Here is a 72,089-nt window from a genome sequence, read left to right on the forward strand (position 1 = left end):
GGGGTGACTGGGGCAGGGCCTGAGGTGCCTGGGGCGAAGGTGATGCCCACCCTCCTGGGTGAGCGGGCACGGGACACACGCTGAGGGGCTGCTGGGAGGGCGGTGCTGGTAGGGGAGGTGGCGGATGTGCCTGTAGAAGTGGGGCGCACAGATGGTGCCGCCACCACAGGGGAGCTCCATCGGCGGATGAGTCCGTGTCGCTGGATGGTGATCTGGTGGCCGACGTGAAGCTCCCCTCGCCCTCCGTCCCACTGGTGAATTCAGAGTCTGTGGTGTGGCCCTCCATGGCCATGTGGGATGCAGCTCCCTCATACTCCGGTGCCACTGTACCTCCGCCTGTTGATGCTGATGTACAAAAGTACAGGGAGAGCAGGAAAAGGGGGGAGACAGAATAAAGAGAGTTTTAGTGCATGGCATACCGCTACCGTTGGCGGACAAGACAGACGCAGCAGCCCCATGCATTACGCCGTGCTCCTGACCTCTGCACATGCTATTTCTGGGAAATTGCCTACATGGCAATGGTAGTAATCTGCCCACATGGATGGCAAAGGGGCAACTATACATCAACCTCCCTCTGTTTTGAGCTGGGGTAGAGTGCCACATGGCCTACATAACGGAGGGGCCTTGCCTACCTTACTCGCCCTGGCCTAGGGACACCCACAACCCACCACCCCCACCCAGACACCTCCACTGCACCCAAAGTTCATATGATGAGGTAGTACTCACCCCCTTGTGTCTGCTGTGATGTCCTCAAGCGCCCATCCAACTCCGGGTAGGCCACCGCCAGGATCCGGAACATCAGGGGGGTCATGGTGCACCCCTCCCACGTTGGCAGGACATCACTAGCTGAGCCTCCGCCGTCTTCTTGCTGCAGCGGCGAATGCCCTCCCATCTCTTACGGCAGTGGGTGCCCCGTCTCTGGTGGGCCCCCAGGGTCCGTACTTCCTTGGCGATGGCACGCCAAATGTCCCTCTTCGGGTGGGCGCTGACCTACATGACATGCACAAGGAAAGAGGACAGTCATTACCTACTGCACCGTCGTTGTGATTGGCCCCCTCCCAACTCTATCCCTGTGGCCCATCCATCCCCATGCATAACTGTTCTATGTACTCTGCCCCCTTCCCTCATCCACCCAGCCCTCTCCACCCAAGCCTAGCCCATCCAACATGCTCCCTGTGTACTAACCTGTTGGTCTGGAGGATCGTAGAGTAGCGTGTACTGGGGGTGGACCCCATCCACAATTTTCTCCAACTCCTGTGCAGCGAAGGCAGGGGCCCTTTCCCCAGACGCAGCAGCCATCGTCGCTTCCAGACCGAGGTCACAGCAGCACTAGCAGTGTAGGTCCTCTCCTGTCGAAGGTCAGGTATCTAGTGATTGAAGAGATAGAAAATGGTGGTGACGTCCGCGGCGGTGACGTCCGCGGCGGTGCGCATCATCACCGGCGGCGCACCTGTTCATTGGCTCCTGGGACCCATAGGGTCCAATGTTAACCAATGCAGCATTGCGCCGCGCTCTACGACCGCCTACCGCGACGGTGTCCAATGCCAACGCAGTTACCCCACAATCCCATTGTCCCAGTTTAGAGGTCAGGCAGCCGCCATTTCAGGGGCCCACATGGCTTCAATTACTACTGCGTCACACATACCGAGGCCTACACTCAAAACCTTTCCCGGATGGGTTAATTGTCTGTTGTAGTCTTGTGTGTGACTGTGGGTACATACCTGGAGGAATGCTGACAGTTTCTTCGCTGTTGTCCTTCTTAGGCACCGTCAGTTGGGACATATTGGAAGATGGCGGAATCCGCCGGTGTACCGACCGCTGGTGGACCTGTTGACAATGGAAGAGCGACATGTCATCGTGACCTACCGATTTGACCGTGCCACAATCCAGGAACTATGTACCCAGTTGGAGCCAGACCTGATGTCACCAATCCGCCATCCGACTGGAATCCCCCCTGACGTGCAGGTTCTGTCAGTGCTGCATTTCCTTGCAAGTGGGTCTTTTCAGACAACAGTGGCCATGGCATCAGGGATGTCCCAGCCTATGTTTTCCAACGTCTTGTCCAGAGTGTTGTCTGCCCTGCTGAAACACGTAAGGAGATACATCATTTTCCCTGAGGTGGAGGATTTGCCTACTGTGAAAGGTGATTACTATGCCCTTGGACATATTCCCAACGTCATAGGTGCCATTGATGGGACCCATGTAGCTCTGGTCCCCCCCCCCCAGGAATGAACAGGTGTACAGGAACAGGAAGAGTAATCATTCTATGAATGTACAGATGGTCTGTTTGGCTGACCAGTACATCTTGCAGGTAAATGCTATGTTCCCTGGCTCTGTGCATGACGCCTACATCCTGCGGAATAGCAGCATCCCTGATATGATGGGTCAACTCCGGAGGCACTGTGTATGGCTATTGGGGGACTCTAGTTACCCCAACCTGTCCTGGCTATTGACCCCAGTGAGGAATCCCAGGACCAGGGCAGAGGAACGGTACAATGATGCCCTTGGGGGGACTAGGAGAGTAATCAAACCCACCTTCGGCCTTCTTAAGGCCAGGTTCAGGTGCCTCCATATGACTGGTGGATCCCTATTCTACTCACCGAAGAAGGTGTGCGACATCATCATCGCCTGCTCCATGCTCCATAACTTGGCATTGCGACGTCAGGTGCCTTTTCTGCAGGAGGATGATCCAGATGACGGTTTTGTTGCAGCGGGGGAGCCTGTGGAGCCTGTGGACAGTGATGAGGAGGAAGCTGATGAAGATGAAAACGACAACAGGGAGTCAGTCATACAGCAATATTTTCAGTGAGACACAGGTGAGTACATTTTCATGTTTCACATGTTATTAACTTTCACACGTCTACCTCTATCCTGTACCTACATTTCACTCCCTATTTGTTAACTGAGTTGTCCCCTTCCATTTCAGTTTCACTATTGTGGTAACCTATGTGTCAACAGCTTGCACCCTTGATAGACTTGTGATGTGTGACATTGGTATGTTGACCTTTTTTAACACTGTAATTGACAATACAAGGTTCACAATCATTGACTGACTCCAGTTTTATTAGTGTTTCAAGGGTGTTTATTTAAGTGCATAACAATGAAGGGGGGTTGTGAAATGGGGATGGGTGATGGTGGAGGAATGTCCATGGCAGAGTCCAGTCTATTAGTCTCACAGGTACATTGCACATCTGGCCATTGGAAGTGGAGCTGTGGCAGTTCCGATTTGGACAGGGTAACAAAGTGGGAAAGTGGGAGGACGATCAGGGTGGTCTTATTTCCTGGCGGTGTTGAAGTAAGCCTCAGCAAGGCTTACTAGTGCAAGGGGTTCACCTTTCTCTGCACAAAGTCCTCAGACCATGTAGGAAGAAGTTAGCACAGAAACTGGAATAAAAGACAAAAGTTTATTAACCTCATGAGCTGGTACTACAGTTTAAACAGCACCCTAGGGTAATGTCTGAAGTAGCACACTGAACTGAGAGAGCATGGTCCTTTTATACCCACGCAGGGGCCAAAAGGAGATGGTACAATTATGGAAACAAGACTTTTATACATGTAAGGTCATGTGGAAAATGCACAGTCGACAGGTAGGAGGAGCTAACAGTTTCCAAGGACTAACAGCTGCAGACCTTACTGAGCATGTGCGAAAGTAAGAGATGCTAAATATAACTTGTCACTAGGCAGATTTCAAGAGCAGTTAACAGAAAGGTAGGACAGAGCACATGGTGAGCACATGGCAGCATGTAGCAGAGAAAATGGCTGCCATGAATACAAAATGGATTCCGCAAAATGTTCAAAATAGTTACTAAAGACAAGATGTCTTCTGCTAATTCTTAATCTAATCACTGCTAAATTACAACAGACGACCCTTTCAGCATTAGCTGAAGACATTCGTCTTTCTGGGATAATCTAAATATTCATCCTGTATATCTATGCTCATCATTTCAGCTATTTCCTTATCTAACATATGTTGTGCCTTCATTTCTGTAATATTTCTTTCGGTAGGCATACAAGCAGTAATACACATAGAGCAGAACATTGGACCACATTGAATACAGATACAGCATGTAAAAAATATTGCAATTATTACACACAGGATAGTCAGTAGTTTCCAGCCCCAGGCAGAAACAAGAGCCCAAAACCATCCAGAAAAAGTCCAAGTACCAGTCTCTGTATGGATTTCTGCAGCAATTTTATGCAATTTAGATATTGCATCATATACTGAAGGTGAGTGATCTGGGATAGAAACACAACAACTACTACCGATGATTCGACATGCACCACCTCGATCAGCTAATATCACGTCTAATACCATACGATTTTGGAGCGCTACAATCCTCCCAACTTGGAGCTCCTCAGTAATATTCCCAAGTGCCAGAGCTGCCTGATTGGTAACAGCTTCCACAACCCTAGTCAATTGTCTCACTTTCCTACTGTTTAATGCAACACCTACAAAGGGGAACAATCCTAAATTAAAATCAACATATTGTTGCAGGCTAGTATCCGTTTGGTCTACCTCATTTGTACTTATTTCCCTTTTATATCTATTGTTAATGATGTAATTGAACAGTTTTAAAACTCGGTGATATGATGCAGGAGCCAAAAACACAGGGGGCAATAGAAAAGATACATAACACACACCTGACCACCCAACAGGTAATTGGTAATATCCATGGTTACCACAAACAAAATATGTATTATGTGAGGCTGTGAAACTACTATTATTTACACCCTCAATAGTTAAAATCAAGGTACAATCGCTTATCCCTACTGGAATTCGTCCAATGCTTCATATACATAAATTCCGATTTAGTTCCTTTAGCTTGGCGGTGGTCTTGCCATCTTGCTCTGTTCTGTTCCTGGATCTCAGGGTCCGCTTGCATGGTGGTGGTCCGTCTGCAGGGGATGGGGTGCTGGTGTGTTGGTCCTGTGGCGGTGCCTCCTGTCCACTAGCGCCGGTGGAGGTGGTGGGCATTTCATCGTCGTGGCTAGTGTCAGGGGCCCCTGGGAGTGCCACGGTGTCCCTCAAGGTCTTTTGAATGTCCGTCAGCACCCCTACAATGGTGCCCAGGGCGGAGCCGATGGTCCTGAGCTCCTCCCTGAACCCCAAATACTGTTCCTCCTGCAGACGCAGGGTCTCCTGCAACTTGTCCAGTACCGTTGCCATCGTCTCCTGGGAGTGGTATTATGCTCCCATGATGGAGGAGAGGGCCATGTTGAGAGTAGGTTCCCTTAGCCTGTCCTCCCTCTGTCGCACAGTAGCCCTCCCAGTTCCCCTGCGTTCCTGTGCCTCCGTCCCCTGGACTGTGTGCCCACTACCACTGCCCCCAGGTCTCTGTTGTTGTTGGGGTGGTGGGTTAGCCTGGGTGCCCTGTAGTGGTGGACACACCGCTGATTGACCTGTCCTGGGTAGGGAGGTTTGGGCCCGCTGGGTGGGTGCTGTGCTGGTGTTCCCAGAGGATGGCAGTTCGGTGTTGGGCTATGGCTGGGCAAGGGGAACCGACTGTCCTGAGGCCCACGATGGTCCGGGCTGGTCATCAAGATCCAGTGGGGCAGAGCTGCTGTCGTCACTGTGGGCCTCTTCTGGGGGTGGAGTGGTGTTCTCTGGACCCTCTGGTGTGGTGACGTTCCTTCGGGTTCCTGCGGGGGTATGAGTACATGATTATTGCATGTGTGTGTTTCATGATGTGCAATGTTTGGGTGTGCGTGTACCCCAGTGCAGGCATTCCTGTGTGGGGGCTTGTGTGGTGATAGTCGGGGGGCGTTGTGGGTCTGTGCAGTGGACATGCTTTAGTGATGGGTATCCATGCTTAGTTAGGTCATGCAGGTTTTGGGGTTGGGATGGGTGGTTGGTGTCATGGGTAGATAGGTGAGGATTTGGAGTGATAGGGGAGGGTGTGAGGGTGGGGGTGTGTGATAGCATGCAGGTAGGGTGGGGGATATGATAGTTGAAATTTGACTTACCAGTGTCCGTTCCTCCAACGACTCCTGCGAGGCCCTCAGGATGCAAGATGGACAAGACTTGCTCCTCCCATGTTGTTAGTTGTGGGGGAGGAGGTGGGGGTCCGCCGCCAGTCCGCTGTACCGCAATGTTGTGCCTGGATACCGTGGAACGCACCTTCCCCCGTAGGTCGTTCCACCTCTTCCTGATGTCCTCCCTATTTCTTGGGTGCTGTCCCACAGCGTTGACCCTGTCGACTATTCTTTGCCATAGCTCCATCTTCCTGGCTATTGATGTGTGCTGCACCTGTGAGCCAAATAGCTGTGGCTCTACCCGGACGATTTCCTCGACCATGACCCTGAGCTCCTCCTCGGAGAAGCGGGGGTGTCTTTGGCGTGCCATGGGGTGGTGTGTGTGATCTGTGGGGTGGTGTATGTGTTGATGAGTGTGGTGAGTGTAGTGGTATGTGGTGTTTTGTGCGTGGGTGTTGTGTGGGTGATGGAATAGTGTGCCTCTGTGTGATGGGGTTCTCTATTCTGTGCTGTCTCTCTCTGGCCTTCTCTCAGAAATTGTGGTTGTAAGGGTTTGTGTGTGATGTGGGTGTGTGTTTTATATTGTATTGGGTGTGTGGGAGTGGTGTGTGTATGTGTATCAGGTGTGTGTATTTGGAATTGTCCAATGTGGCTGTGTTTTGTATATGAGTGTGTATTTTGAGCGCGGCGGTGTGTACCGCCAATGGAATACCGCGGTTTAAAGACCGCCGCGTGGATTCGGGGGTCGTAATAGCATGGGCGTGTTTCTGTTGGCGTGGAGGTGGAGGATTTGTTTGCGCATGTTTATCGCTAACGTTTGGAGTGGCGGTGTTGTGTGGGTGTCTGAATTTCGGCGGATTCCGAGATGTGTGTCATAATAGCTGTGGCGGTCTACCGCGGCCGCGGCGGTGTATTGGCGGTCTTCTGCATGGCGGTAAGCGCCTTATACCGCCAAGGTCGTAATGACCCCATATATGGGCTGATGAAAGTTTTTGTGTTGTGATGGATGGGACTATTAGTGAGAAAAGAATGAAAAACAGAGGGAATGAATGATGAAGTACGGCCTGTTAAAAGCAAACTCACTGGAGGAGTTTGCCCATTCTGGACAGTTATGGATGAACATTTTGTTCCTGAGTGGTTAGTGTTTAGGGGCAATCGCCTAGTTGTTCCAGTGAGCGTTAGGAGTAAAGACATCAATATGGCTCATGAGGGACACTTAGTAGTGAGCAAAACTAAAGAGAATTAGATCAGACTTTTGGTGGCCGGGTTTGGACATTGAAACTGAGAGAAAAAGGGAAGTGTATAAAGTGCAGGTAAAGTGACCAGGTACTCGAAACCCGGTGTGTGCTCAGGACTTGTAGAGAGATACTGAAAAGAATGTGGCCAGTAATAGCCCAGACCTAGTGGGTCTATTGAGAGAGGAGAGGACTACATCTTATTTATATGTAGTAGTGAGCTTGTTCTTGAGATGGCGTGAAGCAGTGATTGTGTCAGATATTAACTCAGGAGCTGTTATTTTAATTTTGGGAGGTCTTTTCAGGAGGGAAGGGATTTTGAACAACTTATTGACAGATAATTGAGTGCAGTTTTGCTCCAGGAAAGAAGAAGAATCTTTGGGATCTTATGGGTAGCACACAAGAAATCTGCCTCATACAATCCTGAAACCAACAGAATGCAAGAAAAATGTATCAGAACATTGAAGGAAGGGTGTCAGTTGGCTAGAAGCAGTGGGTTAGACTGGAGAAAGGAATTACAGAATCATCTGTATCATAACGTCTTTCCCCTCATATGATGACTAGTAAGTCTCCATTTGAAATCTTTAGACAAGTGAAGTCCAACTCTAAGTTGATACCAGGATGGATGGATTGGAATGAGGGATGGGTAAATGTCTCTGTGAACAATCATTGGAGAAGCAAAGAGTCAGAGAAAATAGTTAATGGAAGAAGGATTTTGATTTGAGGCATGTAGTAAGAGTTGGATGTCGTTGTAGGAGACTGGTTGAAAATATAAGCTCCCGTTGGAGCTCAACCTGGGTCAAAATATACTGAGCCAAGTATGATGAACAAACTATTCAGAAATGAAAATATGGAATCTTAGTAGAGTGATGCAGTTGAAAGATCATGATACTAAACAAATACTTTCGTACAATGAACATTAACATTTTGGTGGATTTACAGAATCTCTTGGGAAATCATCCAGAGGGAAAGATGCTAGGAGGCAATACGCCAAAGAGGGTCTGTAGAACTCCTAGTTATCTCAAGGATTATGTAAAGACACAAAAAGGTTCATCCATATAGCTAAAATACCACTGAAGCATTATTGGTAATATGATAGCGTTAATATATTTTCTCACACGAGTCTTCAATTTGTGAGTATGCTCAATGTCTGTTAGGTAGTGTATTATGTTTTATATATTTTATATACTTTGTTTTGCATTTGTATAAAGGGAAGGCGTGTGGTATTGCTTATGGCTCACATGGGTAACCATTGTGAGTCATAGTGAATTCTAAGTTCCATGTGCTGGAACTCTCCTTTGAATTTGAAGAGAAAGAGGCAGTTTATTCTCAGCTCTGGATTGGACAGCAATAATTCTGTGTTTACCTACTCAACCAATGTGTATGCATAACCGTGCTGTAATATACCCCTCCTCTGAAGTTGGACTTGATAGCTCATGCATGTCTACTTGGAGTGTGAAAGAAGCGTATGACTCAAATACCCCCTTGCATACCAAGTACAGAGTGTCCTGGTTAGAGGAGAGCACCAGCATTTTTTTCCTTTCCAGTACTAGGTTGTCCCTGTGACTGCACCAGCAATCAAAATAGCCTGGCATTGATAATTACTTGGTCCTTTTTCCTGCTTCACACACCATGCTAGTTACTGGGATTCACATTTTCTGCTTATCCCACTCTTTTGATCAAAACATTTGCCTTCATAACAAATTCATTATAAACTTGTAAAGCACATAATTTGCATTAAGAAACAGTGTCATTTATGTATGTACAAAAACGACAATACTTTTTTAAAGCACAACAATGCACAATACCATACTTTTTGAATCACCATGTGCTCAATGTGGTTCTCTCAGTCTGAACACTGTAGGAACATACGAATCACTTTAGAAAGGTATCTTACATAATTAACACATTGGAATCCTCATAGATGTAATTGAACCAAATAGAAAATGGCATTCACCTCTTCCTCCCAGGTAGGTCCCATGATATGCTGGGGAGCCTTCATCAAGAAAGATCAATTTAAGTAAGAGTTTTTACATGGTCTCAATCAGCTCAGGTTAGGGTTGTTTGTTTTATAGGGTCTTAGGCATGGGTAGATTTGTGTGGTGGTTAAAAGCTCTGTTGTGCTATGCAGAGTTTGTAGGTGGACGGAGTTTCCTGCTGTGCCTGTTTGGTTTGCATTCTACGTCAAACACAATACAGAGTATGTTTTTGCATTCAAAATCATGCGCGAACGGCACCATGTTACTCGCATTGGCGCAGCCATTTTGTGTTCTTACTCTGTTCATGGTGCTGGGTGTTCCATCCTAATCTTTTCAAACCTCTGCCCTACCAATTAATCCACCCCTCATTTTGATTTATTGTTTTAGTGTGTGTTTTTTTGTCTGTCTATTTTTACAGTTTTTTCATTTTTTGTGTGCTTTTTGTGACTTGTATTTTTGTTTATTTTTCCCTTAACTTCCCTAGTTATTTCTTCCTTCCTTCCTTCCTCTGTTTCTTTTCTTCATCCCACCCAGCGCCATGGCAGACCAGGACTGAAAACAGGGGAGTGGCAGTGCCAGGCCCCCCTGAAAAGTCAGCAGCAGCTATCTACCTTGTGGGCAGCGGAGCCGCCAGTGAGTGCAGCCCCACCCATCCATTCTGAGGTGGATGTGGCAGCACTCCTTTTTTTATGTGCAGCACCATCTTCCCTCCATGTATCCCACACATCATCATTCATCAACCCCCTCCTGGCTAATGGCATTTCACCACCCATGACCAAAGCGTAGTATAGTTCAATTCGTGACTGCAGTATTGGCTATGCAATGTGCATCTGCTTCAGTTAATGCAGCATTTACAAAGTTTTCAATGCATTGCAAATCAAACACACAAGGTGTGTTTCCCTTCACCCACTCAGTCACCTCTTTATAATTCACTCTTTCTTCTGTCCCAGCCTACCACAAATTGAAAAGTTTAGGCTCATGATGAAATGATACTCTGTGAAACACCTCTATTCTATATCAAAAGCTCTACCTACCCCCCTAATTCCTCTACTGTACTCTGCAGTAGTGGGAGAGGCCATTGAGTAAAGTAGGACTAAGGGGGTTATTACAACTTTGGAGGAGGTGTTAATCCGTCCCAAAAGTGACGGTAAAGTGACAGATATACCACCAGCCGTATTACGAGTCCATTATATCCTATGGAACTCCTAATACGGCTGGTGGTATATCCGTCACTTTACCGTAACTTTTGGGATGGATTAACACCTCCTCCAAAGTTGTAATAACCCGTAAGTGCCTGATTGGATTTCAAGCTTGGCATTAGGAATACTCTGTGACAAACGTGCCAAATACAATCTCTATTGCTTGTTCCTTTCCTTTAATGCAGTGTGTCATTTTCCCAACTGTTTACTTATGGCAGACAGAATAATAATATCCACATTTTACATTTGAGGTGTGTGATGTAGTATCTTACTTATTATTCAGCTGACTCTTTGGAGTCACATTAGAAGTGAAAAGCATTTAAAGAAGATTAGGGCCTAACTAAAGATAGATAATTGTCAACCACAGCTGCCCCAGCTGCCGACAGTAGCATAATAGCCAACGCACTGGCCAACATGCCTCCATTAATTCTTAACCCTAGTCCCAGTTCATCATCCCAGCCCCAGCCTCCAGCCTCCCGGACAGTACATCACTGGCACTGCTGCAACCTGTCAGGGGCCCTGACAAGAATTACTGTTGAACCCCGCTCTGACAGGGCATTGCTCAAACAAATTCTGCAGTGGATGGACAGAATGGAGAGCCAGCTCAGTAGGATAGAGCAGAGCCTGGACTAGCTCTGGCCCCAAACAGAGAATGCCCTCTTCTGAGCCCTTTCTTCTTTTTTTTTTATTTTGGTGGGAGGGACTTATTTTGGGTGGAGAGAGTGGGAAGAGAGTTGGAACCTTGGTTTTTCACTTTGGACTTTTTTTGGACTTTTGGTGACGGGCGTGGGAAGGGTGGGTTTTCTTATTTGTAAAAAATGAAAGGGGATAATTTATTTTACTTCATGCATTCCTCAAATGTTTATTTTGGTGTTTTAGTTTGCACTGCTGTCTTTTAATGTAGCCTATTTTTTAAATCTCCTAAACAAAGTGTATGTCATTTAATTATACCCTCATTCTGCTGCCCTCTGTAACTATATTGACCACTAGGGGATGACTGCAGTGCCTATTTTGCCTACAAAAACCTAGATAGACACAAAAATCTTTTTCAAAAGACGTTAATTACTAGCTAAACAAGTTCACTTCAGTCCATATTTCTTCTCTTACCTGAGTAGATCAACTTAGGGCTGCTACCTTATTCTCCTAACTGCAGGGTTTTCCCCCGCAGTAGCATCTTATTTTAACTTAAAGGATTGTAGTAGTAGTAGTAGCAGGCCCACACACTTACAGGGACAACACAATGTGGCACTCCCACCTATGCAATCTCCAACTGCAAAGGATTATCCATCACTATAAAGTAGATTGAAAGAAAACCAAGAGTTAGTGGTCCATATATTATATCATAACTTTAGGAAGACTGAAACCAGACTAGCAATATCAACTTCTTCTGAGCAATGGGGAGCTAGTATTTAAAAATTAAACTTAGGAAATCAAATCCTTGCATTAGGAGAAGTGGACCCAGAGTCAGGAGTGGTTAGACAAGGTTGAGCGTTTACGCAACACACAACACAAGGCCTTATTGATGAAGTAGATGGGGCCAGTGTGGAATATTGCTCAGGTAATAAAAGGTCATGTAGAGTTGGTGTCACTTTTAACACATCTGCCCCACAAAGTGTGTGATCTATTAATGGTGTAAAATTAAGTCGCAGCTCACTAAATCACACAACCTAGAGGAAGAGGGCTAGGGGGTCTATGAATGGATGGAAACGGGTATTTGGGGAAAGGTGTGACAAAGACAAATACTACACAAAAAACTACAATAATATTCATTAGGGCGCTGAGCAACACACCATCATCAATCTGTTGCACAAGGGAACAATGAAGGGATGATTTTGACACAGTTTAGTTAAGTGCATTGTAAATGTTTCTTCTGCCCCAGAGAGGCATAAGATAGTACATCATTAACTTATGTCTCCTAGGTTTAAAAAATAAAAATGATGGAGGATTGAAGCCCTCCCACCCAGTTCTATAAATTATTATTGTTAAAATAAAATGATATTGCATTGCCAAATTGGGTGGTGCACTTCCATTCTTCTTGGAATGTCCTTAACTCTTGGGTGTCTGATTGAACCCGTTCGGAAGGTAAGCTAGAATGTTGAGCTTTTACCAAGTTTTGTTCATGCAGGAGAAGATTAGGAGAAGGCCCGTGTATTGAAAAACATTAACTGTGTTGCAGAGTAAAGGAGAACGGCAAAAGGAAGCAAGGTAAGCTTCATGAGGAGTCAAGAGTGTACTAAGAAGACTCAAAGGCAGAGCAAGAAAATAAAAAGAGGAGTTTCATGTTTGAGCCAGCAATGCAGCAGACAGTCCACAGAGCTGAGTAAGTACTAGGGTCTAGTTGTAAGTAGAAATGGTTTTGCGAGTCGCAAAACCATATGCAGAATGGTGTCCCTGACACCATCTGCGAACCGCAAGAGGGTCGCAAAGACCCACCTCATTAATATTAATGAGGTGGGTCGCAATTTGCTACCCCCTTGCGATTCCCTGCACTCACAGGGATGGTGACCTGCTTGAGACAGCAGTCCTCCATGTCTGTGTCTGCTTTTTTTTAATAAAACAGATTTTTTTTGTATTGCGGCCGGTTTTCCTTAAAGGAAAACGAGTTGCAATAACCTCGAGAAAATGAAACCGTTTGGTTTAATTTTTTCAGAGTAGGCAGTGGTCCATTTGACCACTGCCTGCTCTGAAAAAATATTTTTGGCAACATTCACAAAGGGAAAGGGGTCCCATTTGGGACCCCTTCCCTTTTGCGAATGAGTTAGCACGCAATTCTGCAGAAAAATTCCTTTAAGTTTAAAAGGCCAACCACTTTCAGGAAAAAATTATCACCTATCACCCCCAAACATTGCAAATCATCAAAATCAAGTTTACATCATCAATCATCACTCACAATCACTCAGTATATCACCCCTCATTGTTGCAATAGTTAGAAGTTACCTCTTCCAATCCAGGCATGGTGGAGGATACAAAATATTATCTCCTCTTTGATGGTAGCAAATTTGGCAAATGCACTGGCAGTCTTTTAATCAATGATTTTCTGGAGCAGCCCTGCTAGATGATGTAAAAAAGGATAGACAATGGCATGTGAAGGAGGCAGGCATAGTCTCCCATGTCCTGAAGGGAATGTGGGAGCTTCTGCACTGCACACGGGTCCAACTCCAATCCTGCTATATATGTGACAAAAAAATGGTGGGGGCGGCATAAATCCGACACAAACATTGTTCCACTAGCTATTCTTATTTTTGCAAAGAAAGAAAGAAGTTCATTGAGAAATAATTAAAATGTTCTATGGTGGCACTGGCATACTCAGTCTCGGAAGTAAAGTTTGTCCTCAAACTCAGGTGGTCCACTCAGAAGTTGGTCAGCAAACACACTTAATTTTGACCAATAATCCTCTTCCTCCTCTTGTGGTATTTCAGGAACAGTGTAATCAGGTAGTATAAAATGCTGGTTCATTTGTATCATGGTTAATGCTCCACATTTTGAGGCAATAGACTGATCCTTCTCATTGTAACATCTGTGCCAGCTGCACTGAACACATGTTCAGCAGACATACAGGATACATGACAAGCCATGTACTTTATTGCCAGCCTGCTGAGCGTTGGCAATTTGTGCATCATTCTATAAAAATACACCAATGGGTTTTGATCTACATACACCTCTTTTGGGTTATCCAGATACTCCTGGTACATCCTCTGAAGTGTCATTGGTGCTGCCACTTGTTTGACCTCTTTTGCCTTCACCTCTGCACTGGATTTAAGACCTTCCCCTTAAAACAAAACCAATGAAGATGTTGGGTGTGATTCTTCTGATGCTGTTGTTGCCAGAGTTCTTGTTGCTGGGATTGGCTGCCGTGAGACAAGACTGTCTTCTCTGGAAGTTGAAGGCAGCATCCCAGAACTGCGGAGTGGGACTCTACAATCCAGCCATTCTTATTCCAGTTCTCTGGCTTGCTCATAAAACCACCTCTTGTATTTTGAAACATTCTCTTCAGAAAAAGGAAAGAAAGTGAGAAGAATGTTTTTGCAGTGTGGATCAAGTAAGTTGGTACAGATGTACTCTTTGGATGAGACAATGTCATTTCTGCAGCCTTGCATTACAAGGCAAGGGTTAACTTAGGCTCTCAAACAAGTCATGCACTTCTGAGTTTTCATTCACACCTCCCAGTGCAAACCTTTCAGACACGTTTAGCTGCTCATGTAGCAGATGCAACAACAGGATAGTTTGGCCCTTTGTACTGTCCTCCTCGCTAACTCCCAGCCTGAAATCCTCAGAACAGAGCAGCATCTGAGTCAGGTATTTGACTAGGGCCCATTTGTCTGCATCAATGGTCATAGCTTTCCTAATTGTATCACCTCCTCTTAGAATGACATAATCACTGATCTGTCTGCACTTCTCAAACATACATTGCAACATATAATAGGTTAAGTTCCAATGTGTTGACACCTCCTGTATCAGGGCTTTGACTGGTACTTTGGCCCCATGCTGAATAATCAGTAGCTGCTTCCAGGCTTTAAAGGAATGGCTGAAACAAGAACAGATTGGTCTGCAGGTGGCCAGTAAGTTGCTGAATATGTCTTCCTTTTTTTAAAAGTCTTGAACAACCAGGTTGATGTAGTGTGCCAAACGTTGTACCCTGAAATAGACACTGTCTGCCATGGCCTTGACGATGTTATCTCTGGGTCGTAGCCATTTAGACACCTTGCTATTACATTTGTCGAAGATGTTTGTAGTTGTATGTGATTTCTCCATGGCAAACATGGCTACTTTTGCATGCCGCTGAATGCTCTCAATATTGTCTTCAGGGCCAAGATCTATAAATCACTTTTGTTTTACCCCTGCAAAAGAGATCCAGTGTTCAGTGATGCACATGTAATCAGTAGCCTACAACTGGTCCTCTTGCCTGTCATCCCGTGGATAGTGTGGACAGCTCTTTGCTGCAAAGCTTGTCCAACCAATTGCAGCACATCATGATGCAGCACTGGAACAGCAACCCTGGAAAAATAGGCCTGACATGGAAACTTCCATTTCGGGCAGTTGGCAGCCAAAAACTCTAAGGCCCATATTTGTAGTCCCTTTGCGCCGGATTGTTATCATTTTTTTTACGCTAATCCGGTGCAAATTTAACACCATATTTGTACTTTGACGCTAGAACCATCTGACATCAAAATATCCTAGTGTGCGCCTTTTTATGGACGTGCAAAACTGCCTTACGTTTATGACATGCAAGTTAGGCGTTCCCGTCCCAAAAATTACTTAATCACCCGTGCGCCTTATTTATTCACCAGCGCAAAAATGGCGCACATCTGGTAGGCGGAGTCAGAAAATGGCGCAAATCCCGATTTGCGCCAAATTTAACACCTAGGTCAGGGCAGGCATTAAAATGGGGCAACCACACCACTACTTAAGGAAAACTCACACAAGCAACATCATTGGTTAAAAAGGAAGACAAGGAGGTGCTACTCATGCAGCATGCACGAAGACGCAGATCACAGGAGCAACAGCAGCAGCTATCACCACACCAACATGGACCCCAAAGGCAACGTAGAAGGCAGGAGAGGATATTCAGGACCAGGACAACCCCATAGGGCTTCAGGGAACATGACATCATCCAGAGGTACAGGCTAAACTGGCAAGCCGTACAGCAGCTGCTGTGCCACACTGAGCCACAGTTGGCAACCAGCTTGCAGACACCCCACATCATTCCACCAGAGACCAAGCTGCTAGTTGTCATGCACATGTTGGCAAGTGGCTCTTTTCAAACCACTGGTGCCCTGGTTGACGGGATCTCACAGCCCTCATTCTCTGCCTTCCTTCCCAAGGTACTTGATGCCATCATCTCCCTCACACCCCGCCACATCAGCTTCCCCAACACACAGCAGAAGCAGCAGGAGACCAAACAGGGGTTTTATCAAATTCATGGCTTCCCACACATGCTTGGTGCCATTGACGGCACACATGTGCGGATTGTGCCACCTGCTGCAACGGAGCACCTATACCGCAACAGGAAGCACACACACTCCATCAATGTGCAGGCCATTGTGGATCACTGGGGATTGTTCACCAACATCATGGCAAAGTATCCTGGGAGTGTACATGACTCATTCATCTTCCGCCACAGCACCATCAATCGGCACTTCCAGGATGGATGATATGGCAATGGCCTACTTGTTGGTAAGTACAGAAACCTAGAATTTCACACACAGCACAGCAACCCTGTAGGGCACCCAACACATACACCACTACATTGACACGTGGCCATGAAGACCCTGAGGTGTGACACTGGTAGTCATGTTTGATATCCTGACCCAATGGGATACACACCTAGGGACAAATGACAGATGCAATTAACAAGAGATGCCACTCTAGAGCCACACAGGACCAATTTAAAACCACACAGTGACAATGATATGATCTTACCTGGCAGTACAACTTAGACGATGAACCTTTCAATATCACATCAATAACACTCAATTCCACACCCTTCCAAGCAGAACGTCCTGTGCAAGGGGTGTGTAATGTGTGTTGCTGCAGGTCAAACACCATGAGACACATAGCATGATGACGCTGACTCTAATGAAGGTGACATGGAATTATTGAGGCAGTACCAACGTCTCACATCACTCCTGGGGTGCCATTGCCAGCTAGCAATAAAGAAGTGGACTGTGCTATGAAAAAATGTGGATGTGACACTAATGCAAAGTGCACACTGCTACACATACGGATTGAGACAATTCCCCATATACATAACAGATGTACAGACAGATGGACCTTCCTACACTAAAACCTTCACCCCCACAACCAAGTTAGCCACCTTACCTGGAGCAAGTTAAGTAGTGTAGGTACACGTTTGCACATGAGCCAACTCGGCGATGGCACAAAAATAGGTTTACATAGAACTTGTCACACATGGGATAATTTTGTATTGTCAATTGTGAACACTTCAGTGTTGTCAACTTATAGAGATGTTTTGAGCATTTTCACCTAGCCAAATCACAGGGCCTCACTGTTGCATTTCACCTGCAATTATATAAGTCAAATTGGATGGGGTGTTCAGGCCATATAGTGCAACCATGTTACCTCCACAGTGGAATCGATTGTGTGTGTGGAAGTATCATGTCACCTCCAGTGAAGGCACACAGACACTTCTTTCACATTACATAACGCATGGGAGATACACACTGAACAGCAAGATTCTAAATATGCCACTGATATCATGTCAACCAGCCAAACACCGGTTTTGATAGTCAAACAACCCAATGTAGAAAGAACATCACAGAAGCCTAGGATCCCACACAATACTACAAACACAGAGGAGTCACAGATGACACAAGATAACAACTGCCATGCAAAGTGACAATCACGGTGCAACCAGCAACCAAATACTTACCCTCATTTTCTCTTTCACCTGATCAGGGTTACGGGATCCAGCCATGGATCATGACCCCAATTGCCAACCCAAGCACAGAAGCAGAGCGTGCCTATAATGAGGCACATCGTAGGTCACGCACCATAGTTGAGCTGACTTTTGGCATCCTGAAGTCTAGATTCAGGTACCTGGATATCACCGGAAGCAGCCTCCTATATACCCCTGAAATGGTCTGTAAGATCATTTTGACCTCTGCCATCCTGCACAACATTTGTGTGAAGAGGAACATTCCCCTCTATGAACCAGGTCCACAAATGCCTGAAGAGGAGGAAGAGGAGGATGTTGTCCGTGAAAATGAGGGGGAACATCCAAACACAGCTGCAGGATTGCGTCCGAGACAACACATAGTACAAAACTTCTTCTAACTATAGTCACCATCACCACTTTGTTATCATATGTAATTGAACACCTCACTTCATCACTCAATCATGCTCTGGATAATTATTTATGCATCACTTGATCTCTAGGAATCATAATCAGAGTTTTGCCTCATGGAGCATTGCAGAAACACAAATTTGCATACTGAAAAAGCCACATCACATTTGATGGGTATGAATGTACTGCAAACATCACACACATTGTTGATGACACATATCTTGTTTATTTCACATTTGAAGGGCAATATCAGAGGACCACAGCTATGAGACACATCCATGTTGCCAACATGGTCCCTTTGCAGCATATGTCACCCAACTAAGACACCATCAATCATAAGGTTAAAAAGTGCTTCATACATGAGGCAGTGGATGTGCAATTGCATTGGTAACGGGAATGTATGACCAGACCCTTAACAACAGTACATGTGACATCAGCTATCTCTGCAAGGAGCATGTTTGACAAGAAGTGCATAAAACCTGAAAATGGATAGCACAAGTACCCCAGGTATGACAAGCATTGCTCACAAGACATGCCCTCCGCAGTCCATCCCAGGTAATAAGTCCTGCCACTGCCATGTTTTAAGTCTCTCCCAACCCTTCTCCTGGGGGCGCACTGTAAATGGACTATCTGTACCCTGAGAATCTTCATCTACACTCACCCAGACTCCCATTCTGACTCCTGTGTGCTTCCCTCTTCAGTATGGCATGCCATAGTCATAGTTCATCAGACTTCATGGACTACAGTTCCGAAAATGCACTGCCTGGTAGTCGGTTAGACCTGTAATAAGCTTTCCATTGCTTCCCATTTGAAAGGTCCAGTTGGCCCTTTGAACTTGATTCTCAACTCCAGGACTTGTGAGAGACTGAAGCTGCACACACCTGTGAGCACCTCCATGCAGACCAGCCATTTAAACCTGCGACTGCCCTTGCTGCTGCCTGGAACTGCTTAGAAGCTACCATTTTCTGAATCTCCTTGTTGTGCATTGGCGTACAAATCACTTGTGTACCAGAGCCCTTGGGGCATTGTGTAACAGTGCAGACCACAGCAGATACTGTTTTTTGTTCCCACAGTGTTGTTCCTGCTTGTCCCAGTCAGAGTCTGCTCACTGTGTATTTGCCTTGTTCATGTGTGTTCCTGACAGAGCCTGCATCCTGTTAGCCAGACTGGTTCCAGTCTTTGCGTTAACTATAGAGGTTCCCTGTGGCTACATTGGTCTCATAGTTGCTTTCCATGCCCTCTTTTTCCTCCTTGGGTATTGTGTCTGGTAGGTCTACGATGAATCCTCAAATGTGTAGTATAGTTTAATCAGTTTACTTATCATATTCTGTTCTAGGACATATATTTAAATGGCCTGATCCAGCCCCCATCCCTTGTCTGGTTTTGCATGTATTCATTAGTGCCAAACAGTTTCAGTGTGCTATGGCTGTATGCATGGGTTTGGTACAATGCCTCCAGCACAAAAAACAAGGGTTGCTAATGTGAATGTAAGGACAAACGCATTTTTGTGTCCTGACGGTCCAGACACAGATTAATTTCTGCTGCCACCTTTTGAGGGGGCTTGAGTGGTGACTAGCTGTGAGATTAATCAGCACAGAGGCACTGATGTTCCCTGTTGCAGTGGGAATGTTAGAGCCCACCCTGTGTACAAATGTTGTGATGAAACCTGCCTGTTTTCTAATACTGATCCATAACGTATTTGAGCACACCAAGGTTGCTCTGTCGTCAGCCTTCTAAAAGTTCTGCAGTGCCATAGCTGGACTATCCCCATGTGTATTGTTAGCTTATCTTTGGCTTTTGGTCAAATCTGCTTTGAAGGATACTCTGTTAATTCAAGATTTGGCTCCACAAGCTCATGACTAGACCTGGACGTCTACAACATGGAGGCCAATACTGACACAGGGTACACATGGCCACACACTTGAACTGGACACCTTTGTGCAATGAAGCACTGGAAATATGTGAACACATGCAGCATGTTCTGCTGGTCCTCCACAGGCACAGGAGAAACATAGGTCATTTACATGACTCAAATTGTGATGTACATAACATTTTTAGAATTGGATTTGAGACTCTGTGTCACAAACACTGTACCTACCTAGCATGTTAAAATGATTGAATCATGGGTAGTATACACAGAAGTGACCATGAAGTGGTATCCACCATTTCATTACATGTAAGGGGTAACATATCTGACATAACCATTATCAACCATCCTCGATCTATCCTATGTATAGTTAGTCATGGGAAATGTTTTGTCTCCAAAGTCAAGTAGGCGCACACAGCATAAGACGCAACAGATATAACAAACAAATATCATGACTGATGTACCTCAATGAATGGCATCTGATGGTAATACACATTTATAACACATTCATACATGCACATTATACCAACATTTCTCCTGACGTACCCACAGAGGAACAACGATAACTTGAACAGATAATTCACAGACATAAACACACAGGCCATGAGTCTATTTGTTTAGTTGCGTAGCCTTTCTGTCCTCTATTGATGCAACACCTGCTCAAACTAGAAAATACATATTTTGTTTCTAAAGTTTGTGTTGCTGTTGCGTCAGTTAAGAGACCTAATCCTGCACAACAACATGAGTATTATGGGCCGCAGTAGTATGGTGTGCCATATGTGCCCAAACACTAGAACACACACTGCAGGTCATATCATCGTATCTTTGTATAATTATAGGCTGCATGCATGTAAAAATTTGAAAAATCACACAAACACAGTTTAAGACAGATTTTTTTATGCAAACGCATCAAAAAAGACACATGCGTCAAAATAGACACATATGCGTCAAAATGTAACGCATATGTGTTAAAAAATGACACTCAAACACATTATAAATCAATTGGTTCCTAGCGTTAATTCCAACACCGCACCCCAGCAAAGCAGTTATCGATTTAAAATGTATTGAGCCTTGAATGCGGGGGAATTTTCATGCATATGCGTAAAAAAATATTGACACAAACCCTGTAAGCATCATAAAATTACACGCAATACAAACAAAAGGCTCACAATTGAGACAGAAAGTGATGTAATAGGATATCCTGTTTACAGAAATGGTACAGTGGGTGTACTTTCACTTTCACTTTGCAGTCTGTGATTATTCTAGACTGTGTAGCTGTGTCTTGAGTTGTGTCTGTGAATATTGTGAATTTGTCTCCTGTGTGCTATTGATATTGTATTTTGTTGTTTTGTGGGTGTCTGTGGTAATCAGTGTAATTGTTTTTTTGTCATTTATTGTAATTAGATTTGTCTTTGTACTGTTGGGAGTCTGTTTGTGGGTATTGCTAGTTGGGGTATTGTTGGGCTGTCTATGGGTTAGTTAAGTTTAATTACCTACCTCCTCTCCCTGTTTTTCCCTCTTTACCCTTTTCTCTCCTAATTTTGTTGATACGTTGGGAAGGCCACATCTGGGGTGAATGGGTTGTGAGGAGCAAGGGGCATTTATGTGGCTGGTGTGCCACTTCCTCCCCCTGATGTTGGAGGCTGGGGGCCGAGTGATATAGGGGTATCACACAGAAGCAAGAAAGGCTCAGGTGGGCAAAGGTGCTGTTTCACCTGTGGCGCATATTCAACAGCCAGCGCAATGACTACCAGCCGAAGCATCGCTGAGCTGACTGGGTGGCCTGAGAGCAGGATCTGCTGGACCACCTTGGTGTGGTGATTGGTGGCCCTGTCGGTGAGTACAAAATTGACTAATGTGTACAGTACAATGCTCTGGAGTGACAGTAGCAGATTTTGTTACATGCTGCATGCAATGTTTGTGGACATGTGGAATGTAAGTTGAACAAACAGTGGCCCTGATTCATACAAATTTTGCAACGCATTACTGTCATTTGTTGACGCAAAAGCTGCACAAACTTACAAAAGACAAATTTATCTTGTAAATTAGTGCCGCTTTTCCGTCAATAGATGATGGTAATGCAGCACAAACAGAATTATGAATCAGGGCCTGTGAGTGTACCAGGAATGGGATGTACTTCACATGTTAATACAAGGAACCAATGTAGTCCCCAGTTTTTTTAAACCATGTCTGAACAGTATTCATGGCCATCCGTACAAAGCTCTTCATAACCTCAGCTAATATCTTAGGCCGATATTTCTATTTTGTTTGTGCTGCATTTGCATTATTTCTGGATGCAAAAGTATAGCACCCTTACGACAATCAAATTTATTTTGCTAATTTCCATAGCTGTAGCGTAAACAAATTAAGCAAATGCAACACAAAAAAAAATGACTCATCTGGACCTAAGTTCATTGTTTCTGTGTGTTTACGACTGGACAGAAAATCTTTCACATGGCCAAACCCAAATGTGCCACGATGTTACCAGATTGCAGTAGCACAAAACAGGTTCATCTCGTGGCTTTTCGGATTAGGCGTTGAAATCCTACCATTGAGTAGCAGAGCCCAACATCATTTTTGGCTTAGGGCGCAATTGCTGGTATTGAGCTAGTGCAGTTACCATCTGTGTTACTTTATAGCCAAACTATTTTGTAAAGTGAATAGCTCATCATGGGATCCCTGCTCTTTGTGAATGCATAGTCACAAACTATTTATTAGCATGATGTTGTGCAAGGGACCACTGACTGCTTCCATTATACCATTTAAGTGAAAAAATAGGTTGAAATATTACTTTTGATGCACCTCTGCTGATATAGTGCAGCATATGTACAATTTGTAACTTCTCAGTATGAAGGCTGTCACAGACATGGTGGTATGCTAAGATCAGTAGGCCAGCTTTCCTGTGAGTGCCGTCATTTCCATGGTGCTTTCAAATATAGACCTACCTCATCATGATTGCAGAAGTAGGACATTTGCTAAACCATAGTTATAATTAGCAGACAGAGTCAGTTTGGTTGTACTTCCACTGATTATCAAATTTGGCAATTCTAAGTTAATAAATCTGGCAAAGTGTGACTTACGATACCTGATATAGGTACACAGGGCCCAGACTAACACATTTCATGTGCAATGACTACACCTGTCCCCATGCATTCTGTCAAGGATGATCAAATTAGACACTGTCAGCATACATATTTTTGTTGTTTTGAATCAGAAAAGTGGCCAATCCATGTTTAGCGTAACATTGTCATCAAGTAACAAACAGGATCCCTGCCATCATGTTGTTATAGGGGGCATATACGGCTCTGGGTACACTGCCAATGTGGCATATGTAACCTACATACAACACTGAGACACATATAATGGACCACTGAAAGCACAATAATCCTGAACGCAAATCAACCCACATGAGCATCGCACAGTTACTCATTGTCCCTTAATGCACAAGCCACAACACCTGAGTCACTGGAGTTGCAGTGCACCAGGAATGTGGCATTGCATGTGTCTCCCAATTACAGTTGATGAAATGGAGTACCCTCTGGAATGAATTAAGCACAAAATTGAGCAATCATGTTTGGCATCACAGTGCATGTGTGCATATGTGTGTCACTCACTCACTGGAGTGACAGTGTCAAAGCTTGTTCGCAATGGTATGTCTGTTGGGATGTCTACACACCTGATGTGCAGCTCTATCATATAAAATGTCACACACAGTGATTTGTTGTTAGAAGTTTTGTACAGTGAGCAGACATTGAGCACATATCAACCTTCCATGTTTTACAGGTGGACCAGCCCCCTGCACAATTGGTGAAGTGGCTCGATTTGCGGACCCAGATATATCCAACAAGTGTTAATATCTTTGTCATGTGTTGTGTTTGCAGCTGTTGTGTGATTGAATCCTTTGTGTTGGACTCATTGCAAGGTATGATGTGCTGGCACGTGATCTGATATGTGACTTGACAGGAGGTTGACATTTTGTTCCATGATAGAGTTAGACATTCTGCAGCGGAGAGTCATATATTGGGAGTCGACTGCTTCCCAATAGGCATGGGCAGGTGAACAAGGTGATTTGTTGCTACATGTATGCCAAAAATTTATTTGGAGGTGGCCAGTGTCATAATTTAGTCAGCATGTCACACCCTAACTCACACAAACCAGTGATGCATCAGTTTTACACACAAACGTGCGCATCCCTGTTAAGTAATGAACATGTAGGACTGTATGGGTAACTGTCCCCCAGCATCTAGCTCCACATGTTGTACTCCATTTACGTGGCACCTGAGTGAAATGTCATAGGTGTGCATGCAGGCCAAGCCCAGATGGGTGCTTGCATCAATGTGCTTGCTTTTGGAAATGTATCAGTGAGATCTAATGATGTTGACAATTGTCCGCAATTAGAAAAATAAATGTAGAAGGTATTACCCAATGGTTGACTCAATCCTAGTTGGCAGGCCTCCTTACCTGTGGTGGACTGACTAAACCCATGTACAGCTGTCCAAAGCTTCATGGTTGTCCTTGATGTTTGAAAGTATGTGTTGCATGTCCATCCCCCCCTGATGCACAGGGTTAGGGCTAGAAAATATGTGTACCTAAGTGTGATGATCACAGTGTAGATGACGAACATGTAATTCAAGCATTCATGTGTTCCAAACTACAATGCTGCCTCATGATTACCGACTGCATACCATCCTGGCAGTTCCATATACAAATCACAGGTCTTTTGTGCCTTGATTTTGACCCTGAAGATAGTTATTAGTCAGCCTGGCACATGTTGAGTACTTGCAGCATTTGTTATGTGACTAATAGCAGTACAAATATGCACAGATCACTTAATTAAGTACACACCTTGTTGTGCATTGCTGTGCTGTTAGATAGTTGATGGGTAGGCTGCATTGGCATGTCATTCCTCAGGGACATTCTATCATCTATACTGTGATTTGGACTGTATGGGCATTTTTGAAGTGTTAGAATATCATCTGTACATGTATCACACAATGATGTCACTAATGATTGCCTGTCTCTATTTTTACAGCTGCCTACATGAATACCCAGGAGATACAGGAATTTCAAATGCGGGCAGTGTGTTACTGCCACATACTCAATGTGGAGGCTGGGTTCTGCAATATGGCACAGAGATATCACCATGAGAAAGCCACAGGGGTATGGAGGGCATTTACCCAAGGGGGACCAGCATTGCCCACAACTGCAACCACCGCCACAGCTCAGACCACATTGTCCCAAGGGATGACAGCCACTCCAGCAGGTCCCTCAACTCGTCAGCCCAGGGCCCACAAGCAGCACCTCCTGCACCTCCCCCTCCAACCACGGCACCAGCTCCAGCACCAGCTTCTACAAGTGGTACCCAGACAACCCCAGCTGCTGTATTGGACATGACTGAATTCCAGACACTGAAACGTGACATGCAACATATGTTGCGCCAGATGGACAGGCTGCAGCAGGAGGTGTCCCGCAATGGCAGGAGACTGCGGGGGATTAAAAAGATCCTGTGGAGGGCCAATTTGTGACTTTGTAATCCTCACCCATAATTCTCTCCCCTCCCTCCTCTTTCCTCATTCTTTTCTTTAGTGGGTTTATGGGGCTTAGTGTTAGGTTAGAGTAGGCTGTTAGTTTAGTTAGGATAAGTGGGTTGGGGTGGAGGGTGTTATATTATTAGATTTCTTTTGTGGGTGGGTGGGTGAGGGATGATGGGATTTATGTGTATAAAATATACATATATATATATATATATATATATATATATATATATATATATATATATATAAATATAATTAAAATAAAAAATATATATATATTTGTTTAGGATAAGTTAGTATGTGTTTAGGTTAGTATATGTTGTCCTACACTTTTTATATTATTAGTTTTTTTTTGTGGGTGGGTGAGGGATGATGTTGGGGTTTATGTGTATAATATATATATATATATATATATATATATATATATATATATATATATATATATATATAATAAAAAAATAAAAATATATTTGTTTAGGATAATTTAGTATGTGTTTAGGTTAGTATATGTTGTCCTACACTTGTCCCGTCATATAAGGGTGGTGGGGGTTGATGTTTAGAGTGTTAGTTAAAGGTGGTAAGTAAGTTTAGCTTAGGGAAGTTAGGGCCAGTTGTGGGTAATGTATAGTTAGGATAGGTTAGCTTAGTTTAGGTGTTTCCTATAGTTTAAGTTTCCTTTCATACTGCTATAATAAAGTTTTATGTACTCCTTTACAGTATGTGTTGTGTCATATGCTTGGGGATCAGGGCCTTTGCATGAGTGTACAGTGTCAATTTAGTATTTGCCTTTGTGTTCCATCTTGCATCCAAATCCCATTCTTGACATGGTTATTCCCACTTCCAAATGAGCTGTCACATTGGCAGCTACAACAAAGCTACTTCTCTATGCATCTGCCATCCATTGCACCCATCATTCAAGGTAACCATGGTTCCCAATGTGTTGTAAAGGTTGGTGTGATTTAAAATCTGTCATCTTTTGAGTCCTGTGTTGGAATCTTGGGCACTCTGGGACGTCTGCCTGCAGCCTGATGTTCATGTAAACCCTGATAAGCTGAGTGGTGCCATAATCTTATGAAGTTCTGTAAACACAACTCACAACTATCATTTCTTACATTGTACTCCCAGGTTACATAATTGTCCGTACACTCGTACACATCCATTCCTGCTGTATGGTGTGTGTGTGTGATGAAAGTTTAGAGTCAGATATCACATACATAATGATTGTCTTGAAGGGAATGTGGGCCACATTAAGGGCCATATTATACGCAGTTTTGCGCCAAAAATATTAGCGCCGGCTAACGCCATTTTGAAGCGCCATGCGGGCGCCGTATTTATTGAATGGCGTTAGCCGGCGTTAGCCGGCGTTAGCCGACCGGCGCTGCCAGGTGTGCGTGAAAAAAAAACGACGTACACCAGGCAGCGCCGGCGTAGGGAAAAATGGCGTTTGGGCGTCCCAAAATGGGGCAAGTCAGGCTGAGGCAAAAAAATCGTCTTAACCCGATTTGCGCCATTTTTTTGGGGCGCCCAGACGCCATTAACATGTCTCCTGTCTTAGCAAAGGCAGGAGTCATGCCCCCTTGCCCAATGGCCATGCCCAGGTGACTTATGTCCCCTGGGCATGGTCATTGGGCATAGTGGCATGTAGGGGGGCACAAATCAGGCCCCCCTATGCCACAAAAAAAAATAAAAAAAAATACTTACCACAACTTACCTTTTCTTCCCTGGGATGGGTCCCTCCATCCTTGGGTGTCCTTCTGGGGTGGGCAAGGGTGGCAGGGGATATATGCAGGGGTGGCATTCTGAGCCCACAGGTCCCTTAACGCCTGCCCTGACCCAGGTGTTAAAAAGAGGCGCAAATGCGGGGTTTTTTGCCCCGCCCACTCCCGGGCGTCATTTTTGCCCGGGAGTATAAATACCACGCACATGCCTGGGAGTCATTTTTTAAGACAGGAACGCCTACCTTGCATCTCATTAACGCAAGGAAGGTGTTCACGCAAAAAAATGACGCTAACTCCATGAACTTTGGCGCTAGATGCGTCTAACGCCAAAGTATAAATATGGAGTTAGTTTTGCGTCGAATTTGCGCCGAAAAAAACGACGCAAATTCGGCGCAAACGGAGTATAAATATGCCCCTAAGTTTCTTCTTGTACAAACTTTGGACCTGACATATTCAGTTCTACACAGCATTATACTGTTTGTGATGTCTTACCTTCAGATATATGCCTAAGGAAGCGCAGATGATGATAGAATCCAGACCCCTGTGCATAGTTATCAGCCCACATTCTTTCTACACTGTTGTATTGACATTCTGTGGCCATTGACATGTTATATACATCACAAATCTCCTACACAGTTGATGTGTCACATTATACAGAGAAAAAGTGGTTGTGTAAGTGCTATTTATTTTAAAGTGCTGTAGTGCAATATTTACATAGTCCAGGATTGTAAGTCCATTAGTGTGACGCCTTCTATTATGATGCAACATTATGATGCAACACAAGTGCAATGGTGAGGGACATGTTATTGAACATGCTGTGGTGAAGTGTCATTCAGTGCAGATGAACATGAATTGCCAATGAGGTAGTGAGAGACAATTGCAGTGCATAGCGGTAAAGTAAACAGTGTGCTGTAGAACAGTGCATGTTACCAACTATAGCAAGACTGGCATGTTAACAAGCACAGGGCATAGGAAATCAGTGCCCATGTGGCATGGACTGGTGCTACTGGGTACTGTTTGGGATTCCAGGTGTTGTGGCAACTCCCTAACTGCTGTGGTGAAATCCCTCACACATTGTTGTAGTCCTTGTAGTAGGGATTGTTACCCTTGCATGGCTGCTGACTGTTCTTCAGATTACATCATCCCATCAAGGCATGGCTGCCATATTTTGCATCCCCACCCGCACCTCCTTGGCCAGCTCCCGCTGTACTCCCACTACTGTCCTCTCAAAGGTGGTACCAGTGTCATCAGAGTCCTCAGCTGGTTTGGAGCTGGCAGGTCATACTATTGGGGTGGTGGGTGGGTCCTCTGTGATGGCTGCTGTATCTGTGCTCCTCCTTGTGACTGAAGGTGGGGTCTGGAGGGTTCCAAAGACATCTTAGAGGGTTTGCTGGCTAATGGTTGTCAGCTCGTCATCCATGTTACCAGGGAAGTTTAGGACAGGCATATACACAGGAGAGCCATCGTCCTCTGCAATGAGATATTGTACAACTAGTGTGTCTGTATTGTGGCAGTTATAATGTGACGTCACTGACTTCCTATTATTGAAACATTGTAATCTTGGTTCCTGTTCATTGTTCCTGTCATTAATATTAGCATTCTCACAGGCCTATGCCCCACCTGCATGTCACATGTAGTGTGGGCAGTTTGGGGAACTGTGTGCGCCACCTCCTCTAGGTGTAGGTTCTGTCCAAATTGTGTGTTGCCACCTTCTTGTCCTACTCAACCCTCCCTCTACATCCATTAGCATAGTGAGGCCTTGCAATGGCTGTGGGTGTTCTGATGCCACTTGCAACACACTTAACAAGATGGGACTGACCCAGTCTCCGATATTTCACATACACCTCTACATTGCAGAGACCAAGTACATACTATGTATAGCATTGGCATGGAACGATACAGGTGTCAGCATTGGTAGTGTGTCATCTTGATGTTTGCAAATGTGTGCTACATTGCATAGCACTGATGGGACTGGCCGTGTTCCATTTCCTCTTATGACTTGCGGGAGTGTTTTACTAGCTAGACACATATGTACTGCCCCTCAATGCTATTGTCTTCACAGTATGACAGTTGGGATGTTGCAAGGTGGTATTGCAGCTATTGTAACACAGGCATGGGGTGGACCCTGGAATGGGCAGCATGGACATGACAATACTGCTGTGTACTTCATAATGTAAGTAACAATACCTGATGTTTAAAGCACCTATAGACATGAGCATTTGATAGGAATTACACTTTAATAGGAATTCAACGGGATTGATAACGTCATCCTGAACCCTCTATTTTGGGTGTGTTTGATCCATGGGCACCTAACTGCCATTTGCTACTTGACGAGCACACACAGCACAGGTGGTACTGGCAACTGTTGTCAATGGTACATGCCACTTGCGGATATGGCCTGAGACTGAAAATTTAGCCCTAGTTCATGTTGTGACAATACCAGCTGTCTTGTGATAGCAGGCCAGTTTTATCTTCTACCCTTCCCTCCCGGACTGGCTTGGCCTTTCAAACAACCTTGGCACGGCAGAGTGCCCCCATGCAAAGGTTGTTGGTGAAGTGTTGTGCTGCGCCCATACTTTCCCCTGGACAGCCCATGCACCTGTGCTATGCCCCATTGCCCCTCCCACTGCCTGATTTCCATGGCTGACATGCATTGTGTAGTAGGTATGTACTTCCCCCTGCTTAAAGTTAACATTTAGGCATTTTTGTCCCCCATGCAACTTACCCTGAATCTGTTCTGTTTTCTGGTGGTCTGCGCTGTCCTGTCTTTGAATTCCTGTGACGATCTCCTCTGGGATGACGGCTGTCACCATCTCCTCCATGTGGTCCAGGGCCTCCTGCGGTGCTGGACTCCCACCTCCAGTCTGCAGTGCTGCCCTCCTGTTCCTTGCCATTTTTTCCTTGGTCCTGCACATGCAGTCATGCCAGCGTTTCTTGCACTCAATGACTGTTCTCGGTACCTCTGCACCACTGTTTATCTTGTTGATAATTTGTTGCCAAATTGCATCTCTCCTCCCAATTGATGCTGGTGTTCCGTCACCTCTCTGACCAGTATTTCCTGCTCCTCTGCACTGGAACAAGACTTAATTTTCTTCTTCTTCCTTTCTGAGGTCTTGTCTGGGTCCTCCTGGCTGGTTCCTGGTCAACTGGGGTCTCCCTGGGGTCTCTTCTGGCTTCTGGGGCCCATTTTGGTGCTCCTTAGCAGTGTTTGCTGTGTTTGCGCCTCTTTTTGATGCTATTATGGGGAAAAATGGCACGTATCCAGATTACGACGTAAACCGGATTAGAGTAATTTTCTCCATGTTATCGTTGTTTTGCTTTATGATGTGGTACAATGGTTAGAGTAAGAACAAGTGACTCTAACCCGTGGTTTGCGCAACTGTGCGTCAAAGTATAAATTTCATGCCCAGGTGGCGCAAAGAAATGGCATTAGCCAGCATTAAACTTATTAATGCAAAACTGCGTTGGCGCTCCAGTTGGATTGACCTGACACTTTATAAAACTTCTAACATAACAGAACAAATGATCAATAATTGTCAATGTGTGGATGCCAGCCTATGGCAAATGCACATTGGCTACGAGCACAAAATCACCACCAGCCACAACAACAAGGAGCAAGGAAGCATGTCAAACAAAGAACACATGCAAGCCTATGTCAAAGGGACAGGTGCTAGATGCACAGAATGGCTACATGGGCAAACAACAACAAGAAGGAGCAAAGGAGGCATAGGGATCAAAGAACGCATGCAAGCCTATAGCAAAGACATAATGGTTGGATGCACAAGATGGCCACCAGCCATGTGGTCAAAAAACAACAATAAGGAGCAAGGATGCGTGGGAAATAAAGAAAACATGCAAGCCTATGGCAAAGACACACTGGCCAGATGCACAAAATGGCTGCCAGCCACATGGTCAAACAACAACAAGGAATACGGAAGTATGGCAATCAAAGAATGCAAGCCTATGACAAAATGACATTGACTGGATGCAGAAAAACAGCTGCCAGCCACAAAGTCAACAACAACAACACGGAGCAAGGAGGCATGGAGAACAAACAACACTTGCAAGCCTATGGCAAAGAAACACTGGATGGATGCACAAATTGGCCACCAGCCACATGGTCAAACAACCACAAGGAGCAAGGAGGCATGGGGAACAAAGAACACATACAAGCCTATGTCAAAGGGACACTGGTTGGATACACAAAATGGCCACCAGCCACATAGTCAAACAACAACAGCAAGGAGGTATGGAGAACAAAGAACACATGCAAGCCTATTGCAAAGGCACACTGGCTGGCTTCACAAAATAATTGCCAGCCACATGGTCAAAGAACAACATGAAGCATGAGAACAAAGAACACATGCAAGCCTATTGATAGACTACACAAATGGCCCTGGCCTCACAGCTTGGGGAACAAAGACAAATGGTGGATAATGGCAAATACACACACAGACACACACACACACCCACACACACACACACACACACACACTGGTCATAAGGAAGCATGGTGGTTCAAATTAAAGTAAAAGAAATACTGGTGCAAAAAATCAACTCAAAAACCTCTTTTTGACTAGATTTAGATGCATCTTGATTAGAAAGTGTACTCAAGGTGCGTTCACGCTCGCAAGCAGGACTGTTTTGGCTGCCTTCACTGCAGGAAGCAGTGCAAGTAAATATGATTTGTCTTACGAGCGAATGCAAAGTCTTGCACTCGCTAGCGGCCCGAGAGTACTGTGGCACTCACGAATGAGCACCAAAACCAAACCTCGTACTTACAAACTCCACTCCAGATTGCAGAATTCAGGAACTCCGTACTACTCTGCATACCACAAAGTGCCTGAATTCCTAAAGCTCCATTGGCAGTACAGAGTTGCACGCCAGGGCCTAAATAACATATATTACATTTCATATAGTAGGATACCATATATGATGTTGCAAATGGGTTCCGCCCATTTAGTACACCCAGAGCTTTTGCTTCTCTGGGAGAGTCTCACTATTTGTGTCTCACCCATGGTAATCACATAGTAAATGGACTGCATGTGTTTCTCGCTAGTGTCTGCCTTTAAGATAAGGCCACTGTGACACAGTTAGGGTAAGGAGAACTTGGCTGGTTACACATAAACACATTTGCACAGCCATGTGTACAGGTGTGCAGGCTGCGTGTGGGAGACTACCATTGTGCGCAGCTCGATAACTGTGATAGAGGGATAGGGGTAAATCTGCCTTAAAGTGCAGTTTCATATCTACAAAGTCCAGTGAGGTATGAATCTAGAGTGAACCATATAAACACAATCTGTCTACACAGGTCCCAAGACAATACATGTATACTTTATGGCTCATCCATAATTTTCATATTTCTTTTGCCATCTCAGGATCAGAGCCCAGACCATTTGTCATTCTACTAGGCCAAGTTAATTCCTCTGATACTCAGTAGAGGGTACTTAGACCTCCCTGCACAGAAGCAGTAGTTAATAGTGGTTCCCTCAGCTCCTAAGGTGGCATGGGATAGAGAAGAAAATATGCATCTGTTAATTAGTTGTCAAACTGTGCCAGAGCATAGAACACCGAGGCCCACTGAACAAAGGAGGAAGCCCAGGCCTCTAGACCCAACACAGGGGGGTGAGTCCCCATTGAAGTCTTTGCTGGGAATGTTCCTGACATGATGTCAGCTAAGAGCAGCACTGAGGCTGCCTGACTTCTTGACTGTGCCATCTTAACAGCATGTTGCGCAGGAGGGTTGGGACAAGGGTGATGGTGCACCCTAGGATTGGCCTGGGTCACCTGGCTTCTGGAACTTTCCACACCCATTTAAATACTCCTGTACAAGAGAGAGTTGTTTTGAAGATGAACTATGGACCTGCACTGTGACCATGGCAACATTATGGAGAGCTGGAAGGACAAGCCTCCTGAAGGACTAAGGACGCTGCCTAAGACTCCTGGTGGCTAGAGTTCACCACCAGTGGTAAAATGAACCAAAGGTCACCAAGATAGGCTCAACAAGGCCAATGTTATAGGCTTTTAAAATTTTAATTTTCCTCCACTCCCTTGGAAAAACAAGCCTGTTGGGCTCTCCTTGAAGAGCACATAATACACACAGGGTAGGCCATGTCACAGGGATCAGCGCAACACTAACAATATTTCTTTACACCTCGGAGTAGACATCTATTGGGATCTCTCCTTGTATCTACCATTGCCCATGAGGGCCCCCATTTCCCCTGAAGACAGTGCAACAGAAACACCACAAGGCAAGCACAACCAGGATGAGGCCTCAGGATTGAAAAGCGAGTCCCCGGACCCCATCTCCTGGACCTGGATTGGTGGGAAGAAGAGTCGAGCTTCTCCATGTTGCTCCTGTGTGCCGATGGGAACAGAAGAAGGTGCCAGCCTTCCCTCCAAATTGGGAGCCAAAATGCAGGAGCATTGCTATTGCCCAAGTGGGAGAGACAGTCAGGTAGTGTAGGTCAAGGAAACAATGACCCCCCACCCTTGGATTGTCAAAATTATTTCAAAGCGCTCCTAAGGCAGACATTTTTGCAATTCAGGTACAAGAGCAGTACCCTCTAGGGCCTGGTTCTATGGCTGCCTTGTATGTGGCCTGAAGGTGTGAAAAAAGAGAGATACAAAACCTGTGAGTTTACTGCGAATGTTTTATTAACTGTAATGTTGACTGTGTTGAAACGCTTTATTGACCTTAATGACAGCATTTACACATATTTAGTGATTATGGTGATATCATGGTGGTTTTTAACATGTTTTGTCTTTTAATCTGATAAACCTTTGACAAAGGCATGTTTTATTTATGGTGTCTCCGGTTATATTATAATGTTCTTCTAAAGTATTTTTAAATATCTGATGTATATATTTGGAAATAATTCATACTTTTTAGTTGTTTGTGTGTAATAAATGCACTTTGCCTTTTTCAAAGAAAAAGCATTGACTGGGCCATCATTTATTGAGTGTTATTATTGCATGTCAAGGAATGGTGATTACTAGCCCACTCCACATCCCCTAGGTAGGCCTTGGACAGTTCTGCTTCCCTATCCTGAGAGAGACAAGTGCCACAGTGGGGTGTTTGGTTCCCAGTAAGGGGACCTATTGATTGTGAGGCCTCACATCCTGCACGACTAACACCCTAATTTCTTACAACAGGAAAAATTTGGGGGCAGATTTAAGAGCCCAGAGAGCCACCTTAGCGGCATCATAGCTTCATTTTTTGATGCAATGGAGGCGCTAAAATGGCATTTTTCCCATGCCATATTTACAAAGTCGCGCAATGCATTGCGTGACTTTGTAAACCCTTGCCCCACATTAGGCTTGTGCCAGGCATAATGTATGCAAGGGGGTTCAGGGCAGCCATTAAACAGGTGCTTCCATTATTTAGGAAGGGCCCCTATGTACTCTGCAGGTGTAGCACCAAAATGTTGTCTCTACTCCTGCAGAGTTCATCAATAGTATTAAAAAAATTAGGCTTTTGCCCCTACCCTGGGCCATAACGGGATATATTTTAATTATGGCACACAGTTGGTGGTGGTAAGGGGATCCTAAGGGGCACAAGAAAAGTGGTGCTGCACTAGGTGCAGGGCCACCTTTCTTAAATCTTCCCTCTTGGTTCATGTCCCTAAATGTTCTACCTTCTACTCACTAATAGTACACTGTTCTAATTCCATTATTGCCCCTGCTAACCACCAAGTATCTGCAAAGTAGTGCTGACAGTGATCCAGCAACTAATGCTAGCGCAGGTTCTTTATTAAAAATTATCAATGAGCGTTCAGGTATGCTGAATAAAGGGTTTGTGTAAAAAATATAATAATGTAGAAAAAGAATGCACACATTTGAAAATGTGATTATGAAGAGTGGCAGCCAATATTCACAAAGTGTACTTATTAGTAGTTTAATATTGTGAAATGTTGAAAATATGTTTGACTAATGTAGTATTATGTCATATTAAAGGTTATGCATTATGTCCTAGCTTTATTAATTGTAGGCCTTAACTTAGCGAAGGTCTTGGCCTAGTTGCCAGGCCTCATGTCAAAGCTGTATTTCTTTGATTTTCATTTTGCATTGTTTAAATGTGCTCATAGCCGACTGCTAGAAGATGCTGTTCTTGCTAATGTAACATTTTTTGTGTAATGTGTGTGAAACTGACTTTCTCAGGAGTAGAACAATGGAGATACTGACTGGAGCAGAATCTGCAACAATATTGTTACCTGACAAGCCAGATGATGAGGACATTACAGAACAACCAATCAACAACATGAGAACGGAGTAATAGTAGAATTCTAAGATTTGGGGTTTTCGTTTTATTGGACAAATGTGAACATGAGATTAACTGACCAATAGGGATTTGGGATATTGTTTTAGTAGTTTTGGCTTAACAGAACTGCACGGGAAAGGGAGAGCTCATTCTTGCCCATTTTGTGTCTTGACAAGAGACTGCTTAAAGACTTTGCGTTTTCTGAACTTTGATGCTGAATCCTGATTGCCTTGCTGACTGACTGATGTCCTGAGGATAAAGACTGACTCTGCTTACTGACCCACAGTGAGGATAGGTATTATGAATTAGACTGTTGACTATTGTTAGAAATGGGGTCTTTGGTTGGCAGTCAGGCAAGGACCCTCACTCTAGTCAGGGTAAGTCACACACAATCCAAACTATCCTGTGCCCACCCTCTGGTAGCTTGGCACTGAGCAGTCAGGCTTAACTTAGATGGCAATGTTTAAAGTATTTGTGCAATAAATCATGCATTAACACAGTAGAACACCACAAAAATATACCACACAGTGTTCAGAAAAACATATTTATCTGATAAGATGCAGGTCAAAACAATCAAGATGCAATAAGTACACATTGAAATATCACTGTAAAAATGATATAAAGTGTCTTTTAAAAAACAAGTGTCTCTTGCAACACAAATTACCTGGTTTGCATTCAAATTCTCCGCAAGGGACCGCAGAGGTGGAGATGCGTGGAAAACGGGGAGGTGTGCATCAATTTGTCCGGCGCACACAGATGATGCGATGTGGAGTTTTCACGCAGGGCAGGCTTTACCTTGATTTCCAGCACGTAGACTGGAACCCTCTTCGGGTTGCAGGGTTTTCCAATGCCCCGGGGGCGATGCGTCGAAATCCTGGGTATGGAGGACGAAGTTACAGGGGCTGATTCGATCCTGGTGGCGATGCGTGGAAATTTCTACCACACGGCAGGCACTGCGTTGATTCCTCTCAGGAAATCGGGCTGCGTTATTCCAGCTCTGCTTTCCGTTGATCCAGTGGGCAGTGCGCCGAATTTCCAGTCGCAACACTGGCACTGCGTCGATCTTCTCCTTGCAAAGTCGAACTGCATTGTTCCGGTTCGGCGTGCTGTGATTTTCTTACCGCAGTGCAGGCTGTGTGTTGTTTCTCGCAGGCTGTTCGACGATTTCTGCTGCACCAGGAGTTCTTTTGCAGGAATTAAGTCTTTTTGGTCCTGAGACTTCAGGGAACTGGAGGCAAGCTCCATCCAAGCCCTTGGAGAGCCCTTCTCAGCACAGCCAGAGATCAACAAGGCAGCAGGACAATAGCAGGGCAGCAGTCCTTTGCAGAAAAGCAGTCATGTGAGTCCTTTGGGCAGCTAGGCAGTTCTTCTTGGAAAGTTACAGATTTTCTTCTCCAGGAAGTGTCTTGATGAAGTAGAGTGTCTAGCTCAGAAGGGTCTAAGTTGGTAGGGTCAGAGAACCTGTTTGAATACCTAAATGTGCCTTTGAAGTGGGGGGTACTTCAAAGAGTGGCTTAGAAGTGCACAAGGTCCCCTTTCAGTTCCATCCTGTCTGCCAGGGTCCCAGTAGGAGGTGTGGCAGTCCTTTGAGCGATGGCAGGCTACAGTCCTTTGACATGTAAGTGTCAGGCCCTCCACCCTCCCAGCCTAGGAAGAACCATTCAATATGCAGATGTGTGCAAGTGTGACTCAGCATCCTGTCTTTGGGGTTGTCTGAGTGAATGCACAAGGAAGCTGTCAACTAAACCTAGCCAGACGTGTATTGGAAGGCACAGAAGAATTTAAGTGTAAAGAAATGCTCACTTTCTAAAAGTAGCGTTTCTACAATAGTAATATACAATCCAACTTCACCATTAAGCAGGATTTTGCATCACCATTCTTGCCATACTAAATATGACCTGGCTACTCCTTTCAGATAAGTATCTACCACTCAAACAGTATATGAGGGTAGCCCTAATGCTATCCTATGAAAGGAGCAGGCCTCACATCCACACAAACAAATCTAGGAGTTTTACACTACCAGGACATATAGAACACACATGTTCATGTCTTGCCTTTTACCTACAGAGCACCCTGCCTTGTGGGCTACTGAGAGCCTACCTTAGGGGTGCCTTATATGTAGAAAAAGGGGAGTTTAAGGCTTGGCAAGTGCTTTTAAATGCCAAGCCGAAGTGGCGGTGAAACTGCACACACAGGCACTGCAGTGGCAGGCCTGGGACATGGTTAGGGGCTACTTATGTGGGTGGCACAAGCAGTGCTACAGGCCACTAGTAGCATTTAATTTACATGCCCTGGACACGTGTAATGCACTTGAGTAAGGACTTACAATTAAACTAAATAAACCAATTGGGTATGAGCCAATGTCACAATTTTTTAATGCAGTGGCAAAGTGCGCAGAGTCCTAAAGCCAGCACAAATGAGGTCAGAATAAGAGAAGGAGGAAGGCAAAAAGTTTGGGGGTGATCCTGCAGAAAGACCATTTCCAACAACTGTCATGTGTATTTGCTTTTCCTTTTTAGCTACCAACTATACTGTTTTGACAGAACCATAGTTAGATGTTTTTCCAAATTGGTGTTTCTAAATTGTTTTGCATGAAGCCCAAAATGCTGATGGCAATCTGATGTCAGTTAAGGATCCCCACTAACAAAATTATGCTAATAGGGAATAATGTTTGACCAATCTCTCTGCTGAATCCGAATGTATGTAATCACTCTGACGTACTTGACTTTGTTATTAATTTGCGTCATAACCTTTGAATGTGTTGTAGTTCAAGCTTTGATTACATTTCTTTTGCCACTTTGGACAGCCAGTATTGTTTCTGTATGTGTTTCATTTGATTTTGAGATTAATCTACATGACCTTAGCATTGTTAATATAGGGAAACAAATATTGTAACTTTTACTAAAAGGTGAGGTTATTCATGACTGAAAGGTCATGGTGCGTGACAATTACTGACTCCATTGATTATTACTGTTATTGATTGTTGTTGATTATTGATATTGTGTATTTGTTATTGCATGTACAAGAGCTATGGTAAGAACATCTTAATTGTGAGTCAAAAGGTTCATTGACCTATTTGTGTCACTTTGTAAGTTTACTTATTAAGTCCAGATGCGCTAACAGTAGTACAGAGCATGCTTTTCAGGACCACCCACCATATCTAACATACAGGAAGCAATAATCAATTGAATAATGTTCATCTCAATAAAGGTTTGGGGGTCCCTGATGCAGGATTATGCTCCAAGTGTGAACATAATTTACCTGGCTGTGGCCTTAGGCATTCATGCATGCCAGGTTAGTGGTTTAATGGCATACATTAAGCATCAATACACCTATGTCACACAGTTTCAGCACACACGTCATTTTCCATCAATTTGGAAATATAGGGGAAGATTTAAGAGCCCCTAATACCTCCTTGAGCCACAATAGCATATTATTTTTTTATTGCTAGTGTGGCTCAACAATGCCAAAATTGCAGCGCCAAATTTACAAAGTGCTGCAATGCATGTATTGAGCTATTTTCTAACCCTTTGCATAATGTAGTGCAAAGGGGGCGTTCCCAAGTTAGGGGGCTGAATAAATGGAGTAAAGAAATCTAAGAGATTTCTTTGCATAATGTTTTTGGCACTTTTAATGCCTGCTCAGAACAGGTGCTAAAAGGAGGCATACCATTGTTTACAATGTGCGTCAATGGGCTTTGCAGGATTAGCGTTAAAATTATTGATGCTAATCCTGCAAAGCTTTGAACTAGTGTCTAAAATTATGACGCTAGTTCCCTAACTACCACCATGGTGCACAAGATATTAAATATGGCGCACAAATGGTGGCGTTAGGAGGGCCCTAAAAAGTGGTGCTACACTAGGTGCAGCATCACTTTTCATAAATCTGCCCCATAGTCTCTGTTTCAAGACAAAGGTATCTACGCGGAGTAACAAATAAATTACGAAACATGTATTGACAGGCAGCGTGGGTAATAAGATTTTCTGATGGGGCTTAATGTTAATGCAGACAAAAATATTTTTTAATAGGGGAGTAATGAAAAAAATGGTAGAATGCTTGCTGAACCAGACTCCACTGCCTGACTCCTTTCACTAGACAGAAAAAAAATTGTGCACTACATTGTCTTCCTCTGCTGGTTTGACATTAAAAGCCCTCAGATGATGTGAGAGACCCTGATTTTTATTGAGCACATCAGCATGCTAACCTAGCTACAACCACCGGGGAGAGTGCTCCACTCAATAATAGACACTATCCTTGTCATGATGAACTACAGAAGTCACTAAATAAACCAGTGCTCAAGTCTGCTAGGTGGGTTCAAAAGCAGCCAGGTTTAACCTAGAAGCAGGAGTAATCCCAAACCAATTTAGAAAAATAGAGGTATTTTTTTATCAAATGACACAAAATCAAGAAAAATCTAATTAATGGAACCAAAGTTTAGAATTTTTAAAGTTCCTGGTGAAAATAACTCCAAAAAGCACAAAGCACCAATTGTGGTTATCTGGTCACACTGTACTGGGGCAAAGTCAGAAGTTCTAGCAAACCTTTATGGAGCCCAGGTTGGTAGTCAATGCAAAGAGTAGGTTGGGCATCATGGACGGTCACTATTGGGTGCAAAGAGTCAGTCGTAACTGAAGCTTACATGTTTTTGACTCACCATTGAAATTTGGGCTCTAACTCACGAAACCTTCAGGTTCTTGTTTTGGACCACTAGTTTTTAGAGAGCTGCTGTTGCATTGGAATACTAATGAAGTCTCGCCCTCTGCAAGTTCTGTGTTAAAAATGATTCTAAGTTGTAAGCTACAGTGCCCTTTATTTAAAAAATGTACACTGCTGTAAAGCTTGGGTGACTGGTGCTGCACAGGTTAACACCTAAACATGTGTGCACATGCATGCTTAAAGGTGTAGGGGCTGGGAAGTAGACGTGTTTTCTAACTCAACACAACATCTATACTACTCAGGTAGCTCTGTGCACAGACAGTAAAATGAATATGATCTGCCATTCACTTGACTGTTTTATATACAGTAGTACTCATGCAAGGCAAAGTATAAGCGGCTTTACATTAAAAAACAAAGTGATAGTGTGTTAGAGCACGAAAGACTTAGAGAAGAGTCTCAACAAATAAAAAGGCATAAATTGGTGAGGTACAATTCAATAGTTCAGTAGAAGCTTGATTGTAGACAATGTTGGTGTAATATCAGTAAAGAGAGGATAGTAAGATAACAGACGGAAATGGCAAAGCCAGGAAGGGTATGTGAGGTCAGCTTGTAGGGACATTATCACTGAGGTCAGCTTCAGGGAGCAAGGTGGAGTACAGAAATCAAAGCAGCTAAGGCCTTGTAGTTTAATTGGGAATCCTAAAGATATGTTCCAGTGCTTGAAGGTTGACATTCAAAGCGGTAGTGCTTAAACTGCAAATTTTCACTAGCATAATGTATACTAGTCATTGACTTGTTCTTATTTGTCATTTCCTGGCTCGTAAAGTTGTATCAAGAGCTAATTGTACTTTATATGAATTGCTTCACATAATTTCAAATAATCATCCTTAGTCAGATTTGTTGTTTTATCTGCCCAGTTGGGAGAGTTAATAGCTCTGCTTTCCAGGCTGGTAGATCAAAGTTCCCTAAACACAATTTGACCATCCTTGGGAGATTCAGCTTCTCCTGGCAGAGAACAAGGGCTGCTTGCAATAGTCATAGTTGCTGGTAGCATTTGCCAGTAGATTGGCTTGAAGTATTTTCCTTAAGTGACCACAGGAGCTTTCTTTGAAGTGTTGGAGGAAAATAAAAACAGCCTAGGTGGGGAAAGGTTGGGCCAGAGAGAGAGATATGTGCCATTTGTGCTCAAAACCACCATCTTGGATTTTTCACAGAATACTTGCAAGGGGTTGGACAACCAGTGTGGTTATTTCTGAAAGTGCTAGTTAGGGATTTGCTAGATATGTGTTATCACTGGATTAGGGATGTAACCCCTGTGTTTTAAAACTCTCCATCACTATTTCTAAACCTTGTATATGGAAGAACAGCTAAGAAGAGGAACAGGAGTAAAGATCTACAGATGAACACCCTCAGGAGTGTGGAGACCCCAACTCTTTACATTTATACAACCTTTGTAGACTCTGGGCCTGATTTAGTTTGGCAGACTGCACTCCGTTACAAATGTGACAGATGTCCTGTCCACTATATTACAACGCCCATATGATATAATGGGCTTGTAATATGGCAGATGGGACATCTGTCACATTTGAGACAGAGTAACCCCATCCATGAAACTATAAATCGGGCCCTCTATCTTTAAGGATAGGGGCACTGGGATCTTGATTACCCCTCAAGACAATCAGATGGTGTACTGGCTGGGAACTCTGAATTAAAGGGGTTGAGTTTGTCTTTTGTGGACTGGTTATGTTATCGGTGATCCTAGAGTGAGCATTACATACTCTTGTTGAACACAGTGATTCCCTGCAAATGGTTAAAGGCCTGGGTGTATCAGAAATTCATAAAAGCAGAGTAGCCTGCAGTAGAGGACTTTTGGTAGTTGCTGTCAGGAAGACTGTAATGTCAGGAGATTGCCAGGGCAGGATATGAGTGTCTCTAAGGTCAAGCTGCAGCTAAGGAGGGGAAAGCAGGAGTTCACAAGGATGCACAAAAAGCTCCAAGAATCCTTTCTAAAAGTCTCTGGGTCTGGAGGATGTAGAACATACCCCAAGTGATTGAAGCAGACCAATTAGTTGAGGCATCTTGGTAATGGCTGCAAATGCTTTGGATGCACAGGAATCTGTAGCAGTGCAGAAACCCCTTGCTTGACCAACTTCCACTAGGCATCCCATTTACAAATGGGTCTTCCTGAGGGACCAGAAGCACCTCAATATTAATTACAAATATTCACCCCTAGGAAAATGTTTTCTGCTGCCCTTGGGAGTCATTGGACCCTCAAGATTATGATCATTCTCTTTTGTTCCCCTGAGGGCCAAAGCAGCAATGTGTACACAGGTGAAATGCTCTGAGAGGCACAAGGAGGGCAGGAGACCCACAATTTTGCCATCTGCCTACCATGGGAACACCTGCGGCATTGCTTAGCCTGATGCAGTGCCCTGAGATGCACCTTGAGAGCAGAAGACCTGCAATTCCCCAACTAGCCATCAGGAGACAAGTATGTTCCTGGCATGAAATATGAGACCTCATGGTCCAACAAGACTGCTGGATATTCCATCCATAGAAATGTGTAGATGTCCAGTAGAGATGGGCACAGCTGCGACAAAAGGAAAAGAAGGAGAAAAATATTTTAAGAGTCCCAGCTCTTTTTGAAGAGGTACCCCATAATCTCATGTGCCTGGAGCTCTGTAGTGCCACCAAAAAGCCAGGAGTGGCCGGAAGGGTTGTGGAAGTCACAAGGAACAGTGGGAAACCCCTCCACATATCCCTCCACCCACAAAACAAAACAGTGGTTGAGAGGATATATATATATACATATATATATATATACATACACACACATATATATATTTATATATATATATATATATATATATATATATATATATATATATATATATATATATATATATATATATATTAATATAAAATTCACAGAAAAAGTTATAGTTACCTTAGGGCACAGGTTTTAGTTACTTTTACTTGATAGAACTCTAATAATAACTGATGAATGTCTGTTGTTTTGTATGAGTAAATTCAGAACCTAACCATAACGGCCCAGTGCCTTTTGTTTTTTCAGTGAATTTCTATAGTTTTTTTGACGTATAGTAATTTTCATTGATGTATGTAAATCCAACAATGGCTGCACATGGTCTTCCGCTGTGCGTGGCTGTGGTAGGCCAGGCCCTGAGTCCAACACCCTACAAGCACCCAACCTTGCACAACCTTCTCCTGTGTGTAGTAGGGGTTGCCAGCAACGGCTGGCCTGTAGCCAGCCCTTTGGCCAACCATCCTAATCACCCAACCTCCCTTTGCGCATGCATGGCAGAAGTTGTCTGCGGCCTCTCTGGGGGTGAGAATAGGTGTGACAGGCTGTATCCAGGGTAAGAGTGGCTGTCAGAGTATCTGGGTGTGAGAGTGCATACATCAGTATTTTAGTGAGTGCATCAGTATGTGCGAGGGTCTGGAAATGGGTACATCAGGGTGTCAGTGGTACTGTGAGTGGACGTGTGATGTCTGAGTGGGTGTATGAGTGTGTAGTTAACTGTCTGAATAGGTCTGAGTGGTGCTTGAAGGTTTTACTGGGGCTGTTAGGGAGTGCATGAAGGTGTGCGTTGATCTGTGAGTGGGTGCATGAGTGTCTGAGTGGGTTCGTGAGTAGTGCATGAGTGTCTGAGTTGGTCTGTGTGTGGGTGCGTAAGTGTCTGAGTGGGTGTGTGATAAAAAGAGAGACAGAGACAGCGAAAGAAAGTGAGAGGGAGAGAGAGAGTTTTTCTTTGTTGTCTGATATACTTAGAATTAGTTATTTGTTTCCAATTTAAAATGTAAATTGTTCTTAACTATAATAATAAAAAATAAAAAAATAGATGAGTCCAGTTGGAGTTGAACCCCCAAAGCTCAGGATGAAAGTATGCTACCTTCACACTGAGCTAGTTTTTATTATTTTTTTGTTAGCCCTTTATGGACTATTTGGGGCTGTGACGGAGTCCTTAAGGTCCTATTATATTTTTAAATGTATTTATTGTATTAATTAAAAAAGAAAACACCCTTTATTGGCTACCTGGAACTCTGAGGGAAGCCTTAAGTGTTCCCTTCCAGTGCCATTGCTTCAGCAAGCAGGGAGTTGCTTTGATAGCAGTTCCCTGCTTGCTGAAGCATTTCATCTCTGTGCAGAGATGTGTCTTCGGATTTTGACAGTGGGACCTGCGTTACAGGTCCCACTGTCAAAACCCGAAGTGTTTGCTTTGGCAGCAAAGCCATAGCAAACAGCTATGTCCGGGGGTGGGCACCGAGGGACATAACAGGAGCCGGCCCTGGGGGGTGGCAGTCCCCAGGGAAATCAGTGGCTCCTTGAGGGAGGCCATGCAGTCCCCCTGCAACTAGAACATAGCCCCCGGGGTGGTGGTCCCGGGGGGCTTGTGGGTCTCAAAAGAAACGCAAAACATTCACATTTTACTGCCTATTGAAAGTAGGTGGTAACTCATTCGCAAAGGGGAAGGGGTCCCAAGTGGACCCCTTCCCCTTTGTGAATACATGCAGAAATATTTTTTAAGAGGAGGCAGTGGTCCCAAAGACCACTGACTACTTTTAAAAACTGAAAAGAATACTTTTGATTTTTCTTTTTTAAACGTATCCTGTTTTGTTTTAAGGAAAACAGGCTGCATTAAAAAAAAAATTGCTTAATTTAAAAGCAATGACAGATATGGTGGTTTGCTGAGCCCAGCAGGCCACCATCTCTGTGATTGTAGCCATTCGCAAGGGGTCGCAAATTGTGACCTACCTTATGAATATTAATTAGGTAGGTCGATTTGCGAGCCCTTGCAAATCTCTACATGAAACTTCTGGAGTTTCATCCATTCGAATAGCGATTACTTAATTGCGATTCGCAAAAAATTTCAATTTGGTAATAGCTATAGGAAATCATGATACATCTGTCCCTAAGTGATTTGCTTCGAATCGCAAGAGTGAGCTGATGGGGAAACTTTAACCTGGTTCCCCAGTTGCAAAGTGTGCAGCTCTGGACATAACGCCACAACCTCTCCCCTGAATGAAACATACAATCAATTGATCAAGTGGCTAAAAAATATAAAGATAGCAAGTAATTTAAAAGTGCTTTGTCAGTATTTGGGAATGCGGACAATATGTCCTCATTTTCGTTTTTTAGAGCGCTAACAAAAGTTTCAATTTAAGTAAGGCCCTCTCATTTTTATTGTTTCTATAGGAAATACTTTAGGTATTAGAGTTTTGATTACATCACAATGATGTCAGGGGTAGCGCACTTTTGTAATAAATGTAGAATGTTAGCAGTCTAGTTGTTCATTAGAATACTGTGGTGTGGTAGAGGTCAGGGGCACAGACTCAGATAATTGAGGGCAGGGAGGAAGGGGCAGTGGCAACAAGTTTACCTTATTGAGCAGGCGGGAGGGACAGTGGTACTACAATTGACCATGGAAAGCAGGGTAAGTAGGGGCAGGGGGAACAAAGTAACAATGCAGGATAGGCAAGAAACTGTGTCAAAATGAAAGACCATTAAGAGCAGCGGGGAGAGGAAGTGGCAGTGCAATCAAACATGCCAACAGACCTGATTCAGGCAGGAGACTCTAGATGTTTTTAAGCCCAAAAGGACTTTGTTTTATCTGTTGCCTGCCTACAATTTTTAAATGTAAATCAATGGGAAAAATCAATTCCCCAGATATCATTTTCAAAATCTCCCTCTTACTAAGTTCAAAATGTTGACAAGTATGGTACATGGGATCACGGAGGGCAGGAGAATGGGGTAGGGATATGGATAACAGAGGGCAGGGGGGGAATGGCCAGGGGCACCAAACTGGAGTTACAGGGCAGGTGTCACGGGTTGCAGCAGCACAATACACCACACAGGGCAAGCGGGATGGCAGTGAAGCACAATAGACCATGGAAAGCAATAGGGAGGGAACATGGCTATGCACATGGACATCAGAGAGCCGAGGTAAAAGAGACAAGGGCAGCAAGCTGACCATACCTGACAGACAGAACGAACAGTTGCAGCATAACAGACCATGAAGGGCACGACAACGGACCAGAAAAGGCAGGAGGGAAGGGATAGGGTCTGCACATGGAAAACGGGGGCAGGAGGCAAGGGGACAGGAGCAGCAAGCTGACCATGGATGGTGGGTGGGATTGGCACTGGAAGAACAACACACCTTGGAGGACAACAATGATATGTGGTATACATGCAAACAACAAAGGGAAGTTGGGAGGGCATCAGGGACGGTATCCTGACTACAAAGGTCAGGTGAGAATGGCTGTGGCAGCACAGAAGGCCATTCATGGCAAGCAGAATGGGTAGAGGTAGCACAATGGCCATGGGGGGCAGGAGAGGGGGTTAGAAGCTGGACACAGACAACAGAGGCCAGTGGAAGCTGCTTCAAAACAGACCACACAGGGCAGCTGGAGGTGCATTGCAGCAGTTCATTGAGGTCAGAATGGAGTGGCAGCAAAGTGAACCATGGAGGACAGCAGGGCGGGGCTAGGGCACATGGAACTCAGACAGGCAGGGTAGATGTGGCAGGGACAGGAGGCAGCCATCTGTCCATGCTGGGCAGGTGGGAGGGCAGAGGCAGCTCAACAGAATAGTCAGAGTAAATAGGATGAGCAGTGGCAGGATTATGGAACATTACTGGCAAAAAGGAAGGAGCAGGGGCCTGCACACAGACATCAGAGGGCAGGGAAGGAGGTTGGGGTAAGCAAGCTAAGCACAGAGGCTAAACAGTAGGGCAATGATGGGGCATATAATTGGGCAATGAAGGGCAAGAGGAGTGGACAGGAAAAACAACCTAAATGGAGGGCAGTAGCAGCACATCAGACCAGGCAGGAGGGAGGGTGCTGGTGCATGGTCTCAGACAACGGAGGGTAGAGAGGAGGAGGATGGGGCAACAAGCTCACTGTTCAGGTTGGGGTGGAGGGCAATTGCAGAACAACGGCCACACAGGACTGAATTGAGGGAGAAGGGTCATGTTCCTGGATTATGGATGGCAAGGAGGAGAAGCAAGCTTGGGTGGAGGTGGCACAATGCCAGGCCTGGCCCTGCATCCACCCCCCCCCATGCTTTGCAATGGGCATCTTACTTAACATTGAATAAACTCTAGAAATTCACTGTCAAAACCAATGAATTACAGGGATGTTATAGTTAGGAAACAGAATAAAAAAAACTTGAGACATTCACTAAAAAAACAAAGGTTACAGAGACATTATAGTTAGTTCAGGTTTTACAGGCAAAAAACCTTAGAAATTCAGCTATTATAGTTAGAGCTATTTCAAGTAACTATAACTCGTGCCTTTGCCATGCACTGATAATTGCCCCAGATATAACATCACTCATGCCATCTTCTATGACATCATTGATAACATCACTATAACATTTGCAGTAAAATTATTGATGAGAAAACTGTGCAAGGAGTTATTGTTACCTTAGGGCACATTATTTATCATTTCTGCTTCCATCTATCATTTGTGTGTATTTCTTTTGGAGTGGGAGGGGACGCACCTTGCACTTTATTTTATATCCACATTTCCTATTTTTATGCACATAGTTTGTACTGTTTTAATGTTTGAAAAGATTACAAAAATAGATTTTTGTGACATTAAGCAGAATGCTGCCTTTCTCTGAACTTTATAAAGCTCTTATGTCCTCATCTGTCACTTTCGACAAAACCCAAAAGAAGTACGGTTACAAAGTGTATTTATTATCCCAATGGCTGCCCTACTGCAATACATACACGTTTTGAAAAGGTAGCACCAGTGTTGTAGAGCCATTTTAGATATAGCTTCATGCACGTTATTTTAACATACTAGGCCTGCCGCTGTGCACTTTAACCTAGATATATTTTGTTCAGCTTTGCTTTATTATTGTTACAGTAGCCACTTTTACGGTCTTGTTTTATATTCTCTCTATATTGCCTAAACCAGCACTCTGTTCTCAAACAAGACATTCTTGCTCACTCTGTGCTTTTTCCAAGGCTGCAGCAAGATAGGTTGCCAGTGAACGTGGTATAAGTTTAGTCTCTGACATTAATGGAAAATACACCTCCTTACATAGGGACATTTTCTCAGAACATCAGCTGTTTTATTATAAAAACACTTCCCTGTCCTTTACACGTTAGAGGGAGATTCCAGCCAGAGAACCACGACTGTATGGTGATTGCCAAATGATTCGCTACAGCTGTTCTACAGACTTCAGTCCTTTGCTCAGGTATGGGGGGTGAAGTCTTCCCAGGGGAACCTGAAGGGCAGAATAAGTTTTTAACACACTGTGCTCTATCATATCTTAGGTAGGAATTAGTCTGTAGACTCTTGTGACAATATGGTAGCATTATTTTTATGTTTTACTCTCCTTGTCACAATTTTAATCTTGTCATGCTGTATCGTCCTGGTTATTGCAGTCTACGGTTTGCTATATAAGATGCTGTTGCTTTATTAAAGCATTATTGAAACATATACTCTCTTTGTCATTGTGTATGTGAGACTACTGTAACTGAGAGAAACGGATAAGACCTGAGTGACCACGGCTTCCCTGAGAAACCAGTTATGTCATGCGTTTGGCTGCTCAATCATCCCTGCCCTTGGGTAGAGATGAAGCACTGCTAGTTAGCTGGAGCAGAACTCGGATTGGAGCGACAGGTGTCACCTGTAGTGGGTCAGACTCAGTCTCCCACACCACAGGTGATTTTGCCACTCAAAATCCAGTAATCTCATTAGAATAATGAGAGCCTACCCGACATGGCGCTGCCAAAGTTTGGTCAGGATCTAATTTTCAAGTCCTCCTGAGTATCTATGTCACACTATATACAAAGACACCTCAGTACTATATATGGAGATGTCCGTGGCATTGAGGATTTCCTCCTCATCTAAGTAGGACCCCCTATCTGATGCTGGATGTTGTTCAAGCTTGAACTTTAAAAGGAAAACCCCTATTTGGCATGCCTTCTCCGAACAAATTCAACATCTATTATGGCGTATCCGCAACAGGGAGCAATTGCATTCAATATGAGACAACCTATGACTGCACATTTATTAGCAAATGACCTAACGGCCCAGGGGGATCCAGTCACATTTGTGGTGGACGCCCATGCAGCTTATAGAACAGAACATTTCTATTCTTGAGTCACATTTCCAGCAGTTGATGGGAACACAAACACATTTCATCACTATACACTTGCAAACGTACCTGGACAATACACGGCATATGCATACTTAGAAATACTTCTATCTTATCAAGACCATAATAATTGGCTTGATGGCACCCTACCCCACACGATCTTACCAGTTAGGTTAGGTCTTCTAAGTAATGAGGGTCCTATCTGGCCTTTATTGGCCACTTATACACCTCACCCTGCAGTAGCAAATTTGGCAGTAGCAGAGGTTCGTCGCCTATATATACTGAACTGACAGCGATATACAGACACTTAGTACAGTTAGTAATGCAAACATTAAATACAAACCCAGCACGTGCTGCTCCAGTGTAACCACATGCAGTGACACCAGGTATTAACCCTGCAACTGTACATTCAACTATGGGTAAAGTACCCGCCAAACAAGAGGTAACTCCATTTTGATTAGCTGAAAATATAAATGCACTGGAAGCGGTATTTCCCCATACGGGCCTCAGGTTAAACAAAGAATTTTAACAATGTGCTTGCCATTTGGGATGGTCCCCACAGTAGTTAACTGTAATACAGTATTTGCCGCGCTCTATACTAACGCACATGGTACACCGACACTTGCCAATTTACCAGAAGTGTAGAAGCAAATTCAAGATGAATATGGGGCTGCCCCGGCCCTGGTCTTGGGGATGCAATTAATGGGCAATTTTGCCACAGTATCTTCAATTATCTTAAGTAATCTTAAAGGGGAAGTAGTGTGCCTGCAGCTCCGTGATGTTCCTCAACAGGATCAGGAACGCGAGCTTCCAAAGATTAGCGCAGGGACCTATTCTAGCATTGGTTGAGATAGTCTAGGGGCCAGACCAACTAAACCACAATTTCAGGACAAATCTAATAAAGATTTTTCCAAGCAAGCTCCTGAGGGCAACAAGAAATGCTAGGATAAAAAACAACAAACTCCTAAAAAAGAAAGGGAGAATCTCTATGTAGGGAGACTTCACAGAATAGATATAGCGGTCATTACAACATTGGCGGTAAAAGCGGCTCACTTCCGTGCAGAAGACTGCCAACACACCGCCACGGCCGTGGAATTCCGCCACAGCTATTATGACCCACATCTCGGAATATGACAAAATTCAGACACCCACACAAGTCCGCCACACCAAAGGTCAGCAATAAACTGGCGAAAACAAATCCTACACCGCCACGCCAACATAAATACGCCCACACTATCACGACACACGAATCCACGCACTTCTACAAAACACGGCCACATTGGACAATTCAAAATACACACACCTGATACACATACACACACCACTCCCACACACCCATTACAATATAAAACACACACCCACATTACCCACAACCCCCTATGACCAGTATTACAGAGAGAAGGCCAGAGAGAGACACCACCATCCACAAACTAGCATCCACAGGCAGACAACACCATCACCCACACAACTTCCATGCACAAAACACCACTACATATCACCACACTTATCACCCCACACACCACCCCAAACATCACCTACACCACCCCCTGGCACGGCAAAGACACCCAGGTTTTCGGAGGAGGAGCTCAGGGTCATGGTGGAGGAAATCGTCCAGGTAGAGCCACAGCTATATGGAGCACAGGTGCAGCACACCTCAAATGCAAGAAAGATGGAGCTCTGGCGAAGAATAGTCGACAGGGTCAACGCAGTGGGACAACACCCAAGAAATCGGGAGGACAATAGGAACAGGTGGAACGACCTAAGGGGGAAGGTGCGTTCCGTGGTCTCAAGACACCACCAGGCGGTTGAGCGGACTGGCGGCGGACCCCCACCTCCTCACCCACAACTAACAACATGGGAGGAGCAGGTCTTGATGATTCTGAATCCTGAGGGCCTCGCAGGAGTCGGTGGAGGAATGGACTCCGGTAAGTCAAACCTTTAACTACCATATCCCCCACCCTACCTGCATGCTATCACATACCCCCACCCTTGCCCCCACCCCTATCACTCCAACTCCTCACAAATGTACCAATATCACAACCAACCAACACCAAGCCCTGCATGCAACACCAACGCATGGACACCCATCACTAAAACATGCCCACTGCACATACCCATACACCCCCCTAAACCATCATCACACAAGCCCCCACACAGGAATGCCAGCACTGGGGTACACGCTCACCCACCCATTGCATACCATGACACACACAGATGTAATAATCATGCTTTTCCACCCCTGCAGGACCACTACCCAACATCACCAGACAGGAGGGTCCAGACATCTCCACTCCACCCACAGAAGAGGCCCACAGTGATGACAGCACCTCTGTCCACCTGGATCTAGATGACCAGCCTGGACCATCGTGGGCCTCGGCACAGTCGGTTCCCCTCACACAGGCACAGGCCACCACAGACCTTCCCCCCTCTAGTAACACCAGCACATCACCCACCCAGCGGGCCCATACCTCTGTCCCCAGGACACGTCAATCAGCTGTGTGTCCACCACTACAGGGAACCCAGGATAACCCACCACCCCAACAACAACAGGGACCTGGGGGCAGTGGCAGTGGGCACACTGTCCAGGGGACGGAGGCCAGGAACACAGGGGAACTGGGAGGGCTGCTGTGCGACAGGGGGCGGACAGGCCAAGGGTACCCACTCTCCACGAGGCCCTCTCCTCCATCATGGGAGCATACCACCACTCCCAGGAGACTATGGCAACGGTCCTGGCCAAGTTTCAGGAGACCCAGAGCATGCAGGAGGAACAGTATTTGGGGTTCAGGGAGGAACTCAGAACCATCAGCTCCGCCCTGGGCACCATCGTAGGGGTGCTGAAGGAAATACTCAACACCAGGAGGGACTCTGTGGCACTACAAGGGGCCCCTGACATTAGCATGGACGATGAACTGCCCAGCACCTCTGCCGGCGCTAGTGGACAGGAGGCACCGCCACAGGACCACCACACCAGCACCCCACCCCCTGCAGATGGAGAACCACCCCGCAAACGGTCCCTAAGATCCAGGAACAAGACAGAGCACAATGCCAAGACCCCCGCCAAGAAATGAGACCACCCTGATTGTCATCCCACTGTCCCACTTTGTCACCCTGTCCATATTGAAACTACCCCAGCTCCACTTCCTATGCCCATATGGGCAATGCACCTGTGAGACTAATAGACTGGACTCTGCCATGGACACTCCTCCGCCATCACCCCTCACCATTTAACTTCCCCCTCCAATATTTTGTATTTAAATAAACACACATAAAGCACCAAAAGATCTGGAGTCTGTCTGTGATTTCAAAATAGTGTATTTGCAATTACAGTGACAAAATGTTCTTGAAATAGTAATGTCAACATACCTATGTTACACAGCTCTAGTCCATGAGGAATCTAAGCAGATGACACACGTTGGGACCCACACCTGTGAAACCGTAAGGGAAAGTGACAACTCAGTGACCATACACTGGGTGAAGTCGAAAGACAGGATAGAGGTAGAAGTGTAAAAGTACATGTAGTAGGCAGGAATGTAATCTCACCTGTGTTTCACTGGAAATATTGCTGGATGACTGAGTCCCTGTCATCCATGTCTTCTTCCTCTGTTTCCTCTTCATCACTGTCCACAGGCTCCACAGCTGCCACAACACCGCCATCTGGAACATCCTCCTGCAGAAAAGGCACCTGTCGTCGCAAAGCCAAGTTGTGAAGCATACAGCAGGCCACAATGATCTGGCACACCTTCTTTGGTGAGTAGAATAGGGATCCACCTGTCATATGGATGCACCGGAACCTTGCCTTCAGGAGGACGAAGGTCCGCTCGATCACCCTCCTAGTTCACCCATGGGCATCATTGTAGCGTTTCTCTGCCCTTGTCCTGGGATTCCTCACTGGGGTCAGTAGCCATGACAGGTTGGGGTAACCAGAGTCACCTAATGGCCACACACGGTGCCTCTGGAGTTGAACCATCACATAAGGGATGCTGCTATTCCGCATGATGTAAGCGTCATGCACTGAGCCAGGGAACATGGCATTCACATGGGAGGTGTACTGGTCAGCCATTCATCAAATGATAACTCTTCCGGTTCCTGTACACCTGTTCACTCCTGCGGGGGGTACCAATGCCACATGTGTCCCAACAATGGCACCTATGATGTTGGGGATATGTCCAAGGGCATAGAAGTCACCTTTCACTGTAGGCAAATCCTCCACCTGAGGGAAAACGATGTGTTTCAGAATGGCAGACAACACTCTGGACAATACGTTGGAAAACATAGGCTGGGACATCCCTGATGCCATGGCCACAGTTGTTTGAAATCACCCACTTGCAAGGAAATGGAGCACTGATAGCACCTGCACTTGAGGGGGATTCCTGTGGGATGGCGGATTGCTGACATTAGGTCTGGCTCCAACTGGGTACACAGTTCCTGGATTGTGGCACGGTCAAACCTGTAGGTGATCATCAAATTTCTTTCCTCCATTGTTGACAGGTCCACCGGCGGTCGGTACACCGGAGGATTCCGCCATCTCCTCACATGTCCCAGCAGACGGTGCCTATGAAGGACAACAGCGAGCACAGAGTCAAACAACTCTGAGGTATGTACCCACAGCTTACACAGAACACAAATCCTTATCCGAAATTTGCCCTGTATGAGTGTTGAGGCAAGGCCTAGGTATGTGTGACACAGTTAAAAATAGAGCCATGTGGGCCCCTGAAATGGCGGCTGCCTGACCTGTAAAGTGGGACAATGGGATATGAGGAAACTGCGCTGGTGTTGTACACCGTAGCGGTAGGCGGTTGACCGCGGCGCAATGCTGCAATGGTTAACATTGGACCCTATGGGTCCCAGGAGCCAATGACGATGTACACCGGCGGTGACGGTACGCACCGCCGCGGACGTGACCGCCGCGGACGTGGCTGCCATTTTCTATCTGTTGAATCACTCGATACCTGATCTTCGACAGGAGAGGACCTACACTGCAAGTGCTGCTGTGACCTCGGTATGGAAGAGACAATGGCTCGTGAGTATGGAGAAAGGGCCCCTGCCTTCACATCGGAGGAGTTGGAGAAGCTCGTCGATGGGGTCCTCCCCCAGTACATGCTACTCTACGGTCCTCCAGACCAACAGGTAAGTACACAGGGAGCATGATGTATGGGCTATGCCTGTGTGGAGAGGGCTGGTTGTAAGAAGGAAGGGGGCAGAGTTCTGAGTACATTAAAGACGGTGGGTGCATGTGCCACATGGCAAGGGTAGGGATGGGGGCCACTCACTTTGACGGCGCAGTGGGTAATGACTTCTCTTCTTCCCCTGTACATTTCATGTAGGTCAGCGCCCACCAGAAGAAGGATATTTGGCGTGCCATCGCCAAGGATGTCCGGACCCTGGGGGTCTGCCACAGACGCAGCACCCACTGCCAGAAAAGATGGGAGGACATTCGCCGCTGGAGCAAGAAGACGGCGGAGGCTCAGCTGGGGATGGCCTCCCAACGTGGGAGGGGTGCCCATCGAACCATGACCCCCCTGATGTTCCGGATCCTGGCGGTGGCCTACCCGGAGTTGGATGGGCGCATGAGGGCATCACAGCAGACACAAGGGGGTGAGTACACTCTCATTCAGCTGACTTAGCGTGCAGTCGAGGGGTCTGGGTGGGGGAGGAGGGCTGTGGGTTTCCCTAGGCCAGGGCAAGTTCCGTGGGCTAGGCCCTTTCGTAAGGCATGGCCCTGTGGCCCCCAACCCACCTCTGTAGAGTGCCAAGTACAGCTATTCATACACCTGTGTCATCTATGTGTGTAGATGTCGTCCATAGCCTTGTAGGCCATTTCTCAGGAATTGCACTGTAGAGCCCAACAGCGCGACATAGTGCAGGGGGCTGCTGTGTCTGTCTTGTCCGCCAACTGTAGCGGTAAGCCATGCACTCAACATGTCTTTCTTCTGTTCCCCCCCCCCTTTTTTGGCGGTCTCCTTGTTCTTGTATGCATTAGCATCATCAGGCGGAGGAGCAGTGGCACCGGAGCACGAGGGAGCTGCATCCCACATGGCCATGGAGGGCCACACTGCGGACTCTGAATACACCAGTGGGACGGAGGGCGAGGGGAGAACCACGGCGGGGACAGGAGCTGAAACCAGCGACACGGACTCGTCCTCCGATGGGAGCTCCCTTGTGGTGGCAGCAACATCTGTGCCCCCCACTACTACAGGTACAGCCGCCACCCCCCCCTACCAGCACCGCCCTCCCAGCAGCCCCTCAGCGTGTGCCCTGTGCCCGCTCACCCAGGAGGGTGGGCATTACCTTCGCCCCAGACACCTCAGCCCCTGCTCCTGTCACCTCTGCTGCCTTCAGTGAGGAGGCCATTGACCTCCTCAGGTCCCTCACTGTTGGGCAGTCTACCATTTTGAATGCCATCCAGGGTGTAGAAAGGGATTTGCAACAAACAAATGCATTCCTGGAGGGCATTCTTTCTGGTCAGGCTGCCCTTCATCGAACCTTTCAAACTCTGGCCTCAGCACTGATGGCAGCCATTGTCCCTGTGTCTAGCCTCCCCCCTCCAACTTCCTCCACCCAGACCCAATCCCCTGTACCTCTGCCTATCCCAAGCACACATCAGACCAGCCTGCACACACCTCACCACACATGGGAAGCTCTGGCAAACATAAGCACCACACATCCCACAGGCACTCACGCAAGAATCACACACATACAGACACACCAACATCCACTGCCTACACTGTGTCCCCCTCCTCCTCGTCTCCTCCTCCCTCCCAGTCTCGTCTACACTCACACCTGCATGCACTACCACTACAGCCACTACCTCCCGCACCAGCACACACACCAGCACACCCTGCTCACGTACAGTCACCACCCCCACTACCATTCACACGTCCCCTGTGTTCTCTCCCAGTGTGTCTGTGACGCCCCCTCCCAAGATACACAAACGCAGGCACACACCCACCCAACATACATCCACCTCACAACAGCCTCCAGTGCATGCACCTGCACCCAAAGCCACAAAAGTTACACCACCTACAACCACCACCTCTTCCTCCACTCCCAAACCCCCTCCAGCTACCCGTCCCAGTGTCTCCAAACAACTTTTCCTGCCCACCCTTAACCTATTTCCCACCACCCCCCGTCCAACTCATAGGTCCCGATCTAGCACCTCAGCCACAGAATCAACGGGACCAGTGGTACCTGTTGTCACAGGTATGTGGAGTGCACCAGCCACCAGGACAGCCAGTGTGGCACGGAGCCAGAGCACAGCCAGTCCCCCCCTGTGAAGCACCAGAAGTTGGCCAGTGCCGGGCGGGAGAGGGGGAAGACTCCAGCCACCCAAGCCGGTCACAGGGGTCCGGGGGGGAGTGTGGACTCAGCTGTGACTCCTCCCAAGGTGGGGAAGGGGCACAAGAAACCCGTAAAGTCTGGGAGGAGCAGCACGGTGGAGAGGACCGCCATCATCCCCGCTGGCCAGGAGGCCACCGCCAGCCCCATCGTCGCTGCCCAGGAGGCCACCGCCAGCCTCATTGTCACTGCCCATGAGGCCACCGCCAGCCTCAGCCCAGCTGCCCAGAAGGGCCCCGCCAGCCTCAGACCAGCTGCCCAGCAGGGCCCCACCAGCCACAGCCCAGCTGCCCAGGAGGGCCCGCCAGCCACAGCCCAGCTGCCCAGGAGGACCCCGCCAGCCACAGCCCAGCTACCCAGGAGGGCCCCGCCAGCCACAGCCCAGCTGCCCAGTAGGACCTCGCCAGCCACAGCCCAGCTGCCCAATGAAGGACCGCCAGCCCCAGCCCAGCTCGGCAATGAAGGACCGCCAAGTCAAGCACCGCTTTAGAGGGCAAGCACTGCTGAACAGGGAAAGGACCGCCAAGTCAGGCACCGCTGAACAGGGCAAGCACCGCTGAACAGGGCAAGGACAGCCAAGTCAAGCACCGCTGAACAGGGCAAGGACCGCCAAGTCAAGCACCGCTGAACAGGGCAAGCACCGCTGAACAGGGCAAGGACCGCAAAGTCAGGCACCGCTGAACAGGGCAAGCACCGCTGAACAGGGCAAGGACTGCCAAGTCAAGCACCGCTGAACAGGGCAAGGACCGCCAAGTCAAGCACCGCTGAACAGGGCAAGCACCGCTGAACAGGGCAAGGACCGCCAAGTCAAGCACCGCAGAACAGGGCAAGGACCGCCAAGTCAAGCACCGCTGAACAGGGCAAGGACCGCCAAGTCAAGCACCGCCGAACAGGACAAGGACCGCCAAGTCAAGCATCGCTGAACAGGGCAAGGACCGCCAAGTCAAGCACCGCTGAACAGGGCAAGGACCGCCAAGTCAAGCACCGCTGAACAGGGCAAGGACCGCCAAGTCAGGCACCGGTGAAAAGGGCAAGCACCGCTGAACAGGGCAAGCACCGCCAAGTCAAGCACCGCTGAACAGGTCAAGGACCGCCAAGTCAAGCACCGCTAGCCCGTGAGCGGCAGGGGCACTGATGCAACAGGGACCGTCACCGGGTGAGTGATGCACTCTGGGCACCAGTCCCCCTCCAGAACCAGTGGAGACATGCATCCACTACCTCAGTCCTTAGCAGGATGAAGCACTCTGGGCACCAGTCCCCCTCCAGAACCAGTGGAGACATGCATCCACTACCTCTGTCCTGCACAGGATGAAGTACTCTGGGCACCATTCCCCCTCCAGAACCAGTGGAGAGATCCATCCACTACCTCTGTCCTGCACAGGATGAAGCACTCTGGGCACCAGTCCCCCTCCATAACCAGTGGAGAGATCCATCCACTACCTCAGTCCTTGGCAGAATGAAGCACTCTGGGCACCAGTCCCCCTCCAGAACCAGTGGACACATGCATCCACTACCTCTGTCCTGCACAGGATGAAGCACTCTGGGCACCAGTCCCCCTCCCGAACCAGTGGAGAGATCCATCCACTACCTCTGTCCTGCACAGGATGAAGCACTCTGGGCACCAGTCCCCCTCCAGAACCAGTGGAGACTGTTATCCACTTGAGAGACTGTGGCTTTGTACTCCTCAGGATGTAACAGTGGGCAAACCACCCACTGGAGAGACTTGAGAGACTGTGGCTTTGCACTCCCCAGGATGGAACAGTGGGCAACCCACCCACTGTAGAGACTTGAGAGACTGTGGCTTAGCACTCCCCAGGATTGAACAGTGGGCAAACCACCCACTGTAGAGACTTGAGAGACTGTGGCTTTGCACTGCCCAGGATTGAACAGTGGGCAAACCACCCACTGTAGAGACTTAAGAGACTGTGGCTTTGCACTCCCCAGGATACATCAATGGGCATGGAGCCCCCTCGTGGATCTGGCGTCGTGCACTCATCCGGCTGAGGTTTTTGTAATAGTGTATATATGTATATTTTTGCATTCTGAATTTTGATATATTACAATGGTTACACTCATTTCCTTTTGTCTTTGCATTCTTCCGGGGGGGGGGTGTAACTGTGCTGTATAGATATGCATTAGTGTGTGTGTTGTAGTGGGTGTGGGTGGGGGAGTGGGTGTTGCGTATGTGTGTCCCTGTTTTTTGCCTCCCCCCTCCCCTGTGTCGTAGGTGCAGTACTCACTGTGGTCTTCGCCGCCGGCGTTGATGCTCCCGGTACAGGAGCAGGAAGCCTATCGTAGGAAAAATGTGGAGTTCCGGCTCCATGGTGTCCTCCTTCCTCGTGGAGTGGTAGAGGTGAGCGTTTTTCATTTGAAATGCCTGTATCCGCCCCGGAAAAGGTGGCGGATTGGCCTGTCATAATAGTGTGGGTGGTACATTGTCCTCCGCCTGTCTGTTGGCGGTGACCGCCGAGCTGTTTGTTTGTACCGCCGTGGCGGTCGGAGTGGTAAAGTGGCTGTCTTTGTTGGCGGTTTCCACCACGGTTGTAATTCCAACATTTTTACCGCCGGCTTGTTGGCGGCCTTACCGCCGCTTTAACACCGTCCGCCAGGGTTGTAATGACCCCCATAATCTCCGAAATAGAGATAATATAAAAACGCCTGATAGATAACAATATACTGATACACGCGAATCTCGTTCCTTTCCTCATTGGAAAAACGCAGTGAGAGAGGTGGGCGTTCAGAGCGAAGAACAGAGTACGTAAAACCAAGACAGGAAACACAATGCTCATCAGAGGTTTCTGTTAAAAAGGAAGAACAAAATCCCCAACAAAAACCCCTATTTAAAAAGAAAAAAGTGCCAGCAGTTGCAATACGACATGTCACTCAAGAAAAGGGTCCTCTTGAAGAACAAGAAGTGGGCACTAGCGCTGCTAGACAGTGTGGCAGAGGTCACAATAGTTCGCCTGAGTCTTCTAGAGCATCTGGAGGTGAAAGCAACTGATGACTTTCTACAAGTAGAAACTGCGTATATGCGGGTCTCCACGCCTGATAGGGTGTATAAAGTAATGCTACAGTTATCAGGAGACATTGAATGCACAAAAGACACAATCTTTTGGGATTGCGTGCTAAATGTGTATGATATCTTGTTGGACAAACAAGATTGGCCACCTGAATTTGTCCGTACCTGTCCAAATGGGGAAGAGGTTATTAAACCTTCCTTCTCACCCCTCGTTCTGGAGGAACTCGCAGAATCCTACGCCATCGATTGGGCATTGGCACAGACCTCCGCGTTATGTCGCAACCATATAGGATGGGCTAAAGAATCCCCCTACCACGTAATACCTATTAAAAATAAACCTCAACCTCAGTAGCCAATAAAACATGATGCGAAAGAACCCGTGAGAGAAATCCTCACACAACTAGAGTACCAGGGCGTAATTGAACCCTGTGTCTCCCCAATGAATAATCCTTTATTCCCAATAGCTAAACTGGACCATTCACACAGAATAGTCTTAGACTACAGATATTTAAACAGTCATACACGCACATAAGCTATACAAAACTCACATAGCACAGCACTAATGAAAAACGTAGTGTGCAAAAAATACAAAACAACACTGGACATTTCCAATGGTTTCTTCTGCCAGAATATAGCGTCTGAGAGTAGAGACTTAACAAGTTTCAGTGCACTATGCTCTCAGACAAAATTTTGTTGTTTACCCCAGGGGTACAAGAACATTCCAGGACTGTTTGCAGCTCATGTGACTGCAATTTTGCGCAACCTTGACCCTGAAGCATTGTCCTATGTAGATGATATCTATCTTATGAATGATGAATTGCTACAACATTTAAGACGGGTAGCCCGCATTGTTGTGGGATTTGCTGAATTTGGCTACAAATTCAACTTCAAAAAACAATAATAGCCTCAGCGTCCTGTTTCTGGGATATGAGGTATTGAATGAAGGGAAGGGCCTAGCGCTACAATTCTTTGAAAAGTTAGCACAATTACAACCTGCGAATACGATTAAAAAACTCCAATCTCCATTGGGTTTCCTAAATTTTGGCAGAATTTACATTCCAGATTATGCATCATGCATAAAACCCTTATATGACTTAATACGTCCTGACTTTTTATGTAAGTTTTGGACAGTCAAACACACACGCATCATTCTCATAGACCTGCAGACAGACATGTTAGCAGAACAACATATCACACAAGGGACAACAAAACACACTTGGTCATCAGAGTAATTGCTGGTGCCATGGGATCACCTATGTAACCTTTAATGAGGGTGAGACTGTCCCAATAGCGTACAAATCACATTTATACTAAGCAGCAGATCAACGCTTTGCTGCCACTGAGAAATTTCTCACTGCTGTTCAGATGGCTGTCATTAAAGAAAGACCTCATTATCTTGATTTCTCCAATCCCAGCCCTAGAGGCTGTCACAAAAGCCAGCGTTCCTAACGCAAACGCATTACATCCACGGTGGATCCAATGGGCCACGTCTTTGACAGCCACTGATGTAGATTACATTTTTTACCCAAAATTACAAACTCAGGAATTTTTCGCAATATGAACTAGAATACCCTGTTCCAGCAAACACACTGCCTATTGAACAATATCATAGAGTCATGTACACCGCTGGCTCTGCACAACCTGCAATTGGCACAAAGCACAAATACTTGCGCAGTCTTAAGTGGCCACATGGAGGATAATCAATTTTGTAACCTACATACATTTACACAAACCCTAGAGGATTGCTGAAAGCTCTGGTGATGGCACTGGAACATACAGATCCTGCACAGCACACGCTGATTGTTTGTGATTCGTACTATTGTGTCCAGTCATTCAAAGAATACCTGCATTACTGGCGTCAGAATGGGTTCAGAGATTCTAAAGGCAACACCATTAAACACAGACTACTGTGGGGGAAAGTAGCAGATCTGAAGGAAACGCTATCAAATGTCCATGTTGTACATGCACTTGGACACCAGCACGTTAGAATACACGTGGCTGGGAATACACTGGCTGATGAAGCCGCAAAGTCAGTTGCTACGGCCACTGTTGCTGCAGTACCCCGCTAAAGGCTGAAGATAAGATACCGGGCGTAGGGGTTCGAGAAATTCCCAATAAAGGTATAAGGAGAGAGTTGATTGAAGCAGTGCATGAGGGGGCAGCATCTGCCCATGCTGGTGTGGCAGATACAATATCATTGCTACAAGCCCATTTTTGGTGGTGTTGGAAAATGGGTTATTGGTAAGGGCAGGTAAGTACCTACACTTAGCAATAGGCCACTAAACTCCACTTAGGTCCAGTTAGGTCTCAGTAAATTAAACCCAGCTCAGCCCTTGGTAGCTTGGCAATGAGCGACAGAGTATAAAGCATTCAAATATCACAAAACAGTAATTAAATAAAACACAGGAAAGAGTGTAAAAATTCAAAACCAATATATAAAAATAGATTATATTTTTATCTTTGAAATGACACAAGAACGAACAAATCGGATAAGGGGAACCTGAGATATGATTTTTTAAAGAATTATTGTTTTCCAGCACCTAGAAACAAAAAGCGCCAATCTGGTCGCACCTCGACCGGGGCAAAGTCAAAGTTTAAGGATGACCGCAATGGAGCTCGGCTCGGCTATAGATTACGGGAGGCCTCGGTCAAAAGTTTACCTTCACACTTAGTCGTTTTTCTGAAGATTTTCTTCAGTGGGACGAACCTGCCAGTCCAATCCGACCTCCTGGAACTCTTCTCCGGATACGCGTCGCGGGAGCCCTCGGGGGAGATTTTTACCTTCGGACTTAGTTGTTTTTTTAGGTGAAAATCTCTCGACCGGGGTAAACTTGGATCTTGATCCAACGTCCTTTGAGCCCTCCTTGGATACGCTGGCTGGGAGGTCCCGGTCAACTTTCTAAGTTCGGACTTAGTCTCTTTTTTGGAGATTTTCTTCACCGGGACAAACCTGCAAATCAGGCCGGGTCACGGTTGAGGCAAGCCGCCTAGAGTTGCCGTGGCGGGTCGGTCCCTCTATGGAGCTTTTTTCCAAAAGTTCTCCAAACTTCTCCAAACTTCTGGATCTTCTCCCAGATGTTCCTTTAAGGTTCATTTGGGGTCCACAGCTCACCCCAAGGTTCCAGAAGCTCTGAGATGATCCGTAAGGGTGTGGAGTACAACTCCCAGAATGCACCTGGCGCACACTCCTTTTTGGCCACTGGACAATGGTCAGCTGGTTGATTTCTTCAGGAGTTGGTGCTGGGGACTCTGGTTAGCAATTTTTCACCTGAAGCAAACAGGGAGTCCCTCCTTGAAGCAGATGAAGCAAGGCAAAGTCCTTCTTGTGGTGAAGCCCAAGTGTGCAGCTGGTGCAGTCTTTCAGAGTGCAGAGTCCAGGTGCAGGTCAGGGGTCCACCAGGGCAGTCCTTCTCCTCCTTTGGTTCTTCCTTGTTGGAATCTGATGGGGATCAGTTAGGGAAGGGAGGTGTTGGTGCAGGTCTGCCAGTTTTATCCTTGCTCCTGGGTGAAAAACAGGGGGGTCCTGGTTCTCCAGTCAGCGGCAGGGTTCTTCCCCCTGTGATGACCACTTCCTGGGAAGTGTGGCAAAAATCAATCCCAGGGAGCAACATTCTTCAAAAGTCCATCATCTCTGAAAGTGATTTTTGGAGGTTACATCTGGCTGAGCCCACCTACTGGTGTGGCTAAAAATCATAAACACACCCCTCTCCTGCCCTCTCCTAATATAATCAAGGGTGCACCTAGCTGTCTGCTTTTGCAGGATGTAGGGGTGTTGCTGGGTTGCTCCAAATGTCCTTCTCTGCCTGAAGACCAGTTTGGCAACCTTCCCCCTTCCTGCCTCACCATCTGCTGAGGGGAGATCCCCTCCCACAGTCACATCTCTTTGTGTGAAGCCAGGCCACTTCACACCTCATCAAGGCAGCCTGGCCAGGCTGCAGAGGCTGGCCAATCAGACCACAGCAGCAAAAACAATGCAGGGCTGAAATTGGCAACTTTTCAGGTAAAGTTTAAAACTCTTTTACCTGAATAAGTTATCTTAAATCCCACAACTGGAAGTTGTGGGATTTATTACAACAATTAATTTGATACCACACTTCTGGCATTTGTTACTAAAGGGGACTTTTCAAATTAAAATAAAGTCTCCCCATTCTAGCCTATGGAGGCCATTCACTACAATGAGGGAAAACCGAATTTGGCTGTTTTACCTCACCAGGGTTTATAAAACTATTTTTAAAAGGTCCCTGCTTATAGTTACATGGCACCCAGCCCTAGGGGCACATAGGGCACACCTTAGGGGTGACCTATATGTACAAATAAGGTAGTTTAAGACTTAAGAACTACTTTTAATTCCAAAGTCGAATTTGCATATAACTTTAATTTAAAAGCAGCAAGCAAGGCAGGCCTGCCTTTAAAATGGCACTGGGCACCTCAGCAGTGCACCTATGGGTGCACTACCTATGATGGGGTCCCTAACCCTACATGCCCTACCATATACTAAGGACTTATAGGTAGGCTGACTTAGCCAATCATAATTAGCGTATTTTGCATACTGATTTTACACAGAGCACAGGCCTTGGGACTGGTTAGCAGGACCCAGGGCACCATCAGAGTCAGGTAAACACCAGCCAAAAGTGGAAAATGGGGGCAAAAAGTTAGGGGGCCTCTGCAATCAGCCCCGTTTCTCACAGGTGGCCAGCCCTATACAAGGAGGCCAAGCAGTATGTCCTTTGTTGTGACATCTACCAACAAATCAAAGTTTCCACTGCTAAGCGCCCACCACAGACACCCCTACTAATTTCGAATAAACCTTTACAATGTGTATACTTGGACCATTGCGGTCCCCTAACACCGGACAGTGCATACAAATACATCCTAGTCGCTGTTGACTCCTGCTCCAGATTTCTATGGGTGTGGCCACAACGCTCGGCTGACGCTCGGACTGTTATTAAATTTTTGCGAGTCTTTCTCGGTACATATGCAGTTGCGGCTTTCCATAGGGACCAGGGCCCTGCTTTCGCCTTAAGGGCATTCAGGGACGCCATGGCTTCATTGGGGGTCCAACTCCAGTACTCGTCTCCATTTCATCGTGAGGGAAATAGTGTTGTGGAGCGATTAAACCGTGATTTAAAGCAATCCTTAACAGCCAGAGTCTTAGATACAGGTCATAGTTGGCTTAATCACCTGTATGGAGTCCAGAGAGCACTTAACAATCAACCTAGAAGGTCCCTGTGGGGTCGTACTTCATATGAGTGCCTGTTCGGAACTTGAATGTATCTTCCAGATCTTGATGGTCCTGGCATGGAGGCAGCAGAAGCACCTTTTGAGATAAATGAACGTGTCACTGTTTTACTGGAATTACAACAGTTCTGTGACCACAACTCTTCTGACAGTGCTGCCTCCGTAGGAATTAAGGATGTATCTGTAACTCATACCAGCTGGATTCCTAGAGTGGGGGATCTAGTATGTGAAAAAGTTGCTGTGAAAAAAGGAATTTGGCCCCTCTTATCGTGCACTGGTCCCAGTTTTGGGAATACACAGTACCAGAACTGTCATTCTACCACCGTTGGCAGGTGCCAAAAAAAATAGTTTTGTCTTCATTGACAATGTCAAATTACACCATGTGGCCGATCCTGCTCAGCCTACCAAAAGGAACAGCCCAAATCCCGACTCCCTCTCACTACTGGTCAAGACATTTCTCTACAAGTTGTAAGCAGCAACACTGTTACCTCTCCGAGCTTGGGGAGGGTGGAAAATGATCATGCATTGGTTCCACTGACATCAAATAATATGGAAATTGCTGATCGATTTGATATGACTTCAATACAGACCGATGGTGCTATTTATTCTGTGCCAACGTTGGAACACCAGCTCCACCAATAAACACGGCTCCAGTTTTTGCACAAACTACTTCTGGATACCTTGCCGACATCAACAATGACTTTTCGGACTCATTCGCCTCTTCGACATCTGAACTGTCAAAACCACGTAAGCTGGTAAATTGGCTTAAAGTAACTTACTTCATTCTTTCATGGATCTATCTGTGGCTTTCCTTGACTGTATTAGAATTCCAGCTTTGGATTGGGTTTGTCATCACATTTGTTTTGTTAATACATGGTCATTTTCTTCATGAAAAATCAACAGTTGAACTGGTGGATGAGGTCCTAAAAACAAACTTTTTCTTCTCACAAGGTCCGCAGAGACTTGTCTTTTGTGAACCTTTCCCCTATACCAATTCCTGATGGGATTGTTTGGGATAAACTGACATTGGATATATACGACCCTACGGTTGTCATTCAAATACCATGTGTGTTTAAACTTTCAATGAATGATATAATAACACCCAGGGTTGTTTCTGATGATTGGGATATGAAAACAGCTGATTCTAGAATGACTGAATTGCAGTATTATACTGAATTTGAAAACAAAGATGTTTATCAATCTAAAGAGAGTTATGGTGATATGTTTTGCTATCATAATTATGGGCACCATTTCATCCACAGAGCAAGCAGCCCAAAGACTGTTTTTAATTTTACACAATGGGAACATTGTCAGACTCCACCACAAGGGAGTTCTAAAATGTATTCTGACAAGTTTACATATTTTTCTGGGCACAACGTTAAAAATGCTGAGTCGTATTATTTTAAAATGCCACCTACAGAAAACATATGCATATTATTGACAAAGATTGCATTTATATATTCAGATTCCTTTGTTTCCCCGGTTGACTATAGAAGGCTATGCATAGTGGCTGAAGTCGATTGACTCAAAAAGTGTGTGGGGACCTAGACATTGGCAAATACGGGGGAAGGAAGCTTTATTTAGAGCATGCTGATACCTGTTCAAATTATATTTTTAAATGAAACTTACAACAAACAAGCTGTTGAGGCTTAGCAAAGATTAAGGAATTGAACAAGCCCAGTACACCATCCCCTGCAAAATGTTATAAATGGCAAAAATATATAAATGCAACTGAAGATCAGCTCGATGAATGGGTCCAGAATGGCACATTTAATGTTTCACTGACATGTACTGGCGGGTGGTTATTGTGGCCAATAGATACCAATGGGTGTCACAAACGTTTTATCAACTCCTCAGGAGTTTTAGAACAAGTGGGCCTGACCCTCGCTATATATCGTATGAACAAGTGGGTATAGTAACAACATACAGTGTAGGGAAACTATGCCAGCAATGGTTGAAGACTTCCTCACTAGACACGGTTAGAGAACACCTCAGTCTTCTGTCTAATAACACCGACTTGCAGGATTTCCTGTTAGGCCCCAGAAAACAACGCAGAAAATGCTTCTTATATGAAGTATATAATAAAAATTGGAAACTTTCACAACAAGAAGCCGCTGCCCGGTTAAGGCAAATAGACTAGGAAAATTTTTAAAAGGCATTAGCTGTTGTAGCTAATGGGATTAATACCCTGTCTGACCGGCTATACACCCTAAACAGCATTGTCTCTTCTCCTATAGACATTATACAAACAGATATGTCTTCTTTACATCATGAGGAGAGTCAGCTAAGGTCCATTATGCATTTGGGTTGGACACTTCAAACACTGAAGCTGGGGCACGTTCCCTGGCAATATGTCAGCGAGAGGGAAATATATATATATATTTTTTTTTTATATTCTTTATTTTGGCTAAAAGCCATAAAAGCATCCATATAAGAATAATATAATATTTTCAGACATTGGTTGTTAAAAATCAGGTAGAAAAAAGTGCCATACAATAAAATAAATATCCCTGCCCCACTCTAAAAAGTTAGACTAAAATAAACATATATACATTGAATAAAAGCCCATTAAAACACTCAATAGAATGCAGATCAGTCATAGAGGTATTCTCTTGATCTTACCACCCATGCATATTGGAGATACCTCATGACTGCAAGGACTACCTTGTCACTTGTGTTACTTGTCAATATGCGAAGAGATGCCTTATATTTTCTTATCCCAAGAGATCTACATAAAGGGATAATCCACTTTTTCCTAGGGGCCAAGTATCTAGGGCAAAAAAATACAAAATGTGCAAGGGTCTCAGGTTGCATGGGGCAAAAATTACAGAAACTCGAATTGCTGTCGTCTTTGCTCCAACTCATGGTAAACGTCTTTAACGGCAAAGTCCCTAATCTAAATTTAATAAAAAGGCTTTTAATGTGAGGAGGTTTTACATTGTCCATATAGGTTTCGAACTTTGGGGAACATTTGTGATCTAGAAACTGTATTGTCCTACTACCTTGCCCCTGTTTGGACCAAATCTACATCAGAACCATCTCCCAATAGCATAGCTTTATACGTGGTTTCACTTCCTTGGTTAAACTGCGGGAATCTCTCCATACCTCCTCCATTTTAATACTTTGGCACATATCTCTAATGCATTTAAACCAAGGAATTGACATTGCACCCTCGAGAGTAAATAATTCTGCAGCGGCTACTTGGAAGGATACCAAATAGTCAGATGACCAGAACCGCACCCAATACAAAAGTGGCTTCAAAGTGATTTAGTTATGGATCTCATTAAGCGCAAATCTAAGGGGGATAAGAGGTTCGCTCATCGGGAAGTCAGACTCCTGGAGTTACAGTGGCCCCAAAGCTTGGCACCATAGGTTGAGGCTGCCACTGTCGCAGCCTTGTATACAGTGATAGCCGGCGGGATTTCCCCCTCTAAAGAGTTTTTAATTTTTTTCCCTATCACTGCTGACCTCTGCCAAAGGACAGAGGCACTCTTTCCAATTTGTGCTGACCATTGTGGGTCGTCCGCTAATCTGATCCCCAGGTAATCAAACTGGCTGAATCGTTCTATCAGTTGGCCGCCTACGGTAATTTTCCCCCTGAATTTCTTATGCGAGTTGAAAACCATAAATTTGGACTGATCTGGGTTTATTTCAAGGCCCCTCTTCTCACAGAACATAGAGCAAGCATCCAATTCGTTTTGGAGACCCATTGGGGTTCTTGAGATCAGTGTCGTCCGCAAACATTAAAATTGGGACCGGGGCTCCTACTAACTTAGGTGTATCGTGATTACTTCTCATCAGCTGATCTACTGCACCGTTAATAAAGAAGCTGAACAGGGTAGTGGCTAGTACACAACCTTGCCTAACCCCTTTTGGAATGGGTATAGCTTCTGTCAAGTTACCACCCTGTGACCATCGGACCTGGCCATAGGTTCCCTCGTGATGGTGTTTAATCAATCTCAGTAATTCGCTGTTAATATTGTAAGACTCTAGGACATTCCACAGCAAGTCACAGGGGACGAGATCAAAGGCAGTCTTTAGATCAATAAAAGCTACATACAGATGGTCTTTTTTTAGGTTAAGGTATTTCCAGCAAAGGAGATTAAATCTAAATACCTGATCTATTGTACTAACTCCTTTCCTGAATCCTGTTTGAAAATCACAGAGGACCTGGATATCCTCTATCTATGTCTGCAGTCTGGTCAATACCTGCTTACAAAATACCTTTTGGCTCACATCGATTAAACTTATTGGTCTAAAGTTAGCTGGTGATTCCCTGTCTCCCTTTTTGTACATGGGAACTATTATTGCTCCTCGACATGTAGAGGGGAGCTTGCCACCCCTCGGATCGCATTGCTGAGTGTGTTTAGATACAAAGACCAGATTCTAGGGCTAGATAAGTACAAGTCGCCTGGGACACCGTCGGGGCCAGGGGCCTTTCCTTCACGTAGTGTTTGAAGAGCCAGAGTAGTTTCTTTCAAGGAGAAAAAACCCAGATCAAAGCTTGACGGGTTGATTTTTGCAAGAGATAGAGTATGGGGGATACAGAGCACTTCAGTTGTAAGTAGGTGTTCACTGGTACAGTTGCTCGAGTCCGGCCTACAAAGATTTTCAAAATGTGACACCCAAATTGCTGGCAAAATTGTTGGATAACTTACCGCTTTTTGAGGAAGTTCTTTTCCTACCACCAATTTCCAGAACAATTTTGTATCCCCCTCTTGAAGGGCGCCTACCAGGTCATTCCATTCTTTAATTTCCCTCTCTTTTTTGGCATTTTTCCACACTATTTTATAGGAAGACCTTGCTGTTCTTATCTCCCGACTATTTCCTTTCTGTAATGCTCCCAACAGCTGTAATTTGGCCTGTCGGCAAGAACTAGAGAACCATCTCAATGATCTATCTGTGGTTTTCCCCCGTTTTATTACTACCAGAAAAAGAGGTCTCAGCTGATTGACCAAGGAGCAATGCAGGTTAGTCAGGTCCTCCAATGCAAAGTCAGTGTACTTTGGGGGGAGTAGAGTCGTTTTAACTACCTCACACATTGAAATCTGGAACTTTATATCATCTGCCACCGCTTCCCATCTTACGTTCTTATAGTCGTTTGACACTGTTATATTTTTGTCCATCACCCGTTTGATTAGATTACTGTTGTTGAATGCAGAGGATGAGAAAGCTGTGCAGAGAGCTTGGTGGTCACTATCGACCCTAGGTTCTTCTTTTAGTTTAACGCGACAACAACAACTAATGGCTAAGAAAGAAGTGACTTATGTCTTACTAAACATTGAGGGCCATATTTATACTTTTTGACGCAAAGCTGCGGCGCCGCAGTTTTGCGTCAAAATTTTTACCGCCGGCTAACGCCATTTAGATGCGCCATGCGGGCGTCAAATTTAAACTTTGACGCACAGCGGCGCAATCAACAGGTGGGAGTCATTTTTTTTTATGCACATCGCGGCGTCAAGTCGTAAAGGAAAACTACGTTAACGCGACATAAATGACTGTGGGTCGATTTACGACAGCGCAACCCGGAAAGCGACGTTTTGTTTTGACGCAATAGCGTCAAAAATACCCGCGAACACTGCCCTTTCAGCAGAGGAGAGCTAAAATGGATCCCAGATGCCACTACAGACCCCAGGAAGATGACAGCAGACCAGCAACCAGCCAGGATGATCCATACAGGAACCAGGACATATATAGAAAAAAAAGAAAGTGTCGCTTCAGTGCAGAGGAGCAGGAAATCCTGGTTAAAGAAGTGACGGAACACCAGCACCAACTGTTCATCACCTCTAAGTTGCCAATCAGTAGGAGAGAGGCCATATGGCAACACATTGTTGACAAGATCAACAGTGTGGCTGAAGTACGCAGGACATTCACCGAGTGTAAGAAACGCTGGCATGACTGCAAACGTAGGACAAAGGAAAAAATGGCCAGGAACAGGAAGGCAGCACAGCAGACTGGAGGGGGGAGTCCAGCACACCAGGAGGCCCTGGACCACATGGAGGAGATGGTTGCAGCCGTCATCCCTGAGGAGATAGTCACAGGGATTCAAGGACAGGACAGTGCAGACTACCACGAGACAACTCACATGCAGAGTAAGTGGCATGGGGAATTATAATGCAATAATGTTGACTGTAAGCAGGGGGGGAAATACCTACTACACATTGCATGTAAGTCAGCATATACATGGAGTGGCATGGGTAAAGGGGCACGGCAGGGGGGCATGCCCTGCACATACAGAAGCTGGGGCACAACATAACACAACACCAACAACAGTCCCATGGGGGCATCCTGTCATGACAACAATGGAGCTAAGGGAAAGCCTCGACAGGAGGGAAGGCCACTAAGTCAAACTTACATCCTGGCACTCGTCTGCCAAAATATCTCCTACATTAACTAGGGCCCTATCAGCAATCCACTAGCCAAAACAACAACTGCAATGTAACTGCAACAACAGTTGACACTAACACCTCTGATCTCTGTGCAGCTATAGTAGCCAATGGCAGTAACCTCCCCATGGAACATACATACCTAAATTAGGGGGTGAGGATGACATCTGCAACAATCTCCTGAAACAAGACAAAGGCCCCAGTACACTCATATGTCAATGCCCATAGTTGTCACATACATCAGCCAAAGTAAACAGCAATAGGAGCGACACAGCACTAAGGACACACCCATGCTGCATATGTCAGGGTCCTTCCCGTGCCGTAACAAGGCAACATCACAAATGTCATACTGCTCAGACAACAGCATTGAGGAAGGGACACATTCAACTGGTCACTTAAATACACCTGCACAGTCAGAGGACCAAATAGGACATTGATACGATAAACAGGGCAATCCAATTAAACACACATTACCCAACAGCAGCAGGACACATTAACAATGTCTACATCCATATCACATCATAACATTGCCATGCATAGGATATGCCACATGTCAATTACAATTAGGTCAATGTGAACAATCAGAGATTGGGGCAGGTCCTGAGAGGCAAGTGTGCTGCCAGGGCAATCAGAACACCCACAGCCAGTGAAAGGTCTCACCATAAGAATAGATATACACGGAGGGTTGAGTAGGACAAAAAGATGGCTATTCCCTATTTGGTACAAAGCAACACCTAGAGGTGATTAGGCAGACAA

This window comes from Pleurodeles waltl, chromosome 4_2, assembly GCF_031143425.1.
Source record: "Pleurodeles waltl isolate 20211129_DDA chromosome 4_2, aPleWal1.hap1.20221129, whole genome shotgun sequence".
NCBI classification, from domain to species: domain Eukaryota; kingdom Metazoa; phylum Chordata; class Amphibia; order Caudata; family Salamandridae; genus Pleurodeles; species Pleurodeles waltl.